The 71844-nt window shown below is 40.8% G+C and overlaps 3 protein-coding genes and 1 long non-coding RNA gene across 7 annotated transcripts in view; 1 reads left to right on the top strand and 3 right to left on the bottom strand.

Moving 5' to 3' along the window:
• LOC139012115 (amine sulfotransferase-like) overlaps positions 1-1705 on the bottom strand; it is a 15380-nt gene extending 13675 nt beyond the window's left edge. For both annotated transcript variants that reach the window (XM_070417528.1, XM_070417529.1), the window contains exon 1: positions 1638-1705. The gene's annotated coding sequence lies outside the window, so the exon portion shown is untranslated. The remainder of the gene's footprint in view (positions 1-1637) is intronic.
• An 11231-nt stretch (positions 1706-12936) lies between these two features.
• On the bottom strand, positions 12937-36567 carry LOC139012111 (amine sulfotransferase-like). Of its 3 annotated transcripts, XM_070417526.1 has the most exons (8): positions 30468-30527; positions 27029-27180; positions 25030-25238; positions 23112-23238; positions 21041-21135; positions 18169-18355; positions 15811-15906; positions 15053-15138 (listed from the first exon to the last, which is right to left on the bottom strand). In XM_070417526.1, exons 2-7 carry the CDS (start codon positions 27168-27170, stop codon positions 15854-15856), a joined length of 813 nt encoding a protein of 270 aa, XP_070273627.1. In that variant the 5' UTR covers positions 27171-27180; positions 30468-30527; the 3' UTR covers positions 15053-15138; positions 15811-15853. The 3 variants fall into 3 exon arrangements, with proteins under 3 accessions (XP_070273626.1, XP_070273625.1, XP_070273627.1); XM_070417525.1 differs by lacking the exons at positions 15811-15906; positions 30468-30527 and adding an exon at positions 36481-36567 and having other exon boundaries at positions 12937-15138; XM_070417524.1 differs by lacking the exon at positions 15811-15906 and having other exon boundaries at positions 12937-15138; positions 30468-30517.
• LOC139012114 (uncharacterized) lies at positions 33147-47724 on the top strand. Its single transcript, XR_011471800.1, has 3 exons — positions 33147-33627; positions 45963-46146; positions 47327-47724. It is a non-coding gene; the product is annotated as an uncharacterized lncRNA (long non-coding RNA).
• Positions 47684-67771, bottom strand: LOC139012112 (amine sulfotransferase-like). Its single transcript, XM_070417527.1, has 7 exons — positions 67728-67771; positions 63200-63351; positions 60470-60678; positions 58800-58926; positions 56759-56853; positions 51555-51741; positions 47684-48912 (listed from the first exon to the last, which is right to left on the bottom strand). Exons 2-7 carry the CDS (start codon positions 63339-63341, stop codon positions 48791-48793), a joined length of 882 nt encoding a protein of 293 aa, XP_070273628.1. The 5' UTR covers positions 63342-63351; positions 67728-67771; the 3' UTR covers positions 47684-48790.
• Between the last annotated feature and the right edge of the window lie 4073 nt (positions 67772-71844).

The raw sequence follows: 71844 nt of genomic DNA, 5'->3' as shown, positions 1-71844 counted from the left end.
ACTGTAATCCCTGGTTCATAGGTTGATGGTCAACCACTGAGCCACACCAACTGGGCGAGAAATCTATTCTTGAATGTTAAATAGATGAGGAAATCCCAGAAGTTCTAATAACACTAGGTTTAGAACCACCACATATGTTAGTTGTGTACTTTTAAAAATTTTTTAGCCCTAACTTGTTTGGCTCAATGGATAGAGCATCGGCCTGCGGACTGAAGGGTCCCGGGTTTGATTCCGGTCAAGGGCATGTGCCTTAGTTGCGGGCACATCCCCAGTAGGAGATGTGCAGGAGGCAGCTGATCGATGTTTCTAACTCTCTATCCCTCTCCCTTCCTGTCTGTAAAAAATCAATAAAGTATATTTTTAAAAATTTCTGTGCACACCTAGAAAACGAATTTGTTAAAGTTGCCTATGTGGCTTTGTCTAAAGTGCATGTCAAAAAACATTAATTCTTTTACAAACAATCTAAATCATTTGATCAATAGAGGAAAGTCAGATGTTATAATTTTGCTGATTAAGAGTAGAAACATCACTTGCATTAGAATTTCCTGGGTTTGGGTAAATGTTCATATTCTAGGCCTATAACAGACTGATAGGATTAGAATTTCTGGAATGTGTGCATTTTAACAATCCTGCTAATCACTCTTAAAAAAGGGCAGGGGGGGAGGACAAAATACTGTTTCAATGAATGTTTATCTCAACCTCCAGAGAAGGCTTTGTGGGGTATTATTTGATCTCCAATTAAAAGATCCAATTAAGGCCCTACTAAGTTGCTAGAGCTTTCCTAACTCAAGGTGAAGTCCAGGCAACCTTAACTATTGAAAAGTGAGGATAGAAAAGACTGACTGGTAAATCACAAAGAATGCTTTCAGGAGATAGATGGAGTGCTGTTATGGCTTTGCTATTATGAAATTTTCCAGGAAAAACCTTGGATAACTCAACCTTTGGAGTGTGGTGAGAAAGAATTTATACTGTATCACATGGACACACACACCAAAAAGCACCAATTCCAGGAATTCTTCATTCAGAGCAAGAGTTTCAGGCAGCCCACAAAAACGTTCTAAAATCACTCCTTTTAACGACTTATTATATTTAGTATGTCTTGCACAGTCTTAAGAGAGAACAAGCTATTCTGTCACAGAAACGAGGAGCAAAGAGTAGAGTGTGGAATGCATTTTTATTTTTTTTTAAAATATATTTGATTGGTTTTTCACAGAGAAAAAGGGAGAGGAATAGAGAGTTAGAAACATTGATGAGAGAGAAAGATCCATCAGCTGCCTCCTGCACGTCCCCCACTGGGGATGAACCCGCAACCAAGGTACATGCCCTTGACCGGAATCGAACCCGGAACCCTTCAGTCCGCAGGCCGATGCTCTATCCACTGAGCCAAACCGGTTCGGCTGGAATGCATTTTTATATAGGATCTCAGGAATGGCGAGTCATATATTGTTTGTATCTCCTTAGTGAATATAGGAGAAAGTATAAAGAAAAAAATGTCATGTGTTTTCCTTATTCTTGCCCTGAATCCAAAAGAAAAGGAAGAAAAAACAGAAAATTGAGGAGAAAGAAATAAATACATTGTATGCTGAAGAGAGGGTAAGACTTGAAAGAGGCTCTATGTCTACGTTTTCACTACTCACTGTTACACGTCAACTGATGAAGCAAAATCCACTTCTGATATAACTGCATGGATGACAGAATGATGTGCTGCTGAGAAATAAATACTCCCTACAAGTGTATTTTGGCCAATGAGTATTGCTCTAGGGAGTCAACAGATAGCTCAGTTTGAGTAAATATGTTAGGTAATACTTTACTGATATTAGAAAATAGGCATCTGATTAGTCCAGACAAAGCAGGAGTCAAAACTGGTGGCGATAATAAAGACAGCTGCATGTAACCAGTCGTCATATTTACTTAAATTGGAAACAACAACAACAATATATATTTGAAAGCTGTAGCAACATCTTCCTTGGGCATGAAGGATGGCTCATGAATCTTTTAGACCTATCTCAGAAGGCTGGTGTTCCTTTCCAGGTTTTTACTCCAAACATCCTATGTAAAACTGGCTATGGCTATGGGAGGTTCAAAGAACTTTATAAAATCAGTGTATTTAAATTCATTTTCTAAAACATCCAGGGTTGTCCTTCCTAAGTGACTGCCTTCCACTGCTGTTTATTTGTTTGTTTAAATATATGTTATTGATTTTTTACAGAAAGGAAGGGAGAGAGATAGAGAGTTAGAAACATTGATGAAAGAGAAACATCAATCAGCTGCCTCCTGCACTCCTCCTATCCTTAGTGAATACAGGAGAAAGTACTTGTATAAAGAAAAAATGTCATGTGTTTTCCTTATTTGGGGATGTGCCCAAAACCAAAGTACATGCCCTTGGCCAAATCTAACCTGGGACCTTTCAGTCCACAGGCCAACTCTATCCCTTGAGCCAAATTGGTTAGGGCTCCACTCCTGTTTTATATTGCATTTTTTCAGGACACATTACAGAAGATGCAGCCTATCTCTTTTGCATTCTACAATAATTAAACTATGTCTCACACCTGCCCTGACATCTCCCTGGAAACTTTCTCCCATTTGTCAGTCATCTGTTACCTACATACATTACTCTTTGATAATAATTCTCAGATTTCCACTAGCAATAGAATTTGATTCTACGGGAGGCTTTTAATCCTTTCAAAGAACAAGTCTTCACTGAGAAAATATAAGGTTTAAGCTGAAGAGAATTTAAGCTTATAAAAGGTTCAGCCTTCTTTTGTTTCTCATAATGTTCATAAATTAAGACAATAATCACTTTTGTGAGAGTGGCATCGCCTAAAGAGTAGAAATGAAAGGGAGTAGACTACTTATTAAAATGAATAGCTCAGACAAGAAGCTCTGATTTTATAACCCAAATTTTCATTAAACTAAATGGTGTAGGGGCCTTTTGAGATGTTTTTCCTGTTGTCCTTCAGTAGGCCAGTTGGCTATAACTCTAAGTGAAATCCTCAAGTTCTTAAAATACATAAAAAGACAAGACAAATTGAGTATGTGGGTTGAGGATAAAGACTAAGTTATTGTATCACAGTTATATGGGGCTTTTTCAAATCCCCTTTTCTATTTTGTCTTTAGTTGGTAATTTGGACAGACCATTATTGGAATAGGACACAACCTCCAAAATCTTAGAAAATAAGATTTCACCAAGCAGTGGAAAGTTCCATGGAAGCAAAAAGCTTAGTAATATTTTTAATTGCTGCATGTACCATATCATTGCTTGGTATGGAAATGAGAAAGCTAAAACAATTCCTTTGTCACAGATGCAATACTATCTCTTTCACTTACAGCAAATTTCAAGTACACAATACAGTATTAGCTATAGTAACCATGCTATGTATTAAATCATCAGAACTTCTCATTGTTTAACTGAAAGTTGTACCCCTTGGTCAACATTTCCCCATTCTCTCCACCTCCCAGCCCCTCAGAAACCACCATTTCATTCTTTATTTTAATGATTTTGAAATTTACTGTTGGGGGTATGGGTGAGACCTTCCCCCCCCGTCTTTGAACCATCATTATAGATTCTTTCAGAGTAGAATTTTTATCATGTAACAACATGAAATCTTGCACATAAGAGATCTTATCCTATTTACCAGACCTTTGGCAAACAATTCTGATTTGTCATTGACTTTAATCGACCAGTTAGCTAAAATACAACCTAATGGACTCTCAGATGGAACCAAGACCAAGTCTCCTGTTTCAAAACAGAAAAAAAAAAAAAAAAATCTAAAGAAAGACAAGGTCAAAACAAATGAGTTACAAAACAACAATGATCAAAGCAAGTACCCAAAAGAGAAGAAAACAAGCAAAGAACAATTGTAAGCAAAGATTCATTGCAGACAGACAGATGAGGGCTCTCAGACAGACAGAGCAGAGCTCTCAGACAGAAACTGATTCCCTCCCAGGGAGGAACTGGGATTAAAGTCATAGAGTCTTACCCCTGCCTAAGTGATACCAGAGGTGACTCCTTGCTGAGTCCTGGATGGCTAAACAGACCAGAGCGCAGTGGTAGAGGACCCCTCCTGTGCCCCCAGGATGACTTACCCAGTCAGACTTGGAGTCCACAGACTCCACAGAGACCTGTTTCCTTCCACCAGCTGAGTGTTTCAGGCCCCTGATGCCTTGAGAGGGAGAGCAGGGAGAGTCCTGAGATAAAGAACTCTCAACAGCTGCTGGGAAATCCCTGTATTCCCTGTCATGGGGTCAGCCTGCCACAAGCAGCTGGGACCCTCAGCCCAGGCCCTGGGGACCTTACCGGGTTCCACACAGTCCCAGAAGAGTCGCCAAAAATTGTAACTGAAAATCCAGATTCTGCTGCCTGCCACAGCGAACACCAAACTCTGTCACTGAAGTTCTGGAATTTTTGGAAACATCTACAAAGTCTGGATCAACACGAAAACAACAACAAACCCCAAACTAGCCGACACCCAGAGTAAACAAAGGCAGGCGTTTTGTAGAGGGGAGACAAAATTTGAAGAGGTGGCCAGGATGGGAGGTAAATTTTTTCTGTTTGTTTTAGTTTTTTGCCTTCTGTCTCTGGAGCTGGACTCAGCTGCAGAACAATAGTGGCAGCTAAAAATGCAATAGATTCTTTAACCACTAGATGGCACTCGTGAACATATTTTCAAGACAATTTACTGAATTTGGTTGATACATGGCAATGGTGTCCTTTTCATGACTAAAAGAGGTATGGAAATTTAATACTATTTATATACTAGAGGCCCGGTGCACGAGATTCATGCACTTGGGGGGTGGGGGGCGGTGTCCCTCAGCTCTGCCTGCACCCTCTGGCAGTCCGGGACCCAATGAAGGATGTCTGACTGCCAGTTTAGGCCCGCTCCCTGCTAAGCCGGCAGGGGGACTTCTCCGGGACGTCCCCCAGGGGATCCTTAGCTATGCTATGGAGGTTGGAGAGGCTCCCGCCATCCCTTTTGTGCTCGCCAGCTGTGAGCCCAGCTTCTGGTTGAGGGGTGCTCCCCTTGTGGGAGCGCACTGACCACCAGCGGGCAGCTCCTGTGTTGAGCATCTGCCCCCTGGTGGTCAGTGTGCATCATAGCCACCAGTCATTCTGCTATTTGGTTGATTTGCATATTAGCCTTTTATTACATAGGATTCATTAGAAAAAGCAATCTGAGAAATACACGCTGTCTTTAGCAAAATGGACTAACTCCATAGGAACAAAAAAATCTTATTAAATGTGAAAAATGTGTTTGTATCATATGGTAATGCAGAATAAAATTCACATAAATCTCATTTCTCCCATTTCACAAGCACAACACAAGCTTTGGGCATGTGCTTAATTTTGCATCATAACAAATATGGAACAACAAGAAGAAAAAATCATACTTGCTTCCACACTGTCTTTGTTATATAACTACCAGTTAATATTCTTGAAGTGTAACTGCAGGACCTACATGATTTCCATATTCTCAGGTATCTTTCATAGAGTATTCTCTATGCTTATCCATTAACTGAAGGATTTGTTCCCTAGAAGCCACCTCCCAGCATTGATTCAAACTCAAGCCAAGGTTTTAATTATAGTGTCTTAATTCTCCTACAATCCAGTAAAAGGATTACACTCTATTGCTCAGCAGTTTTGCGGGGGGGATTATATTCTATTATCTATAACCAATCTCATCTTATTCTCAAATCCTCCTTTCAACTATAAAAATAATTTAAGCCTATAGGTGAAAGATCACATCTCTTTCAGTGTTAAACAGTGACGAGTAAATTTAATGACAATTGAAACTTCCTGTCAGGGCTGTTTCTCCCCTCTCTGAAGCATAATAATCTCTATTTTGTAAAATTACTGTTTAAAATTATCTGCTACTTGTAGATGATCCCTTGTTCTATGAGTCAACTCTGTTATTTTTAGACGGTCCCTTATACTATAAATTAAAGTTGCTTTTTAGCTTGATTGAATAATAGGGAAGATAAACTTAGCTGTCTGATCTGCCATCTAACATAAGGGGATGATAATACTCCCATACTCTCATGCCAGGTATTTATTAGTTATCTGAAATGTACTATGCTCAAGGTTACAAGCTGCCTGCAAAAATAACTTACACAGAGCTCTTTGTAAAGTCTGCAGAAGGTCTGGAAAAACCCTTATTTGGGAGACAAAGGGCTAGAAAGATATTAAGAGGGAAAACTTCCTCCATATTTTGCTCAGAATTTGAGAAGCAATATTCCTCTAAGCCTGCTGGCATAATAAAGACTCCTAATTAATTTGGCTTGTTAAGGCATCTATATTTAGCTCACTGATTTACATTATAGCACTCAACAGATCTTCTAATTTCTCCTTCCCAAACGGGCCTATGACAGGAAAGTTCAGTGACCATGTGTTGGTGAGGGGAGGCTCTTCTAGTCTGGCTGATGTTCTGTTTCCTTGAGCTTTGCAGACCTCCACCGAGACACCTCTCATTCCTCCTGGACTCCAGCACAGGAGTCTATTGCATGAAACCGGCAACTGCTGCTGGTTATATGGGTCTTGCTTTCCCAAGTATCTCAAGTTCTTCCTATTCAGGAGCCTCCTTATCCTGACCTGAAGTCTCTTCTCAGATTCTCTTAGCACTTCACCTGTTACAGGAGCATGATAGAATCTAATCTAATAATAGACAAACAGGGTAATTGACCATACCTTCGCTACGCCTCCCATTGGCTAATCAGTGAGATATGCAAATTAACCGCCAACAAAGATGGCGGTTAATTTGCATACGAGGCGCAAAGCAGAGCAGCGAAGACGCTGAAGGCAGCTCCGGCCAGAGTGAAGGCCTGGGTACAGGGTGCCAGAGGAAAACAGGGGCCAGCAGCCAGGGGAAGGGAAGGCCTATTGCATGAATCTTTTTGTGCAACGGGCCTCTAGTTTCTTTATATTGTAGAAAAAGTTCTAAACCTTATCACACCCACCACACCTCTGTTTTTCCACAACACTGTTTTCTAATGTAGCTATATGGGATTTTGACAGCCAGGAATATCCAGAGAAACATTAGAAATGCATGCAGGAGTCAGAAGTTTTTCATGAACTGTCCTCACACGAGAAAATGCCTAGTGTCTCTGTTTTCTGCCCACCCTGATATTGTGCAAGCAAAAAATGCTCCTCCACATTTCCAACTCCCACCCAGAACCACTTCCCCAGCAACACTTGGAGTCTATGAATAGCCAAGGGCATGAGTCAAGAGCTATCTCTCCAAACTCTGCTCTCAGACAGTTCTGCACCATTGCTGTTCTGCCTTTGGGTCACCATGCTGCTTTCATTAAAATCATTTTGTGAGATATTTTAAGTTAGGTTCTCTCAGGAAACAGACTGAGATTAGTATGCAGACACGCAAAGTGCTCTCAGGAACAATACCTGTGCCAGAGTGAAGGAAGCATGAATGGGCGGAGGGAAAAGTTGGTCTGCAAAGCAGTTACCAAACACACACACACAGCTAAGGAGCTAAGATGCCCATCAGAATTGTTCTAATTGAAGCAGTTTTGCTGCTATAGGTGCAAATGCTGGGCAGCATTTGTGCAACTGTAGTTGAAGGAAGCTGCCACCTGCATTGCTAAGTAATCTTTTGTTTTTTCCTGAATTAGACTTTATGAAATAACTAGAGGCCTGGTGCACTAATTCGTGCACTAGGGGGTTGGGTGGTGAGTGTCCCTCCGCCCAGCCTGCACCCTCTCCAATCTGGGACACCTCAGATGTCCGACTGCAGGCGGTTGGACATCCCTTTCACAATCCAGGACTGATGGCTCCCAACCGCTTGCCTACCTGCCTGATTGCTCCTAACTGCTTCTGCCTGCCAGCCTGATCACCCCCTAACCACTCCCCTGCCAGCCTGCTCAATGCCTAACTGCTCCCTGCAGGCCCCATTGCCCCCAACTCCCCTCCCCTGCCAGCCTGGTCACCCCTAACTGTCCTCCTCTGCAGGCCTGGTACCCCCCCAACTGCCCTCCCCTGCTGGCCTGGTCATCCCTAACTTACCTCCCCTGCAGTTCTAGTTGCCCCCAACTGCCCTCCCCTGCTAGCCATCTTGTGGCGGCCATCTTGTGATGAAGTGGGGGTGGCCATTATGTGGCAGCCATCTTGTGACAACGTCGCGCAAACACCACCTAGGCTTTTATTATATAGGATGTAATGAATTAATGGGAGGTTAGAGGCAACTACACTAATACAGTTATGAAAGAAAAGCTAGGACAGTGTTTTTAATAGAACAAAAGTACTGTATTAGATGTGTTACATTTTAATAAAGGTGAATAATATTTTATGACACTTCTTTTTCAGTTGCATGTGGGCAGGAGTTGGAATATGAAATGTATTTCTAATAGGTTTAAAGTACACTGAAGTAGATAATTGGCTTAGGAAATGAAACAGAAGAGAACATATCTTTTAAGAAAGTCGGACATCCCCCAAGGGGTCCCAGATTGGAGAGGGTGCAGGTGGTGCTGAGGGACACCACTGTCCTCCATGCACAAATTTCATGCACCGGGCTTCTAGTTTTATACAAGTGTACCTTTTCAAATACCAGACTGACAATGTGAATTTAAGAACTGAATTGTCTGTCAATGTGCTCTCAGGTTAGATAGAAAATCCTCAGACCAATAAGGAAACTTGCATAAATTTCCTCTCTGACAGTTAAGCATTTATCTCTCCAATTTCATTTCTAATAATTAGTTCAATGATAACTTCTGCCCCAGTGAGGTAAATCTACTGTAAATCACTTTAATATAATTGCTAAGTCCTACCTGAGAGCCTTTGCTTGCTGTCTCCATATATATCATTTCTCTCAAGAAATTATTTGCAATCACTTTGTCCTCAGGTCGGCCCTGAAAATCATTCTTCCTCAGTGTAGAGTGGGCCTTTCTGAGATCACAAATATGCTGCTTTGTATTTGTGTAAATGATATACCTCCCAATCAGCAACTACATTCGGTTCTTATATTGTCAAAATTAGGTTTTTGTTTTTGTTTGTTGTTATCTCAATGTATGTCAAATAGGGTCTGCAAATTTGCAGAGCAAGTAGGACAAGAGAGTGAGGGTTTATTTTTAGGGAGGAGTTTTTAACGACTGGCTCTAAAGTACCTAGAAGAAAACAGTGAATATTAAGGCATTCATTTATTACCACAGAGACTGAGCATTTGGAAATGAAATAAAAGTTAGATACTTAAACAATGTCCACTATAAAAAATCAGTAAAGGAAGCTTGCCCATTTTTGTGTTTGTATTAGGTTTTAAATGGTTAGTGAGATCTCGAGTATGTATAAGGAGCGCTTTTGGACTTTTCACAAAGTTTGTAAATTCCTGCTTGTTATTTAACCCAGAGCATTATGATGAGAGTTTATATGAGAAATTCAAGTAGAGTCCACTACTGAGCAGCAGATCACATCCCTAAAGCTTAAGAAAATTGTAGTTTAAGAGAGTAATTTGTAAATAACATTTTAAATGGTCAATCTTGAGTTTTGTGAAAGATTGCACACATTAAATATGAACACTTTTTATTCTTTAGACCTTAAAATTATGGTGGCGCCGAACCGGTTTGGCTCAGTGGATAGAGCATCGGCCTTCGGACTCAAGGGTCCCAGGTTGATTCCGGTCAAGGGCATGTACCTTGGTTGTAGGCACATCCCCAGTAGGGGGCATGCAGGAGGCAGCTGATCAATCTCTCTCATCAATGTTTCTAACTCTCTGTCCCTCTTCCTTCTTCTCTGTAAAAAATCAATAAAATATATTTTTTTAAAAAAGAAACTACCATTAAAAAAAAAAATTATGGGGGCTAATTCCCCCGGTTTGCCTAGACTAGGAGTTTCTTCAGATGCAGAGCTTTCAGCGCTCACATCAGGATAGTTCCAGAAAAACAGATAACTGGTCACCCAGGACTGGCCTGGTGAGAACTCAAAACCAAGCCAGGCGAGCACTCTGATGCTGACAGCAGAGCCAGGTGCTCCCCATCACTGGCAGAAAGCTCCTGTTACAAGCTTCCTGAAGGGACGCTGGGACTTCACTATCCCTTTGGACTCCTTCACACCAAAGATTCCATAATTCCTAGGCTTTGTTTCTCTGTGCCAAGGGTCTTTAAAGAAACTAGAGGAATCTCCACCAATGACGTATTTTGAGGCCTGTGGTGCAAAGAGTTATTAAGCCACCAACTCATACTAATACAGACTTTTCAAAGGTATTTTCCCATAGAAACACACTCTCACCCAGATATACTCACACCCCGCTTTCTTTGCCATACTTTCCTCTCTTTTTCCCTCCAGGACTTACAGATTTAAGCCTGACTTGCTACTGGTCTTTAGTAGGTAAGCCTTAGCATTCTGAACGGCATTCTCAAGCATGCTGGGGGCCGCTTCAGGCTCAGGCTCAGGCTCAGCCTCATCCAGATGACGTTTACTGTCTGAGTCTTCCTCCTGAGAAATGTCACATCTCAGGTCTTCCTGTTTAGAGTTGTTATGGTTCGCGTCCCTCGGCTCATACAGGTGACCGTCGGTTTGCTGAAGCTGTTGAAAGGTGTTCCCCTTTGACTGGACTGTTTGATGAGGCGTTGATTCTCCTTCATCAGATGATTGTTGCAAGTGGTCAGGGTGAGGTGCCCCGGCTTCAGGAATCCCCCTCGCGGTCTTCTCTGAGCGCCACGGTGCAGCGAGGTGCTTTTCTGACAGAACCAGAGGAGGAGGAGAGGAGGGCTCCCGAGGAGGCGCAGATGGAGATGCACCTGGTCCCGCGAGGTCATCCACAGGTGGCTGCCTCTAGACGGCGGGCTCCGAGGTGGGCTGCTCCCGGGCGGGCTCCCAGGCGGGCTGCTCCCGAGCTGGGGTCCAGTGTCAGGCCCCTGCTCTGACTCCGGGTGTTCAGATAATCCAGGCTGAGGATCTTGGGTAGAAGCTGCTGTCATTTCATCCCACGGCCTCCCTTCTTCCCGCGATTCCTGGTTTTCTTTTTCTTGCTCCAGGGCACTGGACTCTTCCATAGAGGGAATCAAGAAAAAAACCAAAAACTTCTGGATGAAAGGGATTGTGCAGATGGGGAAAGAGTCAGCGCAGGACAGTTGCTTTGCTGAGGTCTGCTAAACGATTTCTGGATCCTATTTGCTCCGCAAGTTGCAGCGTCCTATCTCCATAGCAACCGGGGCAGGGTTCCGCTGGGAGAAGCAATGGAGCACATCTGTTGCCAGGATTCTAGGGAATAGACCAGGAAAAGGAAAATCCTAGATTTGTGATTTGGCGAAGCCTCTGCTCCTCTTCCTAGCTCAGCCAATCCGACCTGCAGCCGACCAGTCGTGGTTGGAAACCCGAGAAAGGCTGGGGCCCCTGAGCACAAAGAGAGGGAGCCAGGACCCAGCCCCTAGGGTTTCCAAGTCTGATAGGTTGATTCCAGGAGCGTGGTGAGGGGCGAGTTGTGCCTTAGTAGAGGGACAGTGCATTTACAGAGCTTTACGGAGTGTGTGTGGGTGTGGGGGGGTAGGGGGGGGGGGGCGGGGAGGGGAAGAGTGAGAGTGAGAGAGAGAGAGAGAGAGAGAGAGAAAATCTTGAGGGGCAGGTGACCATGAGACTCCAGTGTGCAGATCAGGAGAGCCCAGGACTAACACTTAGAAGGCAAAGATGTCTCATCGTGCGAATCAAACAACCAAACTCGGGACATTTTTGGAGAATAAACAAGGAAATCCTACTTTTGCTCTTTCCCCTCATATGGAATCTGCCAGATGAATAGGCAGAGTATTCCCTTCAAGGAGAAGTCAATGCAGAAGGTTACACTATATGAATAAGAGAGCTCATGGGTTACCTGTTTTGTAATAATTGAAATCCAAATTAACCTTAAAAATACATTTGATTGTATAATCCTTGTTTAGAATATAAATGTGAATTCATAGTTTTGCAATATTTAAGGTCATGACTATGGCTATTAACTCATATTATTCGGTCTCCAACATGAAGAAGGTACATAGGATTAGACCATATTTGGCTTTGACTATAAACTGTAAATTAATTAAATAGTTTAATGTTAATTTGTACTGTATCTCTAAAAAAAATAAACCAATTAACACTTGGTATTTGACACTACATTGATATGATTTCCAATCATAAATTCTAACTTCGTGGAAAAATATACTATTTATCTCCCCTCACACCCAACTGGGTGGGAGAAGCACAGAACCCTTCAATAATTCATAAAAGCTGGGGACCTTTCCTCTTCCCCAAAATACACATGGGTGCATACAGGCAAGATGTTGCATGTAATGTCAGCTGGTTCAGGGACTCCTTGAAGTCAGATTGCACAGATTAGAACTCTTTAAATTCATGCGGAAACAAAATAAAAAATAAACTAGAATTACAATGTATTGGATGAATGTAGCTTATGGATAAATTAAATGATGGCAGTAATGTAATAAGAGACAAAAGAGGGGAATTGAGAATACTCTTAAAAATACCTACACTAGCCCGGCAGGTGTGGCTCAGTGGGTGAGCATCGACCTATGAACCGGAAGTCATGGTTCAATTCCCAGTCAGGGCACATTCCTGGGTTCTGGGCTCAATCCCCAGTAGGGGGCATGCAGGAGGCAGCCAACAGATCATTCTCTCTCATCACTGATGTTTCTCTCTCCCTTTCTCATGGTAACATTTTGTGTAACTATAATACATGATCCCTATCAGGAAGTTGACATTCATGGTTCCCAGAGCTTATTCAGATTTAGCCAGTGTGTGTGTGTGTATAGTTCAATGCAAATTTATCACATGTATAGCAATCACCACCACAATTCTGGCAACTAGTAATCTGTTCTCCATCTCTTCAATTTTATTTCAAGAATGTTAAATAAATGTAATCACATAGTATATGACCATTTGAGACTGACTGAGAACATACTTTTCAAATATTCTTACCTAAGGACTTTTTAGATAGAAATTTGTTTTAGGTTATCAATGAGTGAAATGATTAGAAAGTCCTTTATTTTGTTTTTGTTTTATTTTTGTTGAATTTATTGGGGTCTCATTGGTTAATAAAATTATATAAGTTTCAGGTATACAATTATATAATACATCATCTGTATATTGTATTGTGTGTTTACCACCCCAATAAAGTCTCCTTCCATCATCATTTATTCCCCCTTTACCTTCCACCTCCCCCCTCCCTCTGGCAATCACCATACTGTTGTCTGTGTCCATGAGTCTCTCTTTTTTTAGTACATAGGTTTGATTTACTCTTAGGCCTTCACGTTTCCCTTTAAGTTAGGCAATAATTTATTTATTCTTTCATCCCCAAATTTACCCAGTGACTGTTACATTCCGGGTACTGTTTTAAGCACTGAACAAAATGGATTTTTAAAAAAATTCCTGTTTTCCTAGAACTAACATACTAGTGGTGAAAGTCAGACACTATACAATGAGTATACTAGTAGTACATAATCACATTGTTTAGTGTATTGAAAAGTGATAAATGTTCTGGGAATAAAAAAGTAACGTAGAGCCGAAACCGGTTTGGCTCAGTGGATAGAGCGTTGGCCTGCGGACTGAAAGGTCCCAGGTTCGATTCCGGTCAATGGCATGTACCTGGGTTGCGGGCACATCCCCGTAGGAGATGTGCAGGAGGCAGCTGATCGATGTCTACTCTCTCATCGATGTTTCTAACTCTCTATCTCTCTCCCTTCCTCTCTGTAAAAAATCAATAAAATATATATATTTTTAAAAAAAGTAATGTAGAAAACTAGTAATCACAGGAAGTGTCAGAAGGCACGCTGGGGAGGTTGCATTATTAAATAGGGTAGGCAGGGTAGGCCTCATGAACACAGTGGTAGGCAGAAATGAATGGAATGTGTAGTGAAAAGAGTTTTGTCTCATGTTTCTACTGGATTCCTGAACATCTTCCCCAACATGTTTAAACTATAACTAGAAACACTCCTATATCTTTGAGTAGTACCTGCCTGATAGAGTCCTTATTCACACATTTGTTACATTGTGGGCCTTTATTCTGGTATGTACATTGCCTTCTCTTCATCACGGGATTCATCTGTGATCAACTTAAACCACTTCAGAACCCCAGAAGCACTGAACTAAAAATCAGCAAGTTTCTTGAAACACAACTGACTAATGAGGCTGTGGAATCCATAGTGAAATAGGCTACTTTTAAAAACATGAACGAAGACCCTAGAGCAAAATATGACATGGTTACCTACACTCTTGGAAGGACAGAAAAATAAAAGTTTTCTCAATAAGGTAACAGAACGGTCTTTGAAATATTCTTCTCCCTGTAGATTGGTTTTGCAGAAGTCTTCTCTCTCTCCCAGAATTTCTTGTGACTTGCCTTGGTGAGCCAGTCAACTGTGATTTGACAACTGTCGGGCACTGTTTTGAAACCTAATTGTTTCAAAAGGATGTCTAGCAAATTGGTCTAAACTCTGAATATAAAAAATAAAGCAAAATATATCTCATTTATAATTCAATAAGAGTTGATATAGATGTGACCTGGTTAACTAAAAATGTAAAGTTAGCATACACACTATGTATACCATGTCCGGAATTAAAACACTGCTTGGATTTTTAATATCTTCTCTATATGATGATGCTTTGATACTCTTTGTCTTTGGGGTAAGATTCACCTCTGGACTACAGTTTACACTATTGACCTTATTTATTTTATTATTGTAATTAATTTTTAATTACAATAATATAATACATTTTAATGTTTCATTGATACTCAGTTTAATTGTAGGTAAAGAAAAAATACACACTACAGAAAACTCAGAACATTTATAATTCCTATTACATGCTTCCTGTTTTTCAATTTATAATACAGGGTATCAATGCAGACTATCTCCTAAATCATTTTAATTTTTAAATTTCAAAGTGTTTATCAAACTCCTGGCAACTAATCTAAGTACAGTTTACTCATTTTTTACTAATAAAGTTTTGTAATTAACATTTGCATAAGAAGCACAAATTAATGTGTATATTAAAATAGCCTCTCTAGTTAGATTTTTTTAGAATTCTTTTACACTGATTTTACTCCTCGTTTAAATCCCAGATGACCTTCAAAGGCAAATTTTTCATATTCCTTTCGAATATTTTGTCAAATCTTTCATTTTGCTCCACTGTCAAGTGATGTTTCCAGTCTCCAACGGTACCTAGAAATAAGCACACGATCGGCACCTGGGTGAGTAAGTGGCACTATCAGGGCAAGAGTTTCTTCCCACCCACTTTCATCTCCTCTTCAAGCCACGCTAAATATCTGGTAGTTCTCCATGGGTTTGATACTTCATGTTTCCTTATACAAAAATGAACTAAGAAACAAACTGAAAAATACTTCTAAAGTTCACTATCCTTAGCTATTATGCTTTCACCAACCACTACCATTAAGTTATAATGTTTATTGAGATGGTATAACAAAAGTAAAATAGAGGACTAGGTTAGAATTTTTTCATATATTTTACTAAATACCAGGCACCAAAGAAATACAAGTACCATCTCATTTCACTCATATGTGGAATTGAATGAACAAACTGAACGAACAAGCAAAATAGATTCATACATAGAGAGCAGACAGCCAACTCTGGTATGGGGTAACTATTGGGAATGTGGGGTGGAGAGAATGAGAAAAAAAAAGAGAGAGAACTCATGGACATGGACAACAGTGTGGTGATTGAGAGAGAAAGAGAGGTGGGTAGAGGTGGAAGATGGGATAGGACCGTGGTTGGCAAACTGCGGCTCGCGAGCCACATGCGGCTCTTTGGCCCCTTGAGTGTGGCTCTTCCTAAGCCTTAGGAGTACCCTGATTAGGTTAATAACAATGTACCTACCTATTTAGTTTAAGTTTAATAAATTTGGCTCTCAAAAGAAATTTCAATCGTTGTACTGTTGATATTGGCTCTGTTGACTAATGCGTTTGCCGAACACTGGGGGAATTAATGGGGATGGGGAAAGAATAAAATAAAGAGAAAATATATATACAAAAATTAAAAAAAAAATGCCAGGCACCATACTTGGTAAACTATATCTAGCATGTAATTTAATTCTTAACACAATATCAGTATTTCTTCATTTTTAAAATTGAAAAACTGAAGGGATTAAGAAGTACAAACTGGTAATTACAAAATAGGTATGGCATGTAAAATACAGTATAGCAAATATGGCCAATAATATTGTAATAACTAGGTATGGTTCCAGGTGGGTACAATAATTATTGGGGGGATCACTTCATAAATTATAGAAATGTCTAACCACTATGTTGCATACCTGAAACCAATATAAAATAATCTTGAATCACAACTATAATTTAAAAAGTAAAAATACATAAATAAAAAGCTAAAGATAAAATAAGTAAAGTTGAAAAGAAAGCCCGGCCAGTAGGGCTCAGTGCTTGAATGTTGACCTATGAACCAGAAGGTCACAGTTTGATTCCCGGTCAGGTCACCTGCCCGTGTTGCGGGCTCAATCCCCAATGTGGGGCGTGCAGGAGGCAACCAACCAATGATTCTCTCTCATCATTGATGTTTCTATCTCTCCCTCCATCTCCCTTCCTCTCTGAAATCAATAAAAACATTTTAAAATTTAAAAAAATGAAACCTAAAGATTTTCAAGTAATGAAATCAAGGTCAGAGAGTGTGTTCAGAGCTGTCATTGCTTCAGTTTTACTTGATGGAACTTAGATACTGTCATTAAGCCAATTTAAATTAAGATTATTTGCCATCTTCAACTATCAAATTTTCTTGTTTAAACATTATCATTGGCATTTGGAACAGTTAGCCAGCTATTTATGGGCATGAGAATTACTTTGTATTTGGTCTAGTTAAGCAATGAGACTTAAAAGCTGATAATATATGGAACAAAAAATAAACACTTTTAAAAAGTGGCAATATCAAGATCAATTTCAAGCAGATCTTCATTAATTAAGAATAAATATCCATCATCAAAATGCTAAGTTATGGATAAATTAGTGAATAAAAAATGACTAAAAGAAATACAAATTATGTTCTAGAAAAATGTACATTAAAAGATCAAAAAAATTGTTTAATTGAAATTAAGTATCAGGGGGAAAGTATATTCATTCTTAATTCCTGGCATGTCATAGAAGCATGATAAAAATTAATTGCATGTTGTTAATGAATACTTGAATTCATAGCATATTGGTTTCAAGAAGTATTTTTTTTAAATATATTTTATTGATTGTCTACAGAGAGAAAGGGAGAGAGATAGTTAGAAACATTGATGAGAGAGAAACATCGATCAGCTGCCTCCTGCGCATCTCCCACTGGGGATGTGCCGGCAACCCAGGTACATGCCCTTGACCGGAATCGAACCTGGGACCCCTCTGAGGTCCGCAAGCCGACGCTCTATCCACTGAGCCAAACCGGTTTCGGCGGTTTCAAGAAGTATTAATTTACTTTTTACATTGAAGAAATCTGACACATGAGGAAATAAGTAACTCAAACTCCCTCCCCCACAACAAAATACATGTTGGGTTTACTTCTAGAATGTTCTAGGAGAAATAAAGAAAAACAATAATTGGAATTGTCCTGGTCACATATATACATAACCTTCAGGTAAGACTTGCTAACCATTATGCTAAGTGAAATCAGTCAGTCAGAGAAAGATAAATATCACATGCTCTCACTCATTTGTGGATTATAATGAACAACATAAACCGATGAACAAAAACAGATGTAGAGACAGAGAAGCATCGATTAGATGCTCAAAACGCAGAGGGAAGGTAGGGGAGGGTGGGGGTGAGGGGGAACGATCAACCAAAGGACTTGTATGCATGCATATAAGCATAAGTGATGGATGTGGACAACAGGGGGTCAAGGTGAGGGCAGGATTGGGGGGATAAGAGGACATTGGGGGGATTAGGACACATTTGTAATAATCTTAATCAATAAAGGAAAAAATATGTTAAAAAAAAGAGTAGGGACATGTAGACTAAAAGGAAGGAATGTAATATTGATTAATTAGGTTCAAGTGTTAGACTATGTACTAAAAAATTGTGTAGTTTCCTGGGATACTTTCCAGGGCCATTGGCAGTTAAGATCTTTGATTCTCTCCAGGTTCCACATGACAGTACTTAGAAAGACACGGTAAAAACACCCCTTAATTACTGTAGGGACAAAGCAATCACGGAACTCTCAACACTTTTGCTTCTAAAAACCCCTGAGCATCACCTTTGCGCAGAAAATGTCCCTCATCTGTTCTTTTCCCGATTTCATGTTTTAGAATCTCATCATAATTGGCTTTTGGATCAGACTTCATGTTCGGAAATGTAGCCTGTTTTACAATAGCTTCCACATCCTCTTCACTCAGTTCTTTCTCAAGAAAACGGCTGATTTTAAGCACAGAACTTCTGAGATCCTGAAAGAATTGTGGGTATGAGAAACTATTCAGCTTACAAAGAATGCATGAGTTACATCCCAACATCTTCATCACATTTTGGAAAACTGAAGGTGATTGGATTTATTGTAAGTCTAAAGTTTGACAAAGATATATTACTTTCCTACTCCTTCTATGAAAATGAGTGCTCTGGTTGTCAGCTTTGTTAGAGCTTTCTACTGTTTCATTTTATAAGGACAACTCCCCCTCATTTACTCATCATTCATTCATTCAACTGGTACTTTTAGGAATGTTATGTTTCAAAAACTGTGATAGGTGCTGGAGAAGTTTAAGAGAACAATAATATGCTATCTGTGCTTGTTAAGAGTTTACAATTTCATGAGGGAAAGAGTAAAGCAAGTAATTAAATACAATGGCTACAGAAAAGGAAAGTCCAAGTTTGGTGGCTTCATTGGTTATTCTACCAAACACAAATTAAAGAAGAATTAACACCAATCTTCTAACTTCAAAATTTCAACAAAATCAAAGAGGAGGAAATACTTCCAAACTCATTCTATAAGGCCAGCATTACCCTGATAACAAAGGCACATGAGAACACTACAGGAAAAGAAAACTAAAAACCAATATCATTTATGAAAGATAAGATACAAAAATCCTCAACAAATTACTAACGAAACAAATTTAGTAATGGATTAAGAGAACTATACACTATGAACAAGTGGGATTTACTCCTGGAATACAAAGATGAAAAGCCCTAGTTGGTTTGGTTCAGTGGATAGAGCCTCTGCCTACAGACTGAAGGGTCCATGGTTTGATTTCAGTCAAGGGCATGTACTATGATTATAGGCTCCTCCCCAACCCGGGCCCTGGTTAGGGCACATGCAGTAGGCAACCAATCAGTGTGTTTCTCTCACATCAATATTTCTGTCTTTCCCTTTCTCTGTCCTTTACTCTCCCTAAAAATCAATGGGAAAGTATCTTCTGGTGAGGATTAACAACTACAACAACAACAAAAGATCAGGAACAAGGCAAGGATGCCAATTCTCACCATTTATATTCAGCCTAATACTGGAAATCCTAGCCAGAGTCAATAGACAAGAAAAAGGCATCCAAATTTAAAGAAAGACGTAAAATTATGTGTTCACATACAACATGATTTTATACATAGAAAACACTAAAGATCTACAAAAGACAAACAAACAAAAGAAACAGAACAAAACAAAACCCTGTTAGAACTATTAAAAAACTCAGCAAAGTTGTAGGATACAAAAACAACATCCCCAGATCATTTGCATTTACTTACACTAACAATGAACTGTGGTTTAGCAAACTGGTCTCTAACTAGTTTGCCTGTATTTACTATTATCACTTTTAAACCCATTAGAGGGAATTAGATTCTAAAGATACTAATTCTATCATATTGCTATTCTTCAAATAACTGTTAAAAAGCTCATTATTGCTTTTAAGATGAAGAAATTACTATCACTAACAAAGTCTACAGACCTTGCATGGTCTGGCTCCTACTGTATCCACCTCTCTATCTTAATCTTTCATTCCCTCCACCTTGCTCTTTAACTTCTTCCTTCCAAGATATCATGCACCTGACAGCTTCAGATATTTTGCACATTCTCTTTTCTTGGCTTAGACTTCACTTTTACCTCTCTGCCAACTCATATCTACTCACTTGAAGTTGTCATGTACTTTTCCAGAAACAATTGCCTATTACCTATACCAGATCAGTATATTTCATATCCTATCATACTTACACTTTTCCTTTTAACAGTTATCATAGATTTGAAGTATATATACCTACTTAGTGAATATTTGTTTTCCCTTTTGGATTATAAATACTCTAAATAAAGGGTTCAATTGTCTTTGTCTGATGATTTAGGGTCTGTCACATACTAGGCATTTTATAATTTTGAATTAATGAGCAAGTAAGATATGTAGCAGGTAGTCAACATATCAGGCCCTCCCCTGCTGGCCTGATCACCCACAACTGCCAGCCATCTTGTGGTGAACCTCAAATGTGTTTGGTTGGGTTTACACAATGTATTAAGACAGTTTTCATTGGATGCCAACATGTAAATACTATGTGATTTCCATGAAAGCTACATTTGAAGATTCTCGTTAATAAAAACAACAACAAAACACAAAGAACTTGCATCACTGGGCACACAATTACCTCTGACTAATTGGCCAAATCTTAGTGGCTTCTCACCCCAGGGTTGTTTTTGTTTGTTGTTTGTTTGTTTAATATTTTTGTTGATTTTTAGAGAGAGAGGAATAGAGAGGGAGAGAAACATCGTGCCTCCTACCAGGGATCAAGCCTGCAACCCAGGCCCTGCCTGGGGATCCAACCAGCAACCCTTTATTGCATAGGATGACAATCAACTAGTCACATCGGCCAGGACTGGCCCCACTCTTTCGAAGTGCCTTTTCTCTTTTTTCAATCACTAGTCATGTGAGTTTGCCCTTAGAGACACAGATGGCTGCATGAAAAGGAACCACAAAACATGACTGTGTGCAATGGGAAGAGAGCCCTGAGGAAACCAATAATTGAGGGTCGGGCAGGAAATGAGAAACCCCTGAAAAAGCATGAGAAGTAGTTAGGTACCAAGAAAACTAGGAAAATGTGGTTCATTTAAACCAAAATCAAAAAGGGTTTCAAAGAAATAATTTTTAAAAATAACCTTTGCCTCTTACCTTTTTCATTTCCTCATACATCATAAACAGAATACTGAAGTCATGTCTGTGCTCATACCAGCCTCTGACGTGATCAAACCAACGGCTTCCTACCACTGGGGGGGAAATTAGTAAGTGACAAGGTAAAGATGTTGCACTTATCAAACAGCAAACTAGAGACTTTCTTTTCTGTTCTGGAATCCCCTGGAAGGAAAGTAAAGCCCCCACCATTAGACATCTTTGTTACCTTGTAAAAATGGTGCTTTGGGAAATAATTACATGATTTTAATGGAAACCTGCCTCTCCTATGTATTTAGGAAAAGCAGCAGGGGACAAAATAAGAAACCCAAACAACTAATTGTGAAGATTTACGGTAAGCTCCTTACTTTCTTACTTCTTCCACCTAAAAAACTGTCTTTATTTCTCCTTTAATTATCTACTAGAAGCCTGGTGCACAAAATTCATGCACTGGAGGGGGTGTCCTTCAACCCAGCCTGCACCCTCTCAATCTGGGACCCCTTGGGGGATGTCCGACTGCCGGTTTAGGTCCGATGGAGTAAACTGGCAATCGGACATCCCTCTCACTATCCGGGACTGCTGGCTCCCAACCACTCACCTGCCTGCCTGCCTGATTGCCCCTAAGCACTTCTGCCTTCCAGCCTGATCACCCTCTAACCACTCCCCTGCCAACCAGATCGACGCCTGTTTCTCTGCTGGCCCGATGGCCCCCAACTGCCCTCCCCTGCAGGAGCGGTCACCTTCAGCTGCACTCCTCTACTGGCCTGGTCTCCCATAACTGCCCTCCCCTGCTGGCCTGATCACCCACAACTGCCCTCCCCTGCCAGCCATCTTGTGGTGGCCCTCTTGTGTGAGGTTGTGATGGTCATTTTGCATATTACCTCTATATTATATGGGACAAGAGGCCCAGTGCATGAAATCTGTGCCCCAGGGGTGGGGGGGAGGAGGGGTGGTTCCCTCAGCCCAGCCTGCACCCTCGCCAATCCGAGACCCCTCTGGGGATGTCCGACTGCCGGGACTGTCTAGCAGTCAAACATCCTTCTCACAATCTGGGACTGTTGGCTCCTAACTGCTCACCTGCCTGCCTGCCTGATCACCTCTAACTGGCCCCCCTGCCAGTCTGATCACCGCTAACTGCCTCTGCCTGCTGACTTGATCACCCCTCATTGCCCCCTCGGCTGACCTGGTTTCCCCTCACTGCCCCGCGAGCTAGTCTGGTAACCCCCAACTGCCCCCCCTGCTGGCTTGGTTGCCACTCACGCGCGCGCCCCCTCTCCCCCCCCCCCCCCCCCACCAGCCAGGTCGCCCCCAACTGCCCTCCCTGCTGGCCTGGTCGTGCCACATTGTCCCCCTCTGCCGGCCTGGTTGCCCCTCACTGCCTCCCCTGCTGACCTGGTCACCCCATACAGCCTGCTGCTCAGTCGTTTGGTAATCCCTCACTGACCCCACTGCTGGCCTGGTCGCCCCAAGCAGCCTGCTGCTCTGTCGTCTGGTCGTCCCTCATTAACCCCCCTGCTGGACTTGTCACCCCACTCAGCCTGTTCGGTCATCATTCACTTGTTTCGGTTGTGACGGCCCTGGCTCTTTATATATATAAATTTTAAGATCTCTGGAGAGCAACTTCAGATATCTATAAGACAGACCTGAATCTAATCTTCTAAATAAGTGAGAGCCCCAGTTCCACATTCCACAAGCCTCTCCCATCAATCTATCCTCCTCAGTGTTGAAATGAATATTGCACTGCTGCCATGTAAAGCCTGCCATAAGTCCATGACAGAACACACACACTACATCCACTTTGAATGGGTACACCATTGCGGTTCTTTTATGATCTGGTCAAACTGTTTCTTAAACAATATGCCTTTGCAACATAGCAATCCCCAAAGTGGTCCTGGTGAGAATAGAAAAGCCATTGGGTGGCAAATTAAATTAACAGAGCAGTAACCACTTATGTGCATCCAGCTTCTAGCGTTACTCTTCTTTATTTCCTTAAAATATGTTCCCCAAGTTTGAGAATTTGGCTAAATGGAAACATGGCCTCATAAACAAGTTAAATGCATAAATTCATAGTTACCATTTCCATCTAGAAACCTTTTCATGAAATGTTCCATATCATTCCCAGCTTCAAGCCGGATCACCATATTTGAAAAATGAAAGAATGAAGTCATAACATCCTTGGGGTTTCTGTAGACGTAAATAATCTGCAGGGGGTACAGGAAAACAATTTTAACAATTCTTTTTTTTTTTTTTTAAACTTTTTTTTTTTTAATATATTTTTTATTGATTTTTTTACAGAGAGGAAGGGAGAGGGATAGAGAGTTAGAAACATCGATGAGAGAGAAACATCGACCAGCTGCCTCCTGCACATCCCCTACTGGGGATGTGCCCGCAACCAACGTACGTGCCCCTGACCGGAATCGAACCTGGGACCCCTCAGTCCGCAGTCCGACGCTCCATCCACTGAGCCAAACCGGTTTTGGCCAATTTTAACAATTCTTGGTTGACCTTAGAGGTTGTTGTTTATTCACACCAACAGATGTCACTATATGAATGCATAATAATTTGTTTCATCCAGCTTACTACTCATGGAAATTTAGGTTATACTTTTTTATTTTATATTACAAAAACTGTTGAAGTAATCAACTTTATTGACCTGACATTTTACATGTGCAAGCATATAGGAATAATTTCTAAAAGTAAAATTATTTATTTAATTAAGGTTGGTTAATATTACAAATTACCCTTCATAAAAACTGTTTCAATGTACCCTCTGTGAGGGTTAAGTGACATTTGATAAAAAGCCCGGATAGCACTTGAGAGCATTTCAAAAAGGAAAAACTACTTAACAGATGATGTTGAAACAAGTAATTATCCATACAATATAAAACTGGAATTCTACTTCATACCTCACACCTGACCCCCCTCCCCCCAAAAAATTACAAATGGATTAAGGATTTAAATATGAAAGCAACATTTGACATCTCAAAAATAAAAAATATCTTTCTGGTCTCAGAGAAGAAAAAGATTTCCTAAACAGAAAAATATTATTTTAGTTAAAATAAAAATTGATCAATTAAATTAAATTAATTTTAAAGAATGCTGTTCATCAAAATATATAGCATGAAGTTACAAAAAGCAACAAAGTAGGAGAAAAGCAACACATATAACCAATAATTTATTAGTATCCAGAATATATATAAAATAAATCATTAAGAAAGAGACAATGAAATTTAGAAATTGGACAAAAATCATAATAATTTCACAGAATAAGAAATAATTATGGCCAATAAACATATCAGAAAGTGTTTAATCTCATTATTGATTAGTAAAATGCAAACTCAGATTAGTTTGAGATATTTTATAATTTATATTGAAAACTAAAAAGTTTGGCCCAAGCCTGTTTGGCTCAGTGGATAGAGCGTGGGACTCTGGACCTAAGGGTCCCAGGTTAGATTATGGTCAAGGACAGGTTACCTAGGTTGCAGGCTCATCTTGGCCTGCACCCTGGTCAAGCTCATGCAGGAGGCAACCAATGTGTTTCTCTCATATCGATATTTCTCTCTGTCTTCCCGCTCTCTTCTACTCTCCCAAAAATCAATGGAAAAATATCCTTGGGTGAAGATTAAAAAAAAGAAAAAAGAATGTGTATTGTGATGTAATATATACATTTGCTGCAACTTACCTGTCCATCAATACACTAAACATTGTAGAGCCATACAATAAATTCTACTAGACCATTAAAAAGAATAGAATTTTATGTGCTATCATCAAAGAAATGTTGCTGTATACTATATAATCACACTACAAGCAATGCGTGGGATGACCCAATTTATGTATATACTTATAATTCCATATGTATTTAATGTGTAAAACAGTATCAAAGATTATAATTATCACATTGAAAGACTGTGAATGAGTGAGGATGGAAAAATATATTTGAAGAAAGTATTTTTGTTTGTGCCAAAGGTCCATACGCTATTTATATGACTTACTTTAGCTTTTTTGCTCTTGAGACCTTTCGGTACTAAATAATATGGGAGGTGGGAACAGAAGAGGCGAGGAGACGGTCTGTTGAGAAAGTCCATTTTGCGGATATTGTATTCCAAGAAGGGGACTCTATCAAGCGTTGCCAAGTCTTCAGTTCTGTTACGATGACCCTCAAAATAAATCAAGCTTAGTATCTGCTGAGTCCAGATGGTACCTGTAAAAAGAAATAATTTCATTTCCAACCCTGAATTAATTTTTTTATTAACAATGTAAATAATTATGTAATCTATCTCAAAACTATTTGCAGCTTTTTCTTTCTTTTTAACCACTCCAAATATGCCAAGGAAATGTGCCCAACTTTTTTTTCTATGTGTTTTACATTAAAATTAGGTGTTCTAAGTTCCATTTTTACTGGAAAAAAGTTGTGATAGTGACTTAGATTAACCCTTCAGCTCTTTTGTTCCCTGTGATTCATGTAAGTTCTGTTCATGTGATTTTCTGCGGCTGTCTCTGTTTCTCTTTCCTTAGTTTTTCTTACATTTTACCTTTTGGAAATATAGACAGTTTAAGAGATCAAGACCCCTTTCACCTTTTCTTTTTAACATTGTGCAGGTCTCCCAATACTGTGCTAAATAGTACTGATGGGCATTCTTGTCTCATACTTGATTTAAAATGTTTCACTCTCACATTTGATGTCTTTGGTAGTTTTTGGTAGATTCCATTCGTCAGTATAAAGTTCACTTTCTCCCTAGTTTGCTAATCGTCTCCCTTAGGAATGTATGCTGAATTTTATTAAATGCTTGTTCTGTACCTGTTGAAATGATAATTCAGGCTTTCTTCTATGCTCTAGTAATGTGGGTGAACTGCATTCATATATTTTTAAACCAGTCTTGAAATAAAGCCACCTGGTAACAGTAGTATTTTTTTGTTTGTTTTTTTTTTGACATTGCTAGATTTGTTTCACTTATATTTATTGGGTTCAGGATTTTTGAACCTATGTTCATGAATATATAATCAATGTTCTAAAAGAATGTGAGGTGTCAATAATCTTGCAATCATTGCTACTCAATTGAGTAGATTTTAATAGACACAGAAGACTTGATAAAATTTATGGTGAATCTTGGAGAGTCACTAATCTCTCATCAGGCTGGACTAAGGACTGATGTGTGGTGTGCCAAGTACTTAGTCTGAATTAAGGATAAAGAAAAAGTTCTTATGGGCTGCTTAACCTAAACCTAAGCAAACTGAGGCACTACCAACATCTAAGGGAGGAAAACAAAAGACACCTGATATCGAATGTGCTGACACATTTTGCAGAGTAGAAACATCCAGGGAAAAGGCATTGTATTACTAATTTGGGGAAAGTAAACAGGGTCCTGAATTTGAAAGTCAATGGTAAAAGGGAGGGACTGGAGCACTTTCATGAAAATCAGGAATGACTTTTTTTGTGTTGACTTTGACTCCAATGTATCTCTGAGCAATATTAACCACTTCGTACAACATTGATTCAAGAACACCAATCACCCTGTGTTCTAAAAAGCACATATAAAAAATAAGCTTTTAAGGGGAATGTAAGATTTGAGGACAATTTCCATTAGCTCAAAATTCTTTCATTATTATAGGGAAATAAAAGCAATTAGAGTAATTGAAAAGCATATTAGGAATTAGTTCTGACTGAGAGATGCTGCTAACCAAAAGCCTGCTGGTTTTATTAATATGTTTTCTTCCATTCTCAGAGAAAGCCAACAGGTGAGCATTGACCTAGTATCTGCTTTGGCTCAATATTTGGTTTCTTCTGAGGTGCCTTAAAAGATGACAATATATTCATTTTAAATGAGCTTATATAGTAACACTTTGAGATTTATTTAACTTTATTAAAAATCCTAATGGTGCTCTAAATGTAGGCTGGGCTACTGTTAATGTCTGGAAAAGGGCTCATTTGTACACATGTATTACCAAACCAGAGTGAAAACTGATAGCAGGTAGTCCACTCCTCAAACTTACCAGATTTTGGATATGTAATTATGAAGACATCATCATCTCTAATTTCAAAATCATCTAGATTTTCTAGAAAGTCAGCATCAACTAAAGAAGATTCAAAATTATAGCCTTTAAAGTTCAGCAAATATGTGTCTTTGTTGTCCATAATTATTCACCTACAAGTAAAAACAAATAAAATTCTTTCAATTTCTTAGTATTTTATAGTAATTACTAACACTGAGTGTTCAATATATGCCAAGCACCTTTTAAATGTCATGTGTCTCAACCCATGCCATACTAAACAGCTTCCTATATAATAAAACCCTAGTATGCAAATTGACTGAACTGCAGAAGGACCAGTCACTTATGATGCACACTAACCACTAGGGGTCAGACACTCAATGCAGGAGCTGACCCCTGGGGGTCAGTGCACTTTCACAGAGGGAGCTCTGCTCAGCCACAAGGCAGGCTGACGGCTGCCACCACAGCACTGGTGGCGGGAGCCTCTCCCACCTCAGCAGTGCTAAGGATGTCCGACTGCAGCTTAGGCCTGCTCCCCGCTGGCAAGTAGACATCACTCAAGGGCTCCCGGGCTGCCAGAGCGATGTCTGATTGCCAGCTTAGGCTCCATCCCCTGGAGAGCGGGCCTAAGCCAGCAGGTGGACATCCCCTGAGGGGTCCCAGACTGTGAGAGGGCACAGGCCGGGCTGAGAGACACCTCCCCCCCCCCCCCCCCCCGCCCGAGTGCACAAATTTTTGTGGGCTGGTCCTCTAGAATTAAAATCTACACTAATAAAAGAGAAACATGGTAATTAGCGTACGACCGCTACCCTTCCCATTGGCTAATCAGCATATCCTTATGCAAATTAACTGTCAGCCAAGATTGGAGCTGGCAGCCAGGCAGCTGGAAGCGAACATTAGGCTTGCTTGCTCCAGTGACTGCAGACTCCAACGTTCCCCGCCTGACTTGCCGGCCTCTGAGCTGGCAGTTTGAAACATTCTAACAAATATAGAAGCTAAACAAAACCCCAGAAACCAGCTTTCAGCCGGCTGGGGTCTCAGAGCTGGAGTTATACATTGTTTCACAGCGGAAGCCTCAGAGCTAGAGCCAGAGCTAAAGCTGACCCAGAATAAAATAAAAAAAAGAGAGAGAAAAAAAAAAGGAGCGGTTGGGAGCTTCAGTCAACAACCACCAGCCTGAAAGCAGCCCTCAGCTCCTCATCCAGACTGGCCAGGCACCCCAGTGGGGACCCCAACCCTGAAGGGTGTGTGACCAGCTACAAACAGCCATCATCCCCTCATCCAGGCTGGCCAGGCACCCCAGTGGGGACCCCCACCCTGATCCAGGACACCCTTCAGGGCAAACCAGCCGGCCCCCAGGCCTCTATCCTATACAGTAAAAGGGTAATATGCCTCCCAGCACCGGGATCAGCGGAGCCAAGAGGCCTCCTGGCACCGGATCAGTGTGACAGGGTGCAGCGCCTCGCCCCCCCACCCCCCACGAGCCCTGCTCTGTGTGTGATGGGGTAGAGCCAAAATCTCCCCATTGGCCCTGCCCTGAGTGTGACAGTGGCGGCGCCCCAACCCCCTGATCGGCCCTGCTCTGTGGGTGATAGAGGGCGGTGCCCCAACCCCCTGATCTGCCCTGCTCTGTGTGTGACAGGGGGTGGTGCCCTAACTCCCCTATCGGCCCTACTCTGTGCGTGACAGGGGGGAGCTCCCCAATCCCCTGATGGGCCCTGCTCTGTGCATGACAGGGGGCAGCGCCCAACCCCCTGATTGGCCCTGCTCTGTGCGTGACAGGGGGCAGTGCCCCAACCCCCCAATCAACCCCACCCTGAGCGTGACTGAGGGTGGCATCACAACCTCCCAATCCGCCCTGCTCTGTGCTTGACAGGGGGCGGCGCCCCAACTCCCCAATCAGCCCTGCTCTGAGCCCGACCAGGGGCTGCACCTAGGGATTGGGTCTGCCCTCTGCCACCCAGGAGCAGGCCTAAGCCAGCAGTTCGTTATCTCCTGAGGGGTCCCAGACTGTGAGAGGGCACAGGCCGGGCTGAGGGCCCCCCCCCCTCCCCTCCCCCCCGCTCCAGTGCATAAATTTTTGTGCACCGGGCCTCTAGTATATATATATTTCAAAGAGGGAGAGGGAAAAAGAGAGTTGGAAACATCAATGATGAGAGAGAATCATCAATCACCTGCCTTCTGCATGCCCCCTTCTGGGAATTGAGCCCGCTACTCAGGCATGTACCCTGACCAGGAATCAAACCATGATCCCTGGTGCATAAGTTGATGCTCAACCACTGAGCCACACTAACTGAGCGAAAAATCTATTCTTGAATGTTAAATAGATGAGGAAATCCCAGAAGTTCTAATAACACTAGGTTTAGAACCAACACTTATGTTAGTTGTGTTCTTTTAAAAATTTTCTGTGCACACCTAGAAAATGAATTTGTTAAAGTTGCATATGTGGCTTTGTCTAAATTGCATGTCAAAAAACTTTAATTCTTTTACAAACAACCTAAATCGTTTGATCAATAGAGGAAAGTCAGATGTTATAATTTTGCTGAGTAAGAGTAGAAACATCACTTGCATTAGAATTTCCTGGGTTTGGGTAAATGTTCATATTCTAGGCCTATAACAGACTGATAGGATTAGAATTTCTGGAATGTGTGCATTTTAACAATCCTGCTAATCACTCTTAAAAAAGGGCAGGGGGGGAAGGACAAAATACTGTTTCAATGAATGTTTATCTCAACCTCCAGAGAAGGCTTTGTGGGGTATTATTTGATCTCCAATTAAAAGATCCAATTAAGGCCCTACTAAGTTGCTAGAGCTTTCCTAACTCAAGGTGAAGTCCAGGCAACCTTAACTATTGAAAAGTGAGGATAGAGGAGACTGGCTGGTAAATCACAAAGAATGCTTTCAGGAGATAGATGGAATGCTGTTATGACTTTTTTATTATGAAATTTTCCAGGAAAAACCTTGGACAACTCAACCTTTGGAGTGTGGTGAGGAAGAATTTATACTGTATCACATGGACACACACACCAAAAAGCATGAATTCCAGGAATTCTGGATTCGCAGTAAAGAGTGTCAGGCAGCTCACAAAAACATTCTAAAATCACTCCTTTTAACGACTTATTATATTTAGTATGTCTTGCACAGTCTTAAGAGAGAACAAGCTATTTTGTCACAGAAACAAGAAGCAAAGAGTAGAGTGTGGAATGCATTTTTATGTAGGATCTCGGGAATCAAGAGTCATATATGGTTTGTATCTCCTTAGTGAATATAGGAGAAAGTACTTCTATAAAGAAAAAATGTCATGTGTTTTCCTTATTCTTGCCCTGAGTCCAAAAGAAAAGAAGAAAAAACAGAAAATTGAGGAGAAAGAAATAAATACATTGTATGCTGAAGAGAGGGTAAGACTTGAAAGAGGCTCTATGTCTATGTTTTTACTACTCACTGTTACACGTCAACTGATGAAGCAAAATCCACTTCTGATATAACTGCATGGATGACAGGGAATGATGTGCTGCTGTGAAATAAATACTCCCTACAAGTGTATTTTGGCCAATGAGTATTGCTCTAGGGAGTCAACAGATAGCTCAGTTTGAATAAATAAATTAGGTAATACTTTACTGATATTAGAAAATAGGCATGTGATTAGTCCAGACAAAGCAGGAGTCAAAACTGGTGGCGATAATAAAGAGAGGTGCATGTAACCAGTCGTCATATTTTTTTTTATTTTTTTAAATTTTTTTATTGCTTAAAGGATTACAAAGAGTATTACATATGTGTCCTTTTTTCCCTGCCCTTGACAATCCCCTGGCCTCTCCTACCCCCCAGTGTCTTATGTCCATTGGTTATGCTTATATGCATGCATACAAGTCCTTTGGTTGATCTCTTACCCCCCTCCCTTCTGCCCTCCAACCCTCCCTGGCCTTCCCGCTGCAGTTTGACAATCTGTTTGAGGCAGTTCTGCCTTTGTATCTATTATTGTTCAAAAGTTTATAATGGTCTTTGTTATCCATGAATGTGTGAGATCACCAGTCATCATATTTACTTAAATTGGAAACTATACAACAACAACAACAGGTATTTGAAAGCTATAGGAACAGCTTCCTTGGGCATGAAGGATGGCTCATGAATCTTTTAGATCTATCTCAGAAGGCTGGTGTTCCTTTCCAGGTTTTTACTCCAAACATCCCATGTAAAACTGGCTATGGCTATGGAGGTTCAGAGAACTTCATAAAATCACAGTGTATTTAAATTCATTTTCTAAAATGTCCAGGATTGTCCTTCCTAAGTGATTGCCTTCCACTCCTGTTTGTATTAAAATATATTTTATTGATTTTTTACAGAGAGGAAGGGAGAGGGATAGAGAGTTAGAAACATTGATGAAAGAGAAACATCAATCAGCTGCCTCCTGCTAACCTTCTTCTGTGGATGTGCCCAAAACCAAGGTACATGCCCTTGACCGAATCTAACTTAGGACCTTTCAGTCCACAGGCCAACTCTATCCCCTGAGCCAAATTGGTTAGGGCTCCACTCCTGTTTTATATTGCATTTTTTCAGGACACATTACAGAAGATGCAGCCTATCTCTTTTGCATTCTACAATAATTAAACTATGTCTCACACCTGCCCTGACATCTCCCTGGAAACTTTCTCCCATTTGTCAGTCATCTGTTACCTACATAAACTACTCTTTGATAATAATTCTCAGGTTTCCACTAGCAATAGAATTTGATTCTACGGGAGGCTTTTAATCCTTTCAAAGAACAAGTCTTCACTGAGAAAATATAAGTTTTAAGCTGAAGAGAATTTAAGCTTATAAAAGGTTCAGCCTTCTTTTGTTTCTCATAATGTTCATAAATTAAGACAATAATCACTTTTGTGAGAGTGGCATCGCCTAAAGAGTAGAAATGAAAGGGAGTAGACTACTTATTAAAATGAATAGCTCAGCCAAGAAGCTCTGATTTTATAATCCAAATTTTCATTGAACTAAATGGTGTAGGGGCCTTTTGAGATGTTTTTCCTGTTGTCCTTCAGTAGGCCAGTTGGCTATAACTCTAAGTGAAATCCTCAAGTTCTTAAAATACATAAAAAGACAAGACAAATTGAGTATGTGGGTTGAGGATAAAGACTAAGTTATTGTATCACAGTTATATGGGGCTTTTTCAAATCCCCTTTTCTATTTTGTCTTTAGTTGGTAATTTGGACAGACCATTATTGGAATAGGACACAACCTCCAAAATCTTAGAAAATAAGATTTCACCAAGCAGTGGAAAGTTCCATGGAAGCAAAAAGCTTAGTAATATTTTTAATTGCTGCATGTACCATATCATTGCTTGGTATGGAAATGAGAAAGCTAAAACAATTCCTTTGTCACAGATGCAATACTATCTCTTTCACTTACAGCAAATTTCAAGTACACAATACAGTATTAGCTATAGTAACCATGCTATGTATTAAATCATCAGAACTTCTCATTGTTTAACTGAAAGTTTGTACCCCTTGGTCAACATTTCCCCATTTTCTCTACCTCCTAGCTCCTCAGAAACCACCATTTCATTCTTTATTTTAATGATTTTGAAATTTACTGTTGGGGGTATGGGTGAGACCTTTCCCCCCATCTTTGAACCATCATTGTAGATTCTTTCAGAGTAGAATTTTTATCATGTAACAACATGAAATCTTGCACATAAGAGATCTTATCCTATTTACCAGACCTTTGGCAAACAATTCTGATTTGTCATTGACTTTAATCGACCAGTTAGCTAAAATACAACCTAATGGACTCTCAGATGGAACCAAGACCAAGTCTCCTGTTTCAAAACAGAAAAAAAAAATCTAAAGAAAGACAAGGTCAAAACAAATGAGTTACAAAACAATAATGATCAAAGCAAGTTCCCAAAAGAGAAGAAAACAAGCAAAGAACAATTGTAAGCAAAGATTCATTGCAGACAGACAGATGAGGGCTCTCAGACAGACAGAGCAGAGCTCTCAGACAGAAACTGATTCCCTCCCAGGGAGGAACTGGGATTAAAGTCATAGAGTCTTACCCCTGCCTAAGTGATACCAGAGGTGACTCCTTGCTGAGTCCTGGATGGCTAAACAGACCAGAGCGCAGTGAGAGAGGACCCCTCCTGTGCCCCCAGGATGACTTACCCAGTCAGACTTGGAGTCCACAGACTCCACAGAGACCTGTTTCCTTCCACCAGCTGAGTGTTTCAGGCCCCTGATGCCTTGAGAGGGAGAGCAGGGAGAGTCCCGAGATAAAGAACTCTCAACAGCTGCTGGGAAATCCCTGTAGTCCCTGTCATGGGGTCAGCCTGCCACAAGCAGCTGGGACCCTCAGCCCAGGCCCTCGGGGCCTTACCGGGGTCCACACAGTCCCAGAAGAGTCGCCAAAAATTGTAACTGAAAATCCAGATTCTGTTGCCTGCCACAGCGAACACCAAACTCTGTCACTGAAGTTCTGGCATTTTTGGAAACATCTACAAAGTCTGGATCAACACGAAAACAACAACAAACCCCACAACTTGCTGACACCCAGAGTAAACAAAGGCAGGACTTTTTGTAGAGGGGAGACAAAATTTGAAGAGGTGGCCAGGATGGGAGGTAAGTTTTTCTGTTTTTATAGTTTTTTGCCCTCTTTGTCTCTGGAGCTGGGCTCAGCTGCAGAATAGTGGCAGCTACAAATGCAGTAGATTCCTTAACCACTAGATGGCACTCGTGAGGATATTTTCAAGACAATTTACTGAATGTGGTTGATAGATGGCAATGGTGTCTTTTCATCATTAAAAGAGGTATGGAAATTTAATACTATTTAGATACCAGAGGCCCGGTGCATGAGATTCGTGCACTGGGGGTGGGGGGGGGGGGGTAGGGGGAAATGTCCCTCAGCCCCGCCTGTACCCTCTTGCAGTCTGGGACCCCTCTGGGGATGTCTGACTGCCAGTTTAGGTTGGCTCCCTGCTAAGCCAGTTAGTAGACATCCCAGGAGGGGTCCTTAGCGCTGTCATGGAGGTGGGAGAGGCTCCCACCACCGCTGCTGCGCTGAGATCCCTGCTTCTGGTTGAGTGGCGCTCCCCCTGTGGGAGCGCACTGACCACCAGGGGGCAGCTCCTGTGTTGAGCGTCTGCCCCCTGGTGGTCAGTGCACATCATAGTGACCAGTCATTCTGCTGTTTGGGTGATTTGCATATTAGCCTTTTATTATATAGGATTCATTAGAAAAAGCAATCTGAGAAATACACCCTGTCTTTAGCAAAATGAACTAACTGCATATGAACAAAAAATTCTTATTAAATGTGAAAAATGTGTTTGTATCATATGGTAATTCAGAATAAAATTCACAAAAATCTCATTTCTCCCATTCCCAACCACAACACAAGCTTTTGGCATGTGCTTAATTTTGCATCATAAAAAATATGGAATGATGCCTTAACCGGTTTGGCTCAGTGGCTAGAGCATCAGCCTGCGGACTGAAGGGTCCCAGGTTCGATTCTGGTCAAGGGCATGTACCTTGGTTGCAGGTGCATCCCCAGTAGGGGGTGTGCAGGAGGCAGCTGATCAATGTTTCTCTCTAATCGAAGTTTCTAGCTCTCTATCCTCCCTTCCTCTCTGTAAAAAATCAATAAAATATATTTTTTAAAAATATGGAACTAGAAGAAAAAAATCATACTTGTTTCAACACTCTCTTTTTTATATAACTATCACTTAATATTTTTGAAGTGTAACTGCAGGACCTACATGATTTCCATATTCTCAGGTATCTTTCATAGAGTATTCTCTATGCTTATCCATTAAATAAAGGATTTGTTCCCTAGAAGCCACATCCTAGCACTGATTCAAACTCAAGCCAAGGTTTTAATTATACTGTCTTAATTCTTCTGCAATCCAGTAAAAGGATACACTCTATTGCTCAGCAGTTTGGTGGTGGGGGAGATTATTTTCTATTATCTATAACTAATCTCATCTTATTCTCAAATCCTCCTTCTCGCTATAAAAATAATGTAAGCCTAGATTAAAGATCCCATATCTCTTTCAGTGTTAAACAGTGACCAGTAAATTTAATGACAATGGAAACTTCCTGTGAGGGCTGTTTCTCCCCTCTCAACAGATCTTCGAATTTCTCCTTCCCAAACGGGCCTATGACAGGGGAGCTTAGTGTCCACATGTTGACACTTGGAGTCTGTGAGTAGCCAAGGGCATGAGTCAAGAGCTATCCCACCAAACTCTGCTCTCAGCCGGTTCTGCACCATTGCTGTTCTGCCATTGGGTCATCATGCTGCTTTCGTTTAAATCATTTTGTGAGATATTTTAAGTTAGGTTCTCTCAGGAAACAGACTGAGATTAGTATGCAGACACGCAAAGTGCTCTCAGGAACAATACCTGTGCCAGAGTGAAGGAAGCATGAGTGGGTGGAGGGAAAAGTTGGACTGCAAAGAAGTTACCACACACACACACACACACACACACACATGCACACACACACACAGACACACACAGCTAAGGAGCTAAGATGCCCATCAGAACTGTTCTAATTGAAGTAGTTTTGCTGCTACAGATGCAAATGCGGGGCAGCATTTGTGCAACTGTAGTTGAAGGAAGTTGCTACCTGCATTGCTAAGTAATCTTTTGTTATCTCCTGAAGTAGACTTTATGATATAATGGCAGAAGATAGAGTATTTTATTTGTCTTAGTCTATTCAGGCTGCAATAACAAAATACCCTGTATCGGGAAGTTTATAAACAATAGACCTCTATTTCTCACAGTTCCAGAGGTTGGGAAATCCAAGATTCTGATACCAGCTGATTCATGTCTGATGAGAACCTGCTTCCTTGGCTGCCTTCTCACTGTAACCTCACATGGCAGAAGGGGGGAGTGAGCTTGCCAGGGCCTCTTTGATAAGGGCACTAACCTCCATAGCAGTCTTACTGCTCCCACATAATTTGGGTAGGGCCGGTGGAATATGGTGAAATAAGAAAGATGTGCAAGTTTTGTAGACAAAACCCTGTGAAGAGCTTTGCTGGTAACTGACCAATTTTGAACATGTTTATTAATTTTCCTTTTAAAATGGATTTTGCATATTGAAACCCCCACCTAACAGAGGAAATTGAGGACCAGAGAGTAAGTGACTGTTTCTCAAGCTCCCACAGTTAGGAGAAGAGCTGTTATCCCAATTCTCACCCTTTTTGACCAGAACCAGCTACATTTTCATACTAATGAATATTTTAAATGTCAGTAGTGCTCTAAAATATTAGGTATTAAATCTTCACTTTCCCCCCTTGTGCTTAAGCTCCCTGGGGCAGGATCAACAGTGCTGGTTCATCATCAATTGAGCACCAATATCAGAAACAGAAGTCTCAACCTCCCCATATAAAAATACACGTGCACGGAGGCAGCTCCTATATCAAATAGAATCCCGGAAGATTAGTTAGTAGCAAGGAAAGAGATATCAAACGCTTACCTTTGAGACTGTGCCTAAAATGCTCCTTCAATGTCATCTTCAAGGGCCTTAGAATCAATATTTACCTTTAAAAACAAACATCTTTGAAGCAACAGATCCTAATGTCTTAGGGGTCTTTAGATAGAGATGGATCTGGTATTTTAAAAACAAAATTTAGATGTCAGAAGATACGTCCAAATATAAGGAAGTTCTTTTAGAAAACTATCCCAAAGGTATAGGTGAAAAATGTTCAGATCCATATTTTCAAAATAGTCTAAGTTCTATAAGAATCCATCTTAAAGATACCATCAAATTTGAAGGATAATTTAATGATTATATCCCATTTAGAAATAGTGTAAACATAACTTTTATGTGCAAAGAGAAAACAAAAGATATGTGTGATTTGTTTATTGCAATATTCACTTAATGTAGTGGTCTGGAATCAAACCTGCAATATCTCTGAGGTATACTCTATATGCTTTTATATATTATCATATATTTTATAAACATAAATAATTATATACATATGGTATTATATGGAGTCAATAAAAATCAATATAGTACCATATATATGGTAATATATAGGATAAATAAAAGGAATGTAGAAGTACTCAATCATGACTACATTTGAAGACATAATTGAGGAAGAATTCATGGAATCTGAATAAGAGGCTCAGGTTCCAGAATAAAACAGCTTACTGTATTGTTGTTCCTTATCCTAATTTTAGGACACAGATCCCTAATTGCCAGTGTTGTGCCTATAGATACCCCAATGTCCCGTTCTCATACTGGAGTTTGACCTTTGATAAATTCCTCCATGAGAGTATCTGCCTTCTGCTTGATCCCTAAATGCTGTTTGCCTCGAGACTCATCTTCTCTGTATGTGGCCATATAACTAAATGGTTGGAGTAAGGTATTTTCAGAAAAGAAGAGTTGATGTCAGTTCCATAACACCGATCACTTGTTCCCTCTGGGTACCCTGGGCCCACTGTGTCAAGTTGGGTCTCCCCACCAAGGTTGCCGAGCCCTGCGGGTCCAGATTCTCAACCCTCCTGTCTTTTCCCTAATCAAACTCTGCCCTTTTCTGAAATCATCTCACTCTAAACATCTAATTTGCAAATATATAGGCAGATTTTTATATAGTCTAGTGATAACAAAACATGAAAGCTCAGTAGGTATATACACTCCTTGGTGGTATAAATTACAGTCATGTAGGCATTTAGGAAACAATGCTGGATACTATTTTGAAATATTTGCAGCTAGAATTTCTGTGATAAAACAGATTTTATTCTCTAATGACAGCTTTTTAATTCTGTCACCAATGTTCTCTGTAAATATTTTCAACAATTTGTCTCTGGGGATTAAAAGACATTTGATCTCTCTCCTCTTGTACTATAGCTCAATGGCATAATATGCATAATATCAAGACAGAATATGAGGAAGTTGCCTTGGAAGAGAATGAAAATGACATTAGAAGTATTTCTACTTTGTCTAATAAACGAAAGGGAAATATGCATATTGATTTAAAGCCTGATTTTAAATGATTTGACAGTAATTCATGCATTCAACAAGGAGTTAATAAGAAATAGCTGTAGGCCCAGGTCTGTACCAGGCACTTTGGAATTTAAAAGATGAAGAAACCATTTTCTCCGACATGAATACTCAGCCCCACAAACATGTAATAGCTAAGCCTGTGAAATACTAAACCACAAGTGTGAAAAAATAAACTATAAACAAGGAAATGAGTGATGTGAAATGAAGTTGAAAGTACTATTTAGCAAGCCAGAAGAGACTATTGATATGAATTTAAAGCCACACCTACTCACCTCCAATCAAACCTCAGGTTTGAACTATTCAGATTTTCAGTAGTGACTTACTATTTCATCTTCCAGTTCTTGGTCAGCTCCTTCCAAATTTCCCTGGAGAAAAAGAGGCTTTTGCTTCTCTGCTATTTCATATGTTGGAAGCATCTCATTCTCATTTTGGAGTGTATCTAGTTTTTTACTAAAATGTGCCATCTTTACATCTTGGCTAATATTTTCAATGATGTCCACAGCATTTTCAGGACGCTCATCTAAGATCCTGGTCAGCATATTAGAAAGATGGTCATATCTATCCAAAAGAGAAAGTTCCAGGTGTTACCCACGTCAAAAGCGTTTCAAGAAGCATTTCATGCAGACTCAGGGAGCTGGTGTTTAGGAAACCAACAACTCAAAACCTTCAGAAATTTTAAGTGAATAAACATGGTAACTTCCACTGCCAGAAAAACCTATTCTAGAATTTTCCTTCAAAAATATCTCCAATATGATATGAATATTTAAAATATTAAAGAAAAACATATTGAAGAAAGATACATATTTTATATCAGGAACATTTCACATTTTATTTGAGAATGAAATCTCTTAGTTATATATGTTAAAGTGATTAACATTTTTCTTTTTTTCCCTTTCCCAACTCTTGCCAAATCCAATTTGATTCATAAATCCTACTGACTTTCTAAAAGATATGTTATCTTCTGTTACATTTCCTAAGCCAAATATCTACTTCAGTGTACTTTAAACCTATTAGAAATACATTTCATATTGCAACCCCTGCCCACATGCAACTGAAAGAGACATGTCATAAAATATTATTCACCTTTATTAAAATGTAACACATCTAATACAGTATTTTTGTTCTATTAAAAACACTGTCCTAGCTTTTTATTTCATAACTGTATTAGTGAAGCTGCCTCTAACCTCTCATTAATTCATTACATCCTATATAATAAAAGCCTGATATGTTAAGTCGTCCAGTCATCTGTTCAACCAATTAAAGCATAATTTGCTAATGATGTGCTAAGGCCCCTCAACCGCTCGCCATGATGTGCATTGATCAGCAGGGGGCAGACACTCAACCAGGACCTGCCCCCTGGTGTCAGTGTGCTTCCACAGGGGGACCGCAGCTCAGCCAGAAGCCAGGCACATGGCTGCCTAATGCAGCAGCAGTGGTGGGAGCCTCTCCTGCCTCTGCAGGCCTAAGCTGTCATTCAAACATCCCCCAAGAGGTCCCAGACTGCAAGAGGGCACAAGCCGGGCTGAGGGACACCCCCGAGTGAATGAATTTCATGCACCGGGCCTCTAGTTTTATACATAATGGTGAAAGTATGCCTTTTCAAATACCAGACTTACAATGTGAATTTAAGAACTGAATTGTCTGTTAATGTGCTCTCAGGTTGGATAGAAAATACTCTGACCAATAAGAAAACTTGCATAAATTTTCTCTCTGACAGGTAAGCATTTAATCTCTCCAATTTCATTTCTAATAATTAGTTCAATGATAACTTCTGCCCCAGTGAGATAAATCTACTGCAAATCACTTTAATATAATTGCTAAGTCCTACCTGAGAGCCTTTGCTTGCTGTGTCCCATATATATCATTTCTCTCAAGAAATTATTTGCAACCACTTTGTCCTCAGGTCGGCCCTGAAAATCATTCTTCCTCAGTGTAGAGTGGGCCTTTCTGAGATCACAAATATGCTGCTTTGTATTTGTGTAAATGATATACCTCCCAATCAGCAACTGCATTCGGTTCTTATATTGTCAAAATTAGATTTTTGTTTTTGTTTGTTGTTATCTCAATGTATGTCAAATAGGGTCTGCATACAAGAGAGTGAGGGTTTATTTTTAGGGAGGAGTTTTTAACGACTGGCTCTAAAGTACCTAGAAGAAAACAGTGAATATTAAGGCATTCATTTATTACCACAGAGACTGAGCATTTGGAAATGAAATAAAAGTTAGATACTTAAACAATGTCCACTATAAAAAATCAGTAAAGGAAGCTTGCCCATTTTTGTGTTTGTATTAGGTTTTAAATGGTTAGTGAGATCTCGAGTATGTATAAGGAGCGCTTTTGGACTTTTCACAAAGTTTGTAAATTCCTGCTTGTTATTTAACCCAGAGCATTATGATGAGAGTTTATATGAGAAATTCAAGTAGAGTCCACTACTGAGCAGCAGATCGCATCCCTAAAGCTTAAGAAAATTGTAGTTGAAGAGAGTAATTTGTAAATAACATTTTAAATGGTCAATCTTGAGTTTTGTGAAAGATTGCACACATTAAATATGAACACTTTTTATTCTTTAGACCTTAAAATTATGGTGGCGCCGAACCGGTTTGGCTCAGTGGATAGAGCATCGGCATTCGGACTCAAGGGTCCCAGGTTGATTCCGGTCAAGGGCATGTACCTTGGTTGTAGGCACATCCCCAGTAGGGGGCGTGCAGGAGGCAGCTGATCAATCTCTCTCATCAATGTTTCTAACTCTCTGTCCCTCTTCCTTCTTCTCTGTAAAAAATCAATAAAATATATTTTTTTTAAAAAGAAACTACCATTAAAAAAAAAAATTATGGGGGCTAATTCCCCCGGTTTGCCTAGACTAGGAGTTTCTTCAGATGCAGAGCTTTCAGCGCTCACATCAGGATAGTTCCAGAAAAACAGATAACTGGTCACCCAGGACTGGCCTGGTGAGAACTCAAAACCAAGCCAGGCGAGCACTCTGATGCTGACAGCAGAGCCAGGTGCTCCCCATCACTGGCAGAAAGCTCCTGTTACAAGCTTCCTGAAGGGTCGCTGGGACTTCACTATCCCTTTGGTCTCCTTCACACCCAAGATTCCATAATTCCTAGGCTTTGTTTCTCTATGCCAAGGGTCTTTAAAGAAACTAGAGGAATCCCCAACAATGACCTATTTTGAGGCCTGTGGTGCAAAGAGTTATTAAGCCACCAACTCATACTAATACAGACTTTTCAAAGGTATTTCCCCAAAGAAACACACTCTCACCCAGATATACTCACACCCCCTTTTCTTTGGATACTTTCCTCTTTTTTTCCCTCCAGGACTTACAGATTTAAGCCTGACTTGCTACTGGTCTTTAGTAGGTAAGCCTTAGCATTCTGAACGGCATTCTCAAGCATGCTGGGGGCCGCTTCAGGCTCAGGCTCAGGCTCAGCCTCATCCAGATGACGTTTACTGTCTGAGTCTTCCTCCTGAGAAATGTCACATCTCAGGTCTTCCTGTTTAGAGTTGTTATGGTTCGCGTCCCTCGGCTCATACAGGTGACCGTCGGTTTGCTGAAGCTGTTGAAAGGTGTTCCCCTTTGACTGGACTGTTTGATGAGGCGTTGATTCTCCTTCATCAGATGATTGTTGCAAGTGGTCAGGGTGAGGTGTCCTGACTTCAGGAATCCCCCTCGCGGTCTTCTCTGAGCGCCACGGTGCAGCGAGGTGCTGTCCCGACAGAGCCAGAGGAGGAGGGGAGGAGGGCTCCCGAGGAGGCCCAGATGGCGATGCACCTGGTCCCGCGAGGTCATCCACAGGTGGCTGCCTCTAGACGGCGGGTCCCGAGTTGGGCTGCTCCCGGGCGGGCTCCCAGGCGGGCTGCTCCCAGGCTGGAGTCCAGTGTCGGGCCCCTGCTCTGACTCCGGGTGTTCAGATAATCCAGGCTGAGGATCTTGGGTAGAAGCTGCTGTCAGTTCGTCCCACGGCCTCCCTTCTTCCCGCGATTCCTGGTGTTCTTTTTCTGGCTCCAGGGCACTGGAGTCTTCCATAGAAGGAATCAAGAAAAAAAAACAAAAAACTTCTGGATGAAAGGGATTGTGCAGATGTGGAAAGAGTCAGCGCTGGACAGTCACTTTGCTGAGGTCTGCTAAGGGATTTCTGGGTCCTACTTGCTCTGCAAATTTGCAGCGTCCTATCTCCATAGCAACCCGGGCAGGGTTCCTGGGAGAAGCAATATGGAGCACATCTGTTGCCAGGATTCTAGGGAGTAGACCAGGAAAAGGAAAATCCTAGATTTGTGATTTGGCGAAGCCTCTGCTCCTCTTCCTAGCTCAGCCAATCCGACCTGCAGCCGACCAGTCCTGGTTGGAAACCTGAGAAAGGGTAGGGCCCCTGAGCACAAAGGAGGGGGAGCCAGGACCCAGCCCCTGGATTTTCAAGTCTGATAGGTTGATTCCAGGAGCGAGGTGAGGGGCGAGTTGTGCCTTAGTGGAGGGACAGTGCATTTACAGAGCTTTACAGAGGGGAGGGGGGGGGGGGAGAGAGAGAGAGAGAGAGAGAGAGAGAATATGAATATGAATCTTGAGTGGCAGGTGTCCATGAGACTCCAGTGTGCAGATCAGGAGAGCCCAGGACTAACACTTAGAAGACAAAGGTGTCTCATCATGCGAATCAAACAACCAAACTCAGGACATTTTTAGAGAATAAACAAGGAAATCCTACTTTTGCTCTTTCCCCTCATGTGGAATCTGCCAGATGAATAAGCAGAGTATTACCTTCAAGGAGAAGGCAATGCAGGTTACCCTATATAAATAAGAGAGTTCATGGGTTACCTGTTTTGTAATAATTGAAATCCAAATTAACCTTAAAACTACATTTGATAGTATAATCCTTATTTTTTAAATATATTTGATTGATTTTTTATATTGAGGAAAGGAGAGGGATAGAGAGTTAGAAATATCGATGAGAGAGAAATATTGATCAGCTGCCTCCTGCACACACCCTACTGGGTACGTGCCCGCAACTAAGGTACATGCCCTTGACCAGAATTGAACCTGGGACCCTTCAGTCTGCAAGCCGACGCTCTATCCACTGAGCCAAACCAGTTAGGGCAGTATAATCCTTATTTAGAATATAAATATGAATTCATAATTTTTCAATATTTAAGGTCATGACTATGGCTATTAACTCTTATTATTCGGTCTCCAACATGAAGAAGGTACATAGGATTGGACCATATCTGTAAATTAATTAAATACTTTGTTGTTAATTTTTACTATATCTCTCTTTTTTTAAAAAATGAACCAATTAACACTTGGTATTTGACACTACATTGATATGATTTCCAATCATAAATTCTAACTTCATGGAAGAATATACTCTTTATCTCCCCTCTCACCCAACTGGGTGGGAGAAGCATTGAACCCTTCAACAATTTCATAAAAGCTGGGGACCTTTACTCTTCCCCAAAATACACATGGGTACATACAGGCAAGATGTTGCATGTAATGTCTGTTGGTTCAGGGACTCCTTGAAGTCAGATTGTCCGGATTAGAACTCTTGAAATTCATCTGAAAGCAAAATAAAAGATAATCTAGAATTACAATGTATTGGATGAATATACCTTATAGATAAATTAAATGATGACAGTAATGTAATAAGAGACAAAAGAGAGGAATTGAGAATACTCTTAAAATCCCTGCACTAGCCCGGCTGGTGTTGCTCAGTGGTTGAGCATCGACCTACGAACAAGGAGGTCACAGTTCAATTCCCAGTCAGGGCACATGCCAGGGTTCTGGGCTCAATCCCCAGAGAAGGGATGCAGGAGGCAGCCAACAGATGATTCTCTCTCATCACTGAACTTTCTCTCTCCCTCTTCCTTCCTCATGGTAACATTTTGTGTAACTATGATATATGATCCCTATCAGGAAATTAACATTCATGGTTCCCAGAGCTTATTCAGAGTTCGTCAGTTTTACAAGCACTCGTGTATCTGTGTGTGTGTGTGTGTGTGTGTGTGTGTGTGTGTATAGTTCAATGCAATTTTATCACATGTATGGTAATCACCACCACAAGTCTGGCAACTAGTAATCTGTTCTCCATCTCTTCAAATTTATTTCCAGAATGTTAAATAAATGTAATCACATAGGATATGACCATTTGAGACTGACTGAGAACATACTTTTAAAATATACTTATCTATGGACTTTTTAGATAGAAATTTTTTTTTACGTTATCAATGAGTGAAATGATTAGAAAGTCTTTTATGTTGTTTTTGTTTTATTTTTATTGAATTTATTGGGGTGGCATTGGTTAATAAAATTGTACAGGTTTCAGGCATACAATTATATAATACATCATCTGTTTATTGTATTGTGTGTTTACCACCCCAAGTCAAGTCTCCTTCCATCATCATTTATTCCCCCTTTACCTTCCACCTTCCCTCTCCCCCTCCCTCTGGCAATCACCATACTGTTGTCTGTGTCCATGAATCTTTCTTTTTTAGTACATAGGTTTGATTTACTCTTAGGCCTTCACGTTTCCCTTTAAGTTAGGCAGTAATTTATTTATTCTTTCATCCACAAATTTACCCAGTAACTGTTACATTCCGGGTACCGTTTTAAGCACTGAACAAAATAGGTTTTTTAAAAATCCCTGTTTTCCTAGAACTAACATACTAGTGGTGAAAGTCAGACACTAACCAATGAGTATAGTACAACATCACACTGTTTTGTGTATTGAAAGGTGATAAATGTTCTGGAAATAAGAAGGTAATGTAGAAAACTAGTAATCAGAGGAAGTGTCGGCAGGCGCACTGGGGAGGTTGCATTATTAAATAGGGTAGTCAGGGTAGGCCTCATGAACACAGTGGTAGGCAGAAATGAATGGACTGTGTAGTGAAAAGAGTTTTTGTCTCATGTTTCTACTTGATTCCTGAACATCTTCCACAATTTGCCAACATCCTTTTCCAGAGAATACATTCTTTATCTCCTACAAACCTGTCTGTATTTTTATTTACGACACTTCAGGAAGTATTTCGTTTTATGGGATGATATCTTTTATTCTAGAAAATACTACTGTTTTATCAATTGTAACCTTTAATTTGGAGCCACAGCCTTAACTGTAGACATATTCCATACTCAGTCCTTTTCTCTAGATTCTTTCTTCACCTCTATCACAGCCAGATTTATCAGAAACCAGTGAGACTTATGCTTTAGTGCCCCTCCCTCTGACAGGCCCATTGCCATGCCCTGCGCTTAATTTTCTATTCGTTTTCTTATGAGACCCCTTCTAATCATATGAGCTTCTGCCCTATTTCTATATAGGACTCAGAAGGAAAAGGCTCATACAAATAAAAAGCAACCCAGTGTCCTGATTTGAACTAAGATTATAACTTTGCAAATGAGCAGTCTAATTCTCTTGGGTTTTGTTAACTTTCAGTGGATAGATGCAATTCACTGTGGCTTTAGTTAATTTTGAGTGCAGTCTTCTGCAGAAGCTTCTTTCACAGTGAGAAATTAACACTTTGGGGAACATCTATGTGCCATGTTGTTACTCTAAAATACTTTGACCCCTACTGAAACCCCAAACAGTAGAAATTATGGTCCCAAACTCTGAGTCAGAGCACTAAGGTACTTGTGTCAGTTTATACAGCTAGAAAGTTTGTACCTGGATTTAAAGCCAGTTCTGTCTTAAAGTTCATGGGGCCTCCTCCCAACACAACTGTAGTGCTCTTTTTACTTTTCCTAAGTTGATACATGATTTTACCAAGATCATCCAGAATGCAAATTAGAGATAAGTGTGGGGGATAAGGTACTCAATAATTTTCCCAATAAATTACTTAGTAATAGGAAATTAGATAGACTGCATTTTCCCATTTATTAAATTTCATTCAATTTCACAGGATTTCTATTTCCTCTAAAAGTTCATAATCACATCTCATTCTTGTCTGATCTCTTCTTCCATTAGTCTAACAGGAAGCACACATAGCTAATCTGATCAGCTTCAAATGGAACCAAACCTGAGTGAAATCCTGGCTCTGCTTCTGGTAGGGGATTTGGGGACTGGAACAGGCCGTGTTCCCCTGGGCAGGATGGCTTCCTGTGGCTCTTTGTCCATCAGAGTGGAAGAATGAAACCACAGAGGGAAGATGGTAAGCAAAGGTGGAAATTGAAGAACAAGTAGAAACTCCCACGTGGGGAGGGGGAAAGAGTTCCACCTAGTTCCTTTTTCCAGGTTTATAAAGGCTGCAGTTTGGGGGGGTTTTTTGTGCCTCTATATCCCCTCTGATTGGTCAGTATTCCCCTTTGATTTGGTTACTATAGTAACTCCTGAGCTCAAAGGTCAAACCTCACCTGGGACTGTGAGGCTCTCCTCCCTCACTGTTCTCCTATTCCCTCTGGGCTTTCTTCCTCCTTCTTTATTTTTTAAATTTAGACATTTTGCTACTCCCAGTTCCCTTGTCTTATGGAAATGTAACTGCTGCCTCTTCAATGCCTGTCTGATGGAAATGTAACCTTTTGCAACTCTGTAAACCCTGTGTTTTTTCCATGGGTCCCCTTAATTTTAAAAATTCCCCAAACCTGCCTATTTCACCCCTAAAAATTCCTATTTTACTACTTCCTTTTGTAAAATGGGCATTGTAACATGTGCTGTGTAAGACTCTGAATACTTAGTGAATGAAGTCTGCAAGCTTCCTTGCTTATAGCAGTTGCTCTCCATGAAACTTCAAGGCATTTCATCCCTATTAGTATTGGGGGCTCATTGTATAGATAACAGCTCTCCTGCAAGTTGTACTACCTGGACATTGAACAGGGTGCCTTTGGGGGCTGATGTGCCCTTCGGAATACTAGGGCTTGTTCAGAAGCAGGGTGGTCTTATGTCAGGCTATTGCAGAAGAGGTTTCTACTCAATGAGATGCTGAATTGGAAACCTCTATATTCTTCTCTCTCAACTCCTATTAGAGTTTGGACCTGAGCTATAGCCTCTGCTTCAAGGTTCTTAACCAAACAAATGTATGGTTTTCCCCTTTTCTGTGCTGATTACTTCTTACTAATCTGTTTCTTCTGTGGACAAAAGGGGCCACATGCTGACCTGACATGCTCAGGGGAGGCCTGCATGGCGGTCTTGCAAACTAAGAGACCTAAAGTAACCACAAAGGAGGGCCTAAAATTAAACTTTAACTAAAAGCAGTTGTGGTGGGTAGTTACATCCTAGGCTGGTATTTTCACTAACAAGGTCAACCTTTACCTTAACTGAGCCTATCTGTCTTTTTGCATCTATAATAGCTTATCTTTGAAATGTCTGGGTAACTTGTAACTTCTTTTTTCCAGACCCCTTGAGGTACAACCTAATGTGCCTGGGCTCCAGGACAGATACCACAATTCCTTCATTATTATCCTGTTCATTTGCTGGAGGCTAATTCCAGCATGTCACAGATGCAAGAAGTTTCATCAAAAGGTTGATGGAACTTGAGGATTCAGCAGGGCTGAAGATTCATTGTTCCTGCACCCACCTAAGTATGTGTCTATCATCTTACTTTTTATCCAATCCCAGAGGTTTCCCTGCTTTGCTTTCTCCCGCCTCTCTAGTCTGTCACCAATGGATTTCATGTAACCCACCTGTTCCTCCTTTGGTTGCAATGTACAATAATAGATAAAACCTGTCATTTTCTGGAGAATTATCTCACTTCATTGACACTCTGCTTCCCAGCAATTGTCCACAGTTTGGCTCAAATAAACTCACAGAAAATTGTTTACAGGTTTGAATGTTTTTTTACGTTAACACTTCTTAGTAGAGTACAATTCATCTTAAAATTTATCACCAACTATAGTCATTATGCCATTTAATTCAATTTCACATCATCTGGGATGTATATTTTAAATTCAACCTGCGAGTTCCATTTTTTAAATGTATTCTTTTGTATTTGGTATTACCTTACTATCCAAACTGGAATATAAACTTCTCTGTGGAAGTAACTGTATTTCCTCAAAATTTTCTTAACTACAGAGAGCCTAGCAGTGAGCCCGTTGATTTCAGTAAACCCAGTGTTTGTTGGTTAAAGTTTCTACAAAATGTAAATATATAACAAGAGAATTCTCCCTACAAGTATTTAAATGTAAATTATAATATTACTATTATTAACACAGTATTTTATAGTGTGCAATCTCTTCTCCCTAACATCTCTCAAATATCATCCCAATACACCAAGGTTGTGGGTTAGATCCCCATCAGGGCACATACAAGAATCAACAAATGCATGCATAAAAAAGTGGAACAACAAATTCATGTTTCTCTCTCTCTCTCTCTCTCTCTCTCTCTGTCTCTGTCTCTCTCTCAAGATCATTATATGAAAAGAAATTTTAGTGATCTGGTAAAGTATTAAATAGATCCATGTGCTTTCATAAGAGTTCTCTATTTCAACATTCACAATTATTTTAAATCAAAGAATTAATGTTTAATTATAATAATAAAATAAATTTTAATGTTTCATTGATACTCAATTTAATTGTAGGTAAAGAAAAAAATACTCACTAAGGAAAACTCAGAACATTTATAATTCCTATTACATGCTTCCTGGTTTTTAATTTATAATACAGGATATCAATGCAGACTATCTACTAAATCATTTTAATTTTTAAAATTTCAAAGTGCTTATCAAACACCTGGCAACTAACCTAAGCACAGTTTACTAATTTATTATTAAATTAACATTTGCATAAGAAGCACAAATTAATGTGTATATTAAAATAGCTTCTCTGGTTAGTAGATTTTTTTAGAATTCTTCTACACTGATTTTACTCTCCATTTAAATCCCAGATGAACTTCAAAGGCAAATCTTTCATATTCCTTTCGAATATTTTGTCAAATCTTTCATTTTGCTCCACTGTCAAGTTATGTTTCCAGTCTCCAACGGTACCTAGAAATAAGCACATGATCAGCACCTGGGTGAGTAAGTGGCACTATCAGGGCAAGAGTTTCTTCCCACCCACTTTCATCTCCTCTTCAAGCCACGCTAAATATCTGGTAGTTCTCCATGGGTTTGATACTTCATGTTTCCTTGTTAAACAGAAATGAACTAAGAAACAAACTGAAAAACACTTCTATAATTCACTATCCTTAGCTATTATGCTTTCACCAACCACTACCATTAAATTATAACCTTTATTGAGATGGTATAACAAAAGTAAAATAGAGGACTAGGTTAGAATTTTTTCTTATATTTTACTAAATACCAGGCACCAAAGAAATACAAGTACCATATCATTTCACTCATATGTGGAATTTAATGAACAAACTGAACAAACAAACAAAATAGAAAGATTCATAGTTAGAGAGCAGACAGACAACTCTGGTACGGGGTAACTATTGGGAATGTGGGAAAAAAATAGAAAGAAGAACTCATGGACATGGACAACAGTTTGGTGATTGAGCGAGGGAAAGAGGTGGGTAGAGGTGGAAGATGGGATGGGGGGATAAATGGGGATGGGGAAAGAATAAAATAAAGAGAAAATCCTATATAATAAAAGGGTAATATGCAAATTGACCCTAAGAATGGAATGACCAGGAACGACTGGATGCTATGATGCGCACTGACCACCAGGGGGAAGATTCTCAACGCAGGAGCTGGCCTCTGATGGTCAGTGCACTTCAGCTGGGGGAACAACACTCAGCCAGAAGCCTACTTATGGGTGGCCAGTGCAGATGTGGTGGTGGGAGCCTTTCCCACCTCCGTGACAGCAAAGGGGGATGTCTGACTGCCAGGTTAGGCCTGATACCCCGGGAGCGGCCCTAAGCCAGCAGGTGGAGATCCCCAGAGGACTCCCGGACTGTGAGAGGGCACAGGCTGGGCTGAGGGATTACCCTGTCTGAGAGCACGATTTTTGTGCACTGGGCCTCTAGTATATATATAAAAATAACAATAAAAATAAATGCCGGGCACCATACTTGGCAAACTATATCTATCATGTAATGTAATTTTTAACACAACTCCACAATATCGCATTTCTTCGTTTTTAAAATTGAAAAACCTGAAGGGCTTAAGAAGTACAAAGGGTAATTACAAAATAGTCATGGCATGTAAAATACAGAAAGAGAATATGGTCAATAATATTGTAATAACTATGAATGGTGCCAGGTGGGTACATTAATTATTGGAGGGATCACTTCATAAATTATATAAATGTCTAACCACTATGCTGTGTACCTGAAACTAATATAAAATAATCTTGAATCTCAACTATAATTTAAAAAGTAAAAATAAATAAATAAAAAGCTAAAGATAAAATAAATAAAATTGAAAAGACAGCCTGGCTAGCAGAGCTCAGTGGTTGACCATTGACCTATGAACCAGAGGGTCATGGTTCAATTCCTGGTCAGGGCATATGCCAGGGTTGCAGGCTCAATCCCCAGTGTGGGGAGTGCAGGAGGCAACCAACCAATGATTCTCTCTCATCATTGATGTTTCTATCTCTCCCTCCATCTCCCTTCCTCTCTGAAATCAATGAAAATATACATTAAAATTTTTTAAAAAATGAAACCCAAAGATTTTCAAGTAATGAAATCAAGGTCACAGAGGGTGTTCAGAGCTGTCATTGCTTCAGTTTTACTTGATGGAACTTAGAAACTGTCATTAAGCCAATTTTTAAATTAAGATTATTTGGCATCTTCAACTATCAAATTTTCTTATTTAAACATTATCATTGGCATTTGGAACAGTTAGCAAGCTACTTATGGGCATAAGAATTACTTTGTATTTGGTCTAGTTAAGCAATGAAACTTAAAAGCCAATAATAAATCAGACAAAAAAGAAACACTTTTCTAAAAAATAGCAATATAAAGAAGATCTTCATTAATTAAGAATAAATATCCATCATCAAAATGCTAAGATATGGATAAATTAGTGAATAACATATGAATAAAAGAAGTACAAATTATGTTCTAGAAAAATGTACATTAAAAGATAAAAAAAATTAATTGAAATTAAGAAGTATCAGGGGGGAAATATATTCATTCTTAATTCCTGGCATGTCATAGAGGCACAATAAAAATTAATTGCATGTTGTTATTGAATACTTGAATTCATAGCATATTGGTTTCATGAAGTATTATTCTACCTTTTACATTGAAGAAATATGACACATGAGGAAATAAGTAACTCAAACTCCCTCCCCCACAACAAAATACATGTTGGGTTTACTTCTAGAATGTTCTAGGAGAAATAAAGAAAAACAATAATTGGAGCTGTCCTGGTTACACATATACATCTCCTTCAGGTAAGACTTGCTAACTAATTTTAAAGAGTAGGGACATGTAGACTAAAAGGAAGGAATGTAATACAGTACTGATTACTTAGGTTTACGTGTTAGACTATGTACTAAAAAATTGTTTAGTTTCCTGGGATACTTTTCAGGACCATTTGCAGGTAAGATCTTTGATTCTTTCCAGGTTCCAAATGTCAGTACTTAGAAAGACACGGTAAAAACACGCCTTAATTAGTGTAGGGACCAAGCAATCACGGAACTCTCAACACTTTTGCTTCTAAAAACCCCTGAGCATCACCTTTGCGAAGAAAATGTTCCTCATCTGTTCTTTTCCAGTTGTTACATTTTAGAATCTCATCATAATTTGCTCTTGGATCAGACTTCATGTTCTGAAATGTAGCCTGTTTCACAATAGCTTTCACATCCTCTTCACTCAGTTCTTTCTCAAGAAAACGGCTGATTTTAAGCACAGAACTTCTGAGATCCTGAAAGAATTGTGGGTATGAGAAACTATTCAGCTTACAAAGAATGCATGAGTTACATCCCAACACCTTTATCACATTTTGGAAAACTGAAAGTGATTGGACTTATTGTAAGTCTAAAGTTTGACAAAGATACATTACTTTCCTATTCCGTCTATGAAAATGAGTGCTCTGGTTGTCAGCTTTGTTAAACTTTCTATTGTTTGATTTTGCAAGGACAGCTTACCTTCATTCACTCATTCATTCATTCAACTGGCACTTTTAGGAATGTTAGGTTTCAAAAACTGTGATAAGTCCTGGAGAAGTTTAAGAGAACAATAATATGCTATCTGTGCTTGTTAAGAGTTTATAATTTCATGAGGGAAAGAGTAAAGCAAGTAATTAAATACAATGGCTACAGAAAAGGAAAGTCAAAGTTTGGTGGCTTCATTGGTTATTCTACCAAACACAAATTAAAGAAGAATAAACACCAATCCTCAGACTCTTCAAAAAAATGAAAGAGGAGGAAATACTTCCAAACTCATTCTATAAGGCCAGCATTACCCTGATACCAAAGCCAAATGAGAACACTACAGGAAAAGAAAACTAAAAACCAATATCATTTATGAAAGATACAAAAATCCTCAACAAATTACTAACAAAACAAATTCAGTAATGGATTAAGAGAACTATACACTATGAACAAGTGGGATTTACTCCTGGAATGCAAGATGAACAGCCCTAGTTGGTTTGGCTCAGTGGATAGAGCCTTGGCCTACAGACTAAAGGGTCCAGGGTTTGATTCCAGTCAAGGGCATGTACCACGATTAGAGGCTCCTCCCCAACCCAGGCCCTGGTCAGGGCACATGCAGTAGGCAACCAATCAGTGTGTTTCTCTCACATCAATATTTCTGTCTTTCCCTTTCTCTGTCTTTTACTCTCCCAAAAAACAATGGGAAAGTATCTTCTGGTGAGGATTAACAACTACAACAACAACAAAAGAGCAGGAACAAGGCAAGGATGCCAATATATATTTATATTCAGCCTAATACTGGAAGTCCTAACCAGAGTCAATAGACAAGAAAAAGGCATCCAAATTTAAAGAAAGACGAAAATTATGTGTTCACATACAACATGATTATATACATAGAAAACACTAAAGATCTACAAAAAACAAACAAACAAAAGAAACAGAACAAAACAAAACGCTGTTAGAACTATTAAAAAACTCAGCATAGTTGTAGGATACAAAACCAGCATCCCCAAATCATTTGCATTTATTTACACTAACAATGAACTTTGGTTTACCAAACTGGTCTCTAACTAGTTTGCCTATATTTACTATTATCATTTTTAAACCCATTAGAGAGAATTACATTCAAAAGATACTAATTCTATCATATAGCTATTCTTCTTATAACTGTAAAAAGGACTCATTATTGCTCTTAAGATGAAGAAATTACTATCACTAACAAAGACTACAGACCTTGCATGGTCTGGCTCCTACTGTATACACCTCTCTATCTTAATCTTTCATTCCCTCCACCTTGCTCTTTAACTTCTTCCTTCCAAGATATCATGCACCTGACAGCTTCAGATATTTTGCACATTCTCTCTTCTTGGCTTAGACTTCTCTTTTACTTCTCTGCCAACTCATATCTACTCACTTGAAGTTGTCATGTTACTTTTCCAGAAACAATTGCCTATTACTTATACCAGATCAGTATATTTCATGTACTATCATACCTGCACTTTTCCTTGATAACAGTTTTCACAAATTTGAAGTATATATACCTATTAAGTGAGTACTGGTATTCCCTGTTGGATTATAAGTTCTATAAATAAAGGGTTCAGGAAAACCAAGATGGTGGCATAGGTAAACACTGGAAATTGCTGCCTCCCACAACAACTTCAAAAATACAACGAAAAGACAAAACGGACATCATCCAGAACTACAGGAAGGCTGGCTGAGTGGAAATTCTACAACTTGAAGGAAAGAGAAAAGCACACTGAGACTCAGAGGAGCTGCGGAAGTAAAGTGCAGAGGTACAGAGGCTCGAGCGTGCGCAGAAAGGGACTGGCACCTGAGGATGCGGCTGTCTTTTTGAATCAGGAGGGAATCACAAGCTCCTGACTGCTCTGAACTTGGGTTCTGGGAAGTCTCTGGGGACCCAGGACTCATACGGGGAGAAACTGGACTGTCTGGCAGCAGGCAGAACTCGGAACTTGAGGGCGGCTTTCCCTTAGAGGTGCTTGTATCAATTACCGGGACACTGAGACTCGGGGCCCCTTAGGGCAGGGCTGAGGATCAGCCATAGCTGCTTGCTCTGCCCTGTTGATTCCCTGAGACCCCGCCCCACCCAGGCTTAGGCAGAGGCTTTGCATATGAATGCCCTGGCCCTTTGCAACCTGAAAATTACCTAAAAAATTGCAGGTGGGCCAGACAGACCCAGAACTTCCAAGAGAAGGCCCAAGGCCCCACAGCAACTTGCATTGCTTCACAGCTGGGCCTCATTTGGGCACCTCCAAACCCCCAAAAAGGAAGGGGAATCTGCAGATCTCTTCTTAGCTCCTGCTGGGTAGCCTCAGGCAGATGCTAAATTAGCACCTCCTTAGATCCAAGAGCCAGTGTACCCAGTGGTCAGAGTGGGACCATCCAGATTACAACTCCTCAGATCCATAAGGGACACACTCAGGGGGCAGACTCAGTGAGCACCAAAGCCCCACTGAAGCAAGTCTTGCCTCATAAGGGTGTCTTCAGCACAGAAGTTCTCCCACTGCAGACACAGCTGATTCTCACAGCCAATTGGCCTGGAGGTCAATTCCTCCCAGTAATACCTACAACAATCAAGGCTTAACTACAACAAGACTGTGCACAAATCCCACAAGGGGGTGCACCAAGAGTGTCCACTTCAGGTAATTGGGGAGGCTGAGCCACTGGGCCCTATAGGACACCTAGCACACAAAGCCACTCTACCAACACAGGGAAGCATAAAAAATGCGGAGACAAAGAAACAGGTCACAAATGACAGAAATGGAGGAAAGCAAACGACTGGATATAGAGTTCAAAACCACACTTTTAAGGTTTTTCAAAAATTTTCTGGAAACCGCCGATCAATTTAGTGAGAACCTGGAGGATATGAAAAAAGACCAACTAGAAATTAAGCATACACTGACTGAAATAAAGAATAGTATACAGAGATCCAACAGCAGACAAGAGGATCTCAAGAATCAAGTCAAAGATTTGAAATACGAAGAAACAAAAAACACCCAACCAGAAAAGAAAAAAGAATCCAAAAATATGAAGATAGTGTAAGGAGCCTCTGGGACAACTTCAAGCGTACCAACATCAGAATTATAGCGGTGCCAGAAGAATAGAGAGGGCAAGATATTGAAAACCTATTTGATGAAATAATGACAGAAAACTTCCCCTACCTGGTGAAAGAAATAGACTTACAAGTCCAGGAAGCGCAGAGAACCCCAAACAAAAGGAATCCAAAGAGGACCACACCAAGACACATCATAATTAAAATGCCAAGAGCAAAAGACAAAGAGAGAATCTTAAAAGCAGCAAGAGAAAGAAAGTCAGTTACCTACAAGGGAGTACCCATATGACTGTCAGCTGATTTCTCAACAGAAACCATGCAGGCCAGAAGGGAGTGGCAAGATATATTCAAAGTGATGAATGCCAAGAACCTACAACCAAGATTACTTTATCCAGCAAAGCTATCATTCAGAATTGAAGGTCAGATAAAGAGCTTCACATATAAGAAAAAGCTAAAGGAGTTCATCACCACCAAACCAGCATTATATGAAATGCTGAAAGGTATTCTTTAAGAAGAGGAAGAAGAAAAAGGAACTCTTACCATTTGCCACAGCATGGATGGAACTGGAGAGCATTATGCTAAGTGAAATAAGCCAGTCAGAGAAGGATTAATACCACATGATCTCACTCACTTGTGGAATATAATGAACAACATAAACTGATGAACAAGGACTGATCCAGAGACGGGGAGGCATTGATTGGACTGTCGGGCCTTGGACAGAAGGTAAGGGAGGGTGGGGTAAAGGGGAAAGATCAACCAAAGGACTTATATGCAAGCATATAGGCCTAACCAATAGACACGGACAACGGAGGGGGGGCGGGGTAAGGGGTAACGTGGGGATAAGGACACATATGTAATATCTTAATCAATAAAAAAATATATTAAAAAATAAATAAAGGGTTCAATTGTCTTTGTCTGATGATTTAGGGTCTGTCACATAATAGACATTTTATAATTTTGAATTAATGAGAAAGTAAGATATGTAGCAGGTAGTCAACATATCAACCATAGATCACAAAAGTGAACTTCAAATGTGTTTGGTTGGGTTTACACAATGTATTATAACAGTTTCTTTGGATGCCAACATGTAAATGTTATGTGATTTCCATGAAAGCTACATTTCAAGATTCTCGTTAATAAAAACAACAACAACAAAACACAAAGAACTTGCATCACTGGGCACACAATTACCTCTGACTAATTGGCCAAATCTTAGTGGCTTCTCACCCCAGGGTTGTTTTTGTTTGTTGTTGGTTTGTGTAATATTTTTATTGATTTTTAGAGAGAGAGGAATAGAGAGGGAGAGAAACATCGTGCCTCCTACCAGTGATCAAGCCTGCAACCCAGGCCTGCCTGGGGATCGAACCAGCAACCCTTCAGTGCATAGGATGACACCTAACCAAGTAGTCACACCGGCCAGGACTGGCCCCACTGTTTCGAAGTGCCTTTTCTCTTATTTCAATCACTAGTCATGTGATTTTGCCCTTATTGACACTGATGACTGCATGAAAAGGAAACACAAAAGATGACTGTGTACAGTGGGAAGAGAGCCCTGAGGAAACAAATAATTGAGGGACAGGCAGGAAATGAGAAACCCCTGAAAAAGCATGAGAAGTAGTTAGGTTCCAAGAAAACTGGGAAAATGTGGTTCATTAAACCCCAAATCAAAAAGGGTTTCAAAGAAATAATTTTAAAAAATAACTTTCGCCTCTTACCTTTTTCATTTCCTCATACATCATAAACAGAATACTGAAGTCATGTCTGTGCTCATACCAGCCTCTGATGTGATCAAACCAAAGGCTTCCTGCCACTGGGGGGGAAATTAGTAAGTGACAAGGTAAAGATGTTGCACTTATCAAACAGCAAACTAGAGACTTTCTTTTCTGTTCTGGAATCCCCTGGAAGGCAAGTAAAGCCCCCACAACTAGACATCTATGTTACCTGGTTAAAATGGTGCTTTGGGAAATAATTACATGATTTTAATGGAAACCTGCCTTTCCTATGTATGTAGGAAAAGCAGCAGGTGAGAAAATAAGAAGCCCAAACAACTAATTGTGAAGATTGAAGGGAAGCCCCTTACTTTCTTACTTCTTCCACCTAAAAAACGTCTTTATTTCTCTTTTAATTATCTACTAGAGGCCTGGTGCACAAAATTCGTGCACTAGAGGGGGGTGTTCTTCAGCCCAGCCTGCACCCTCTCCAATCTGGGACCCCTTGGGGGATGTCCGACTGCCGGTTTAGGTCCGATGGAGTAAACTGGCAATCGGACATCCCTCTCACTATCCGGGACTGCTGGCTCCCAACCACTCGCCTGCCTGCCTGCCTGATTGCCCCTAACCGCTTCTGCCTTCCAGCCTGATCACCCCCTAACCACTCCTCTGCCAACCAGATCGATGCCTAACTGTTCCCTGCCGGCCTGATGGCCCCCAATTGCCCTCCCCTGCCAGCCCCATTGCCCCCAACTGCCCTCCCCTGCTGGCCTGATCACCCACAACTGCCCTCCCCTGCCAGCCATCTTGTGGTGGCCATCTTGTGCCCACATGGGGGTAGCCATCTTGTGTGAGGTTGTGACGGTCATTTTGCATATTACCTCTTTATTATATAGGACAAGAGGCTCAGTGCATGAAATCTGTGCATGGGGGGGGAGGGGTGGTCCCCTCAGCCCAGCCTGCACCCTCGCCAATCCGAGACCCCTCGGGGGATGTCCGACTGCTGGGACTGTCCAGCAGTCAAACATCCTTCTCACAATCTGCCAGTATGATCACCGCTAACTGCCTCTGCCTGCTGACTTGATCACCCCTCACTGCCCCCTCGGCTGACCTGGTTTCCCCTCACTGCCCCGCCAGCTAGTCTGGTCGCCCCAACTGCCCCCCTTGCTGCTTGGTTGCCACTCACGCCCCCCCCCTGCCAGCCAGGTCGCCCTCAACTGCCTTCCCTGATGGCCTGGCCGTGCCTCATTGTCCCCCTCTGCTGGCCTGGTCGCCCCTCACAGCCCACCCTGCTGACCTGGTTGCCGCCAACTGCCCCCCTCTGCCGGCCTGGTTGCCCCACGCTGCCCCCCACCCCTGCCGACCTGGTCACCCCACACAGCCTGCTGCTCAGTCATTTGGTAGTCCCTCACTGACCCCACTGCTGGCCTGGTCGCCCCAAGCAGCCTGCTGCTCAGTCGTCTGGTCATCCCTCATTAACCCCCCTGCTGGCCTTGTCACCCCACTCAGCCTGTTCGGTCATCATTCACTTGTTTCGGTTGTGACAGCCCTGGCTCTTTATATATATAAATTTTAAGATCTCTGGATAGCAACTTCAGATATCTATAAGACAGAACCCAAATCTAATCTCCTAAATAAGTGAGAGCCCCAGTTCCACATTCCACAAGCCTCTCCCATCAATCTATCCTCCTCAGTGCTGAAATGAATATTGCACGGCTGCCATGTAAAGCCTACCATAAGTCCATGACAGAACACACACACTACATCCACTTTGGATGGGTACACCATTGCGGTTCTTTTATGATCTGGCCAAACTGTTTCTTAAACAATATGCCTTTGCAACATAGCAATCCCCAAAGTGGTCCTGGTGAGAATAGAAAAGCCATTGGGTGGCAAATTAAATTAACAGAGCAGTAACCACTTATGTGCATCCAGCTTCTAGCGTTACTCTTCTTTATTTCCTTAAAATGTGTTCCCCAAGTTTGAGAATTTGGCTAAATGGAAACATGGCCTCATAAACAAGTTGAATGCATAAATTCATAGTTACCATTTCCATCTAGAAACGTTTTCATGAAATGTTCCATATCATTCCCAGCTTCAAGCCAGATCACCACATTTGAAAAGTGAAAGTATGAAGTCATAACATCCTTGGGGTTTCTGTAGACGTAAATAATCTGCAGGGGGTACAGGAAAACAATTTTAACAATTCTTGGTTGTCCTTAGAGGTTGTTGTTGTTTATTCACACCAACAGATGTCACTATATGAATGCATAATAATTTCTTTCATCCAGCTTACTACTCATGGAAATTTAGGTTATACTTTTTTATTTTATATTACAAAAACTGTTGAAGTAATCAGCTTTATTGACCTGGCATTTTACATGTGCAAGCATATAGGAATAATTTCTAAAAGTAAAATTATTTATTTAATTAAGGTTGGTTAATATTACAAATTACCCTTCATAAAAACTGTTTCAATGTACCCTCTGTGAGCGTTAAGTGACATTTGATAAAAAGCCCGGATAGCACTTGAGAGCATTTCAAAAAGGAAAAACTACTTAACAGATGATGATGAAACAAATAATTTTCCATATAGTATAAAACTGGAATTCTACTTCATACCTCACACCAGACCCCCCCCTTCCCCAAAAATTACAAATGGATTAAGGACTTAAATATGAAAGCAACATTTGACATCTTAAAAATAAAAAATATCTTTCTGGTCTCAGAGAAGATAAAGATTTCCTAAACAGAAAAATATTATTTTAGTTAAAATAAAAATTGATCAATTAAATTGTATTGTTTTAAAGAATGCTGTTCATCAAAATATATAGCATGAAGTTACAAAAAGCAACAAAGTATGAGAAAAGCAACACATATAACCAATAATTTATTAGTATCCAGAATATATATAAAACAAACCATTAAGACAGAGACAATGAAATTTAGAAATTGGACAAAAATCATAATAATTTCACAGAATAAGAAATAATTATGGCCAATAAACATATCAAAAAGTGCTTAATCTCATTATTGATTAAGAAAATGCAAACTCAGATTAGTTTGAGATATCATTTTATAATTTATATTGAAATCTAAATAGTTTGGCCCTAGCCTGTTTTGGCTCAGTGGATAGAGTGTGGGACTACAGACCAAAGATTCCAGGGTTCGATTCTGGTCAAGGACAGGTTACCTAGGTTGCAGGCTCCTTCTGCATGGACCCTGGTCAGGGCTCACGAAGGAGGCAACCAATCGATGTATTTCTCTCACAGTGATATTTCTCTCTGTCTTCCCTCTCTCTTCCACTCTCCCTAAAAATCAATGGAAAAATATCCTTGGGTGAAGATTAAAAAAAAAAAAAAGAATGTGTCTTGAGATGTAATGTATACATTTGCTGCAACTTACCTGTCCATCAATACACTAAACATTGTAGAGCCATACAATAAATTCTACTAAACCATTACAAAGAATAGAATTTTATGTGCTATCATCAAAGTAATGTTGCTATATACTATATAATCACACTACAAGCAATGTGTGGGATGACCCAATTTATGTATATACTTATAATTCCATATATATATTTAATGTGTAAAACAGTATCTAAGATTACAATAATCACATTTGAAAGACTGTGGATGAGTGGGGCTGGAAAAAAATATTTGAAGAAAATATTTTTGTTTGTGCCAAAATCCATTAGCTATTTATATGACTTACTTTAGCTTTTTTGTTCTTGAGACCTTTCGGTACTAAATAATATGGGAGGTGGGAACAGAAGAGGCGAGGAGACGGTCTGTTGAGAAAGTCCATTTTGCGGATATTGTATTCCAAGAAGGGGATTCTATCAAGCGTTGCCAAGTCTTCAGTTCTGTTACGATGACCCTCAAAATAAATCAAGCTTAGTATCTGCTGAGTCCAAATGGTACCTGTAAAAAGAAATAATTTCATTTCCAACCCTGAATTAATGTTTTATTGACAATGTCAATAATTATGCCATCTATCTCAAAACTATTTGGAGCTTTTTCTTTCTTTTTAACCACCCCAAATATGCCAAGGAAATGTGCCCAATTTTTTTTTTTCTAAGCATTTTACATTAACATTAGCAAAGATAAAACTAGGTGTTCTAAGTTCCCTATTTATTCAAAAAGAGTTGTGATAGTGATTTAGATGAACCCTTCAGCTCTTTTGTTCCCTGTGATTCATGTAAGTTCTGTTCATGTGATTTTCTGTGTTTATCTCTGTTTCTCCTCCCTTAGTTTTTCTTAAATCTTTACCTTTTGGAAATATACACAGTTTAAGAGCTCAAGACGCCTTTCAACTTTTCTTTTTAACATTGTGCAGGTCTCCCAAATACAGTGCTAAATGAAAGCACTGATGGGCATTCTTGTCTCATACTTGATTTTAAATGTTTCACTCTCTCATTTGATGTCTGTGGTAATTTTTGGTAGATTCTATTCATCAGGATAAAGAAGTTGACTTTCTCTCTAGTTTGCTAATAGTCTCCCTTAGGAATGTATGCTGAATTTTATTAAATGCTTGTTCTGCACCTTTTGAGATGATAATTCAGGCTTTCTTCTATGCTCTAGTAATGTGGGTGAACTGCATTAATATATTTTTAAACCAATCTTGAAATAAAGCCACCTTGGTGCCCTAACCGGTTTGGCTCAGTGGATAGAGCGTTGGCCTGAGGACTCAAGAGTCCCAGGTTCGATACCGGTCAAGGGCATGTACCTTGGTTGCGGGCACATCCCCAGTAGGGGGTGTGCAGGAGGCAGCTGATCGATGTTTCTAACTCTCTGTCCCTCTCCCTTCCTCTCTGTAAAAAATCAATAAAACATATTCTTTAAAAAAAATAAAGCCACCTTGGTCACAGTGGTATTTTTTTTTTGACATTACTAGATTTGTTTTGCTTATATTTACTTGGTTTAGAATTTTTGCACCTATGTTCATGAATATATAATCAATGTTTTAAAAGAATGTGAGGTGTCAATAATCTTGCAATCATTGCTACTCAATTGAATAGATTTAATAGTCACAGTAGATTTGGTAAAATTTATAGTGAATCATGAAGAGTCACTAATCTCCCCTCTAAGATGAGTAAGAACCCAGCAGTTTGGACTAAGGACTGGTGTATGGTGTACCAAATAGGCTGGATTAAGGGGAAAGGAAAAATTCTTATGGGCTGCTTAACCTAAACCTAAGCAAACAGAGGCACCACCCCCATCTAAGGGAGCAAAACAAAAAACACCTGATATCAAATGTGCTTGCACATTTTGCAGAGTAGAAACATCCAGGGAAAAGGCATGGTATTACTAATTTGGGAAAGTAAACAGGATCCTGAATTTCAAAGTCTATGGTAAAAGGGAGGAACTGGAGCACTTTCATGAAAATCAGGAATGACTTTTTTGTGTTGACTTTGAATCCAATGTATCTCTGAGCAATATTAATCACTTCGTACAACATTGATTCAAGAACACCAATCACCCTGTGTTCTAAAAAGCACATATAAAAGATAAGCTTTTAAGGGGAATGTAAGATTTGAGGACAATTTCCATTAGTTCAAAATTCTTTCATTATTATAGGGAAATAAAAGCAATTAGAGTAATTGAAAAGCATATTAGGAATTAGTTCTGACTGAGACATGCTGCTAACCAAAATCCTGCTGGGTTTTTTTTTTAACATGTTTTCTTCCATTCTCAGAGAAAGCCAACAGGTCAGCATTGACCTAGTACAGTGATGGCGAACCTATGACATGCGTGTCAGAGGTGACACGTGAACTCATTTTTTTGGTTGATTTTTCTTTGTTAAATGGCATTTAAATATATAAAATAAATATCAAAAATAAAAATCTTGCCGAAACCGGTTTGGCTCAGTGGATAGAGCGTCGGCCTGCGGACTAAGGGGTCCCGGGTTCGATTCCGGTCAGGGGCATGTACCTGGGTTGCGGGCGCATCCCCAGTGGGAGATGTGCAGGAGGCAGCTGATCGATGTTTCTCTCTCATCGATGTTTCTAACTTTCTGTCTTTTTCCCTTCCTCTCTGTAAAAAATCAATAAAATATATTTAAATAAATAAATAAATAAAAATAAAAATCTTTGTTTTACTATGGTTGCAAATATCAAAAAATTTCTATATGTGACATGGCACCAAAGTTAGGGTTTTACAAAATGCTGGCACGCCGAGCTCAAAAGGTTCACCATCACTGACCTAGTATCTGCTTTGGCTCAATATTTGGTTTCTTCATAGGTGCCTTAAAAAACAACAATATATGCATTTTAAAGGACCTTATACAGTAAAACTTTGAGATATATTTAACTATTAAAAATCCTAATGGTGCTCTAAATGTAGGCTGGGCTACTGTTAATGTCTGGAAAAGGGCTCATTTGTACACATGTATTACCAAACCAGAGTGAAAACTGATAGCAGGTAGTCCACTCCTCAAACTTACCAGATTTTGGATATGTAATTATGAAGACATCATTATCTCTAATTTCAAAATCATCTAGATTTTCTAGAAAGTCAGCATCAACGAAGACAGATTCAAAATTATAGCCTTTAAAGTTCAGCAAATTTGTGTATTTGTTGTCCATACTTATTCACCTGCAAGTAAAAACAAGTAAAATTCTTTTCAATTTCTTAGTATTTTATAGTAATTACTAAGTGTGTTCAATGAAAGGGCAAGGGCTAGGCCCTCCACCTTGCCCCAGGGTAAGGGCTAGGCCCTCCACCTTGCCCTAGGGTAAGGGCTACGCCCTCCACCTTGCCCCAGGGTAAGGGCTACGCCCTCCATCTTGCCCCAGGGTAAGTGCTCCATCTTACCTTGGCCACGTGTTTGGCAAGGAGCTTCTTCCCGGAAGTCTAAGCCTCTGCTAGCCACACCCAGGAACAAGACACCGACTTGTGCCTGGCCAATCAGCAGAGCACAGTCCTTTCTCCTCCCCTTCCTCCAACTCCCCCTATATAACCAGTCTCCACACAGAGTTATCTCTCTCTCTGCTTCCTGTCGCTGCATCGGCAAGGTGGGGGAGCCGAGCTAGCTCGAATAAAGACTCTTATGCTTTTGCATCGGACTGGCTGGCTCCCTGATGTGGTTTCTTGGGGATCCTGAAATCTGGGCATAACATTCAATATATGCCAAACACCTTTTAAATGTCATGTGTCTCAACCCATGCCATACTAAACAGCATCCTATATAATAAAACCCTAATATGCAAATCAACTGAACTGCATAACAACCAGTTGCTATGATGCGCACTGACCCCCAGGGGGCAGACGCTCAATGCAGGAGCTTCCCCCTGGGGGTCAGTGGGCTCTCTCAGAGGGAGCGCCACTCAGGAAGAAGCCTGGCTCACAGCTGGTGATCACAGCAGTGGTAGCAAAAGTCTCTCCTGCTTCCACTGCAGGCAGGAGGTAAGGGGCTAGGGATCCTGGACTGTGAGAGCCTTGGACTGTGAGAGGGATGTCTGACTGGTGCCTTAGGCCCAATCCCTCCTGCAGGTGGACTTCCCCTGAGTGGTCCTGGACTGCGAAGTGGGCAGGCTGGTCTAAGCCCCTCCCCCCCAAACCCGCCCCAAGTGCACGAATCTTTGCACCAGGCCTCTAGTGCATATATAAAAATTTACTCTTAACAGCAACCAAACATTCTTAGAGGTTTTATCACTATTTTAAAGATGAGGAAACTAAGATACGAAAAGGTTAAACAGCTTTTCCTAAAACCCCCTGAGGGAGGTATTATCATGATTCCAAACATAGAACCAAGGAAAATAAGGTAAAGGAGGTGCAAGGTTGCCCAGCTGGCAGACCTGGCAGGATTTGATGCCAGACTATTTGGCCACAGAGACCATGCCTTCAATCACTTTACTAATACAGTTTCTTGGTATTTCCTATTTTTATTATTATAGAAACTAGAGGCTCGGTACATGAAAATTCATGCACTGGCACCAGAAGCCAATTCTAGCATGTCATGATTTTAAGAGTTTCATCAAAAGGTTGATGGAACTTGGAGACTCAACAGGGGCTGAGTCACATGTGTTGTCACCTGCTGGGAATGACTGAGGGCATTTCCCCATGCCTGAATAGGATACATTAAATTGATTACTGGCTGCCAGACAGCTCAGGGCATCTTAATCTACATGTTATTACCTCCTACTGGCCAAACACCTGAACAGCCATAGGCTACTTCCCCCAAACCTGACATTGGACTCTGTTCGTAAACCCTGACCCTTTGAAGTGTATATCTCCACCTCGCCTCAAGATAATTTGTGTTAATAAAAAGCACGGGGTCCTGAGACGAGGAGACCTTAGTTTCCTTTAAACTAGGCTCCTCTGACCCCCAAATGCCTTTCAAAATTATATTTCGTCTCTGGACTCCTTTTTAATCTACACACAGCCTTCTCCAGATTGCTAAACCCTTCTAGATGCCGGAATAAGAAACCTGGCACACTGGAGGGGGGATCCCTCAGTCCAGCCTGCCCTCTCTCACAGTCTGGGAGCCCTCAGGGGCAAGAGGGGACCCGGCGATCAGGGGAAGGAGACGCCCCATCACACTCCTTCCTCTGCCACTGCCAGCAGCTCAAGCCTCAGCCGACCCTGGTTATCTGAGCCTCGAGCGGCCCTAAGTGGCTGCACAGCCACCATCTGAGGTTTGCCTACATCACGGGCCAGCCTGGGCATCTGGGGGGCTGAGGGGACTGGGCGCCAGCATCTTGTGGCTGTGGGCACCTGAGGGCATGGCAGTCAATTAGCATATTCCCTCCTTATTGGCTGTGGGTGCCGCCATCTTCATGATGGCGTGAGGGTCAATTAGCATATTCCCGCTTTATTAGATAGGATATGAAATTTTCCAATAAATGTACTTTTTCTTTTTTCTGGAACAGAAATAATCTGTTGTCCCTGAAGCTTCTTTTTCTTTTTTTTAATTGTTTTATTGCTTAAAGTATTACAAAGAGTATTACATATGTCTCCTTTTTTTCCCGCCCTTGACAATCCCCTGGCCTCCCCTACCCCCCAGTGTCTTATGTCCATGGGTTATGCTTATATGCACGCATACAAGTCCTTCGGTTGATCTCTTACCCTCCCTTCCTGCTCCCCTTCTGAGGCTTTGGGAACTGTCTGCCATTTCAAATAAATTGTGGAATATGCTCTGTGTGTAACACCAACTGGTTTTACCTTGGAGATGTCATCCCCATATAGTTGCAAGATACTGTATGGTTTTTTGTAGGGCGTGGCTAGAGGGTTAAGCCTCAGACTCACCTGTTGGCAAAGCCACAAACAAGTCCTAGCTTAGAGGGCACAGTCCTCTTAGCATAATTAGGCTTGACCTTATGACATTCCCTAGATCTTATCTAGGAAGCTAATGGGCTGGGGGAGATGTGGCAAGTGCTGCCAAAACAAGTGAAACTCACAAGAATATTATAACTATGGTGACCACTAACTTGTTTACCTCTGGGTATAAAATAAAGGCTCAGCTTGCCTCTAGATCTCTCTCTTTTGCCTCAGCCAGGCACAGGAAGATCCACCTAGACTCTGATTATTCTTTGTCTGTCATTTCTTCTTCCTTTCACCACCCTCACTCAGGCTTCCAAACCCTCAGCTGAGCTGGCTCGGGACAGTTTTTATTACATTTTCCAAATGAATTTTTATCAGAAATCATAAATAAACATCAATGATGAGAGAGAATCATCAATTGTCTGCCTCTGCATGCCCTCTTCTGGGAATTGAGCCTGCTACCCAGGTATGTGCCCTGACCTGGAATCAAACCATGATCCCTTGTTCATAGGTTGACGCTCAAGCACTGAGCCACACCAACTGGGTGAGAAATCTATTCTTGAATGTTAAATAGATGAGGAAATCGCAGAAGTTCTAATAACACTAGGTGTAGGACCAACACATATGTTAGTCGTGTACTTTTGAATATTTTCTGTGCACATCTAGAAAATGAATTTCTTAAAGTTGCAAATATGGCTTTGCCTAAATTGCCTGTCAAAAAACAACATTTAATTCTTTTACAAACAATCTAAATCATCTGACCTATAGAGGAAAGTCAGAGGTGAGAATTTTGCTCAGTAAGAGTAGAAACATCACTTGCATTAGAATTACCTAGGTTTTGGTAAATGTTCATATTCTAGGCCTTATAACAGACTGATAGGATTAGAATTCTAGAAAGTGTGTCCTGGAAATTTGCATTTTAACAATCCTACCAATCACACTTAAAAAAAAGGGGGGTGGGGGACTATATTACTGTTTCAATGAATGTTTATCTCAACCTCCAGAGAAGGCTTTGTGGAATGTTATTTGATCTCCAATTAAAAGATCCAGTTCAGGCCCTACCAAGTTGCTAGAGCTTTCCTGACTCAAGGTGAAGAAGTCCAGACAACCTCAACTATTGAGAAGTCAGGATAGAGGAGACTGGCTGGTAAATCACAAAGAATGCATTCAAGAGATAGAGGGAATGCTGTTATGTCTTTGCTATTATGAAATTTTCCGGGAAAAACCTTGGATAACTCAACCTTTGGAGAGTCGTGAGGAAGAATTTATACTGTATCACATGGACACACACACCAAAAAGCACCAATTCCAGGAATTCTTGATTAGGACGAAAGAGGAAAGAGTGTCAGGCAGCCCACAAAAACATTCTAACATAACTCCTTTTTACTACTTATTATATTTAGTATGTCTTGCACAGTCTTAAGAGAGAACAAGCTATTTTGTTACAGAAATAAGGAGCAAAGTGTAGAGTGTGAGATGCATTTTTACATAGGATCTCGGGACTGGCGAGTCATATATTATTTGTATCTCCTTAGTGAATATCGGAGAAAGTATAAAGAAAAAAATGTCACATGTTTTCCTTATTCTTGCCCTGAGTCCAAAAGAAAAAAAGAAAAACAGAAAATTGAGGAGAAAGAAAGAAATACATTGTATGCTGAAGAGAGGGTAAGACTTGAAAGAGACTCTATGTCTACGTTTTCACTACTCACTGTTACACGTCAACTGATGAAGCAAAATCCACTTCTGATATAACTGCATGGATGACAGAATGATGTGCTGCTGAGAAATAAATACTCCCTACAAGTGTATTTTGGCCAATGAGTATTGCTCTAGGGAGTCAACACATAGCTCACCTTGAATAAATAAATAAGGTAATACGTTATTGATATTAGGACATAGGCATCTGATTAGTCCAGACAAAGCAGGAGTCAAAACTGGTGGCGATAATAAAGAGAGCTGCATGTAACCAGTCGTCATATTAACTTAAATTGGAAACTACAACAACAACAAGATGTATTTGAAAGCTGTAGCAACATCTTCCTTGGGCATGAAGGATGGCTCATGAATCTTTTAGACCTATCTCAGAAGGCTGGTGTTCCTTTCCAGGTTTTTACTCCAAACATCCCATGTAAAACTGGCTATGGCTATAGAGGTTCAGAAAACTTTATAAAATCACAGTGTATTTAAATTCATTTTCTAAAACATCCAGGATTGTCCTTCCTAAGTGATGGCCTTCCACTCCTGTTTAAAAAAAAATACTAGAGGCCCAATGCATGAAATTCATGAAAGAGTAGGCCTTTCTTCCCCTGGATGCCAGCACCAGCTTCTCTCTGGCACAGGGGATCCGGGCATCCCTCTGGCTGCTGGCAGGCACTGGGACCTGGGCTTTCTCCAGAAGGTCATCTGGAAGGACATCTGGGCTAATGAGCATATTACACTTTTATTATTATAGATATTTTATTGATTTTTTACAGAGAGGAAGGGAAAGGGATAGAGAGTTAAAAACATCGATGAGAGAGAAACATCGGTCAACTGCCTCCTGCACACCTCCTACTGGGTTTGTGCCTGCAACCAAGGTACAAGCCCTTGAAAGGAATCTAACCTGAGACCTTTCAGTTCATAGGCCGACGTTCTATCCCCTGAGCCACACCCGTTAGGGCTCCACTCCCACGGTCCCTCCCTGGTCCCAATAGTGAACCCATGGGGTCCTTCAGCCTGGCCTGTGCCCTCTCGCAATCTGGGACCCCTCCGGAGATGTCAGAGAGCCAGTTTTGGCCTGATCCCTGCAAACCAGGCCAAGGGACCCCACCAGTGCATGAATCCATGCATTTAGCCTCTAGTTAGCATAATAAAGGTGTTCTCCCAGGTGAAGATTGATAACAGCTGTCTCCTACAGGAATCTCCTCCTGACCCAAGGCAAAAAGGGAAGGGGAAGGAGAAAAAAAGAAAAAAAGGTAGTTTTACTTTATGAAGCAGTTTTTGGTCTCAAGGTGGCAGAGTGAGGTTACTAGGTGATCTTCAGCAGAGGAACTTGAAGACTTAATTTTAAGATAAGGCTTGTGTTCCCAGGACTTCCCCCTCTTGTGCCTGCTCGCCTGAACCCCAATAATCTGGGGAGGCCTGGGCATTGCCAACCCCCCTCAAGCGCTCTGGAAGGGGGCAGGGTGGGGAACATTGCAAAGCCCCGCCCAGCATCGCTCCCATTAAAATTTCCCTGGACAGCATTGTTAGTTGGGAATGGGTGGTCCCAAGGCTCACATGGCATAGGGCATGCCTGTGACATCCCAAACCCCAGCAGACCGGCTGAAGGATAACTGAGGCTGGCAATGGGGCAGGCAATCAAGGCTTGGCTGCTTGGCATCATGGGGGCACTCGGGAAAGGAATGGGTGGGAGGTAGGTGTGTCCTCCCAGTATTTTTTCTGCAAAAATGAACAGTTCAAAGTATGTGGCAGTCTTTGTATATGTCTGAGCTTCTGTTTACTACATGTGGTAAAATCTTAGCCTCCGATGGCATTGTTATGCCCAGATTTCAAGATTCCCAAGAAACCACATCAGGGAGCCAGCCAATCCGATGCAAAAGCATAAGAATCTGTATTTCAAGCTAGCTTGAGCTCCCCATCCACCAGACTCACCGACACCACGGCAAACCGAGTGGCTGAGAGACAGAACCCCGCCTAGAGACGGGTTTAAAAGGGGGGGTTGGAGTAAGGGGAGGAGAAAGGACTGTGCTCTGCCGATTGGCCAGGCGCAAGTCGATGTCTTGTTCCTGGGTGTGGCTAGCAGTCTTAGACTTCCGGGAAGAACCTTCTTGCCAAGCACGTGGCCAAGGTAAGATGGAGGACGTAGCCCTTACCCTGGGGCAAGATGGAGGGTGTAGCCTTTACCCTGGGGCAAGGTGGAGGGCCTAGCCTTTACCCTGGGGCAAGGTGGAGGGCCTAGCCCTCACCCTTTCAGGCATTACTAGAAAGTAACAATTTATTGGCCGCATTAAAAAGGATTAATTCTATGGTCTGGACCAAATTTTTAATATTAAAACCAGTTTAAGTCTGATGACCTTCAGATTGAGTATGTTTAGCGATTCTTCCGAGTGTGGATTTTCAAGGCTTTTGACTGAGAAATACCTTTGGGACACCCCAAGGGCCCTTGGGTACCTCAAAGATTTATTCTCTCCTCTAAAAATGAAATTATTTTTTAACTAAATTAGGCCGATTCAATATACTTTAAATTACATGAGGAAGCTTTGTCAAATAAAAAATTAATAACACTGTTCTATTTAGATACATATATTTTGAATGTTATAGAGGTTTCAGTCTACCTCACAAAAGAACATACACAGATTCAGAGCCAAGGTCAAACGGAAAACTTTCAGAAATGACAGGTCTCCAGTCAGGGACACAAGGCAAGCGGGATGATGCTCTGTGTCTGTCACTGACACTCTGGGTGTTTGTGGGTTTCATCTATTGTGGTTTATCAATTGTTTTCAATGTTTACTACACCGTCTGCAATAAGCCATGTGCCACGCGTTATTCTTTATATACAAATTGGTTGTTGTTCTCTATGTCATTTTTCAGGGATTATTTACTAAAAGGTTGTTGTCTCAGAATTAGTCATCTACCCTAATAAAAGGGTAATATGCTAATTAGGGCAGACATCTTCTGCGCGACCATCCGGACATACTTCCAGACAAAGCCGCAGTGGCTGCCTGAGGCTCAGACAAGCTGTGGATGGTGGCTACCACAGCAAGGGCTGGCCCGAGGCTCAGGCAGCCACACCCAGCTGCATGGCCAGAGGCTCAGGCAGCCATGGTGGCCGCCAGTGGCAGCAGCAACAGGGTAATGGGGCGGCGCCTTCCCCTGATTGGCCCGGTTGCCTTCAGCTGAGGGAGGCCAGACTACAGTTTAGGCTGGGGCCAGAGGCGCTTAGGGGTGATCAAGCCAGCAGGGGGGCAAAGTAGGGGCAATCAGGCCTGCAAGCAGGCAGAGGCAGTTAGAGACAATAAGGCAGACAGGCAGGCAGAGGGATTAGGGGCAATCAGGCAGGCAGGCAGGTGAGTGGTTAGGAGCCAGCTGTCCCAGATTGCGAGAGGGATGTCCGTCTGCCGGTTTAGACCTGATCCTGCACCAGCAGATTGACATCCCCTGAGGGGGTCCCAGATTGGAGAGGGTGAAGGCCAGGCTGAAGGATCCCTGCCCCCATGCATGAATTTTGTGCACCGGGCCTCTAGTCTACAATCATAAAAGCATAATATGCTAATTAGTCCACTGATGCCCACTGGTGCCAGGCCAGTTAAGGCAGGTGCGATGCAATTGGTCAGGGGCCTGACCATCGCCCCATAATTGCCCTGCAGAAGGAGGCCATGGCCATCAGCTGGCGGGGCAATCAATCAGGGGGCTCCACAATTGCCCCATATAGGGAGTCCCCACCCACCTGTGGGCTATGGCGGGTGGGCGGGACCTCCCTCTGTGAGGAAAGCCCAGGTCCCGTGTGCCAGAGAGAAGCTGGTGCCAGCAGCCAGGGGAAGGAAGGCCTAGTCTTACAAGAATTTCATGCATTGGGCCTCTAGTATTTTATAGGAAAATAAAGGTTTTTATTAACTGCATTTTAAACAAATCTATAACCATGACACTTTTCGAATTTTGTCATTGGACAGCCATTGCTTTACTCTGGTGCATTTAAGTCTTTAGAGAAACCCATAGAAAGGACTCTGACTTACTCCAAATTGCAGACTTCTAAGCAGGTCATATCTTTGAATTGGATAAGGGCTTGTAGAACTTCAGGGAATTATTAACTGGAGATACTACAGAAATATATATAGAGAGAAAAGG

This window comes from Myotis yumanensis, unplaced genomic scaffold, assembly GCF_028538775.1.
Source record: "Myotis yumanensis isolate MYYU_CA2020_CCGP unplaced genomic scaffold, mMyoYum1.0.hap1 SCAF_6, whole genome shotgun sequence".
NCBI classification, from domain to species: Eukaryota; Metazoa; Chordata; class Mammalia; order Chiroptera; family Vespertilionidae; genus Myotis; species Myotis yumanensis.
This window is presented reverse-complemented; position numbering and strand designations above follow the sequence as displayed.

Excerpts from the sequence above, each read along its gene's own strand:
- LOC139012111 (XM_070417525.1), bottom strand. The coding sequence starts at position 27,170 with ATGGACAACAAAGACACATATTTGCTGAACTTTAAAGGCTATAATTTT. Across the intron at positions 25,239-27,028 it reads AATTACATATCCAAAATCTG|GTACCATCTGGACTCAGCAG; the intron begins GTAAGTTTGAGG and ends TTCTTTTTACAG. Across the intron at positions 15,139-18,168 it reads GGGACATTTTCTGCGCAAAG|GTACCGTTGGAGACTGGAAA; the intron begins GTGATGCTCAGG and ends GCTTATTTCTAG.
- LOC139012112 (XM_070417527.1), bottom strand. The coding sequence starts at position 63,341 with ATGGACAACAAATACACAAATTTGCTGAACTTTAAAGGCTATAATTTT. Across the intron at positions 58,927-60,469 it reads TCAAGAACAAAAAAGCTAAA|ATTATTTACGTCTACAGAAA; the intron begins GTAAGTCATATA and ends TACCCCCTGCAG. Across the intron at positions 51,742-56,758 it reads TGTATGAGGAAATGAAAAAG|GATCTCAGAAGTTCTGTGCT; the intron begins GTAAGAGGCGAA and ends CAATTCTTTCAG.